At 36.0% G+C, this 72,089-nt stretch overlaps 1 protein-coding gene and 1 long non-coding RNA gene across 4 annotated transcripts; one reads left to right on the plus strand and one right to left on the minus strand.

Annotated features, from left to right (window-relative positions):
- The first annotated feature begins 24,937 nt into the window (after positions 1-24,937).
- LOC139845086 (uncharacterized) lies at positions 24,938-26,395 on the plus strand. The gene is made up of 3 exons (XR_011758196.1): positions 24,938-24,992; positions 25,563-25,668; positions 25,909-26,395. It is a non-coding gene; the product is annotated as an uncharacterized lncRNA (long non-coding RNA).
- A 2,947-nt stretch (positions 26,396-29,342) lies between these two features.
- Positions 29,343-48,797, minus strand: LOC139843231 (E3 ubiquitin-protein ligase PRT1-like). 3 transcript variants are annotated; one of them, XM_071833297.1, is made up of 8 exons: positions 48,577-48,797; positions 46,852-46,880; positions 46,588-46,767; positions 46,444-46,505; positions 36,615-36,804; positions 33,246-33,437; positions 32,977-33,089; positions 29,343-29,947 (listed from the first exon to the last, which is right to left on the minus strand). In XM_071833297.1, exons 1-8 carry the CDS (start codon positions 48,633-48,635, stop codon positions 29,612-29,614), a joined length of 1,161 nt encoding a protein of 386 aa, XP_071689398.1. In that variant the 5' UTR covers positions 48,636-48,797; the 3' UTR covers positions 29,343-29,611. The 3 variants fall into 3 exon arrangements, with proteins under 3 accessions (XP_071689398.1, XP_071689397.1, XP_071689396.1); XM_071833296.1 differs by lacking the exon at positions 48,577-48,797 and adding an exon at positions 47,001-47,096 and having other exon boundaries at positions 32,977-33,086; XM_071833295.1 differs by lacking the exon at positions 48,577-48,797 and adding an exon at positions 47,001-47,096.
- Positions 48,798-72,089: the final 23,292 nt, after the last annotated feature.

Raw genomic sequence — 72,089 nt, forward strand, 5'->3', positions numbered from 1 at the left:
ATTTCAACGAGTCTATTAACTATCAATCCAATCCCGTGTCCGGTAAAATGAACAATTATTGGTATTTATAGATATCCCGCCCACCGTACCCAGTCAAGCGTATGTGATTATATATAAATACGTCAAATTATAAGTATATATATTAAATCAACGAGGTATCATTTAGTTAATGTAAAATCCATTAATAGCCCATAGTCTAATTTCCACAAGTGTCGTTCTTTTATCCAAACCCCAATTATGGTCCAAAGCCCAATTACCCAATTTTAATATTTAGCCCAACATCATGATTACTTCGGCATTAAATAAGCATAATAATAATTTAGCTACGAGACATTAAATTAAAAGGTTGAACATAACTTACAATGATTAAAAATAGCGTAGCGTTACACGGACATAATTTCGACTTACACCCTTACAACATTCGCTAACATACCCTTATTATTAGAATTTAAAATTAAAAGTAAAATTAAAATTATAATATATATATATATATATATATATATATATATATATATATATATATATATATATATATATATATATATATATATATATATATACTATACGTGATAGATAGAGAGATAGATATATGGATGTGTAAAAGATCGCTCAAAACTGCGAAATTTATAGCATGTGGCCTGACTTTTTGGCTCATGCGATCGCATGAGATTATCTCATGCAGTCCATGCGTTCGCATGGCCTGGGATTCCAGCTCACATGTCTTTGTTTGCATTCTGCCGACGGATTTTAAATATAAATATAATATATAAATAATTTTAAGAATTATTTAAATATTATATTATATTTATGTGCATAGTTGACTTGTAATTTTTAGTCCGTTGTGTCGAGCGTTGAGAGTTGACTTTGGTCTCGGTTCCGAATTTTCGAACGTCCTTGCGTATGATTTAATATCTTGTACTTTGCATTTCGCGTCTTGTACTCTTGTAATTTTGAGACGTTTCTTATCAATAATTGGAACCACTTTGATTGTATTTTGTACTTTTGAGCTTTTTGGTCGTTTGCGTCTTCAATTCGTCGAATCTGTCTTTTGTCTTCACCTTTTATTATTTAAACGAATATTACTTGTAAATAGAACAATTGCAACTAAAAGCTTGTCTTTCTTGAGGGATAATGCTATGAAATATATGTTCGTTTTTAGCATTATCACATATTAATAATACTACCTAATGATATTACTAGTAAGGATAATAATATTAGTAATAACAATAATAATAATAATCCTAATTGTAATTATAATATTTATATTAATAATAAAAAAAAATGATAACTCTTAATGTGATTAATAATAATGATACTTCTAATATCTTAGGAGTAACACATATCATAATAATAATAACAACAACTAATAACAATAATAATAATACTAATAATAATAATAATAATAATAATAATAATAATAATAATAATAATAATAATAATAATTATAATAATAATAATTATAATCACAATAACAATAATAAAAAGAAAATTGATAAGAAAAACTACCTCACAAGCTTTTAAAAGAAATTGCTGCCCACGCCCGGGCTCGAACCCGAAACCTCCCGTATACTTCTTAACACCTCGACCAGTGGGCTGTTGCCCGATTTTCAGTTTTAAAACCCCTTTTAATTTATATAAACTGAACTTATTTATTTCCTTTCTTCTTCAATTGTCCAGTTCGACCAGAGATTGATTCACCCACAAACATAACCTATGGAATTTGTTTTTGGATTTAAAATGTAAACAGAAACTTTACATGATTGCTGAAATCTTTTAAAACAATAAAGAACGAAAATCAGAAGCTGGAAAACAGGTACTGTAGAGTTCGTATGAACTCTAAATCAAATTCGAAGTTTTTGAAAGTTTTAGCCTATGCTTTAAACATGAAAAAAGTCCTAAATCAATCATATAAACTTCCTGGACCCTCAATTTAATCCAAATCATTAAAACATGATCGAATTTCTCTATAAATAAATTCTTTGACTTTTTAATCCTAGACTTTGACCTCAAAATTAAGGTTCGATAAAAAGAATTGGAAGACAATATTTTACAGAAAGATTAAACGAAATATTCCTAACACAATAGCATTTACAGATTTTGAAATCTAAATTGAAATTGTTCAATTTGAAAAATGGGAGCAAAACAGAGAATATCGTGTAGGTTCTTTAAAATTAAATTTGATTTTTGTTCTTTTTGTTTGAAACTACATTAGTGGCGTGTTATATGGGAATTATCAGATATCATTACAACATAATTGATTCTTTTACCTTTGTTTTGTAGCTTGAATTGCTCGACATAGATTATTCCTCATGTACAAAAATAAATAAAATAAATAAAGATGATAATAATAGCTAACAGAATTTGTATGTTTCTGCAATTGTATTCGTTTTATAATCAAATCAGATATAGAAGCATCAATTTAATACAGTTTGATAAGGATGGAGAACTGAATTCAACTTTATATATCTGTTTTCTATATCCGTAATAATAAATAAATAAATAAATAGATTAATATTAATAATATTAATAATAATAATAATAATAATTATATAATTAATAATAATAATAATTTTTAACAACTTATGTCAATAATAATCCACAATGATATTATTCATGATATTTATAATAATTTGTAATTTCCTTTTGATAATATTAATAATGATTTTAATAATAATGGTAATTATAATTATAAAAGCAATAATATTAATAATAGTAATTATAGTGGTATTAATCATATTAGCTAATAATTTTTAACTTACAACTAAATAATAAATTTAATCATTCTAATAGTAATATTTATTATTTTAAGTATTTATTGTGAATTTGTGATAATCATAACTTTAAATTTATTAAAATTTTAATAGTTAATATTAGTAATATTAATTGATATTAATATTAATAATAGTGAAATCAATAATGATATCAATAACATTAGTAATTAAATGTATTCAATTATATATATATATATATATATATATATATATATATATATATATATATATATATATATATATATATATATATATATATATATATATATATAAAATATAATATTAATAATACAGATTTTAATATTGATAGTAAATAATAACAACTATCTATTCTATATATTATTTTACATTTTTAATTCTAATGATTAAGTTTGTATTTTTTTTTACATTATTATATATACTTATCTTCAATTTATATTTATATATACGTCTTTATTTACAACAATGGTTCATGAATCGTTGGGAATAGTCAAAGGTTAATTGAATGCATAACAACAGTTCAAAATTTTGAAACTCAACATTACAAACGTTGCTTATCGTGTCGAATTTATATGGAGATTAAGTTTAAATTTAGTCAGAAATTTCTAGGTCATTACAGTACCTACCCGTTAAAGAAATTTCGTCCCGAAATTTGAGTGAGGTGGTCATGGCTAACAATAAAAATGTTTTCATGACGAATATGAGTTGATAAATAGAGTTTTATTATCATTGAGTAATATGGATAAAATAATTTGATTATTCGAAGAGTACGAATGAAGCTGTAACAACCCAAACCAAACCACGACAATTCCCGTTAAATTTCACAACATAAAAAAAATTTTCTGGTGCAGTTCATTTGCGCGGCGCGCCAGGTGGGTGCGCGGCGCGCCAAACCACCTGGACAGCCCGCTGTCCCCGGAAGTCAATTTAACGAAAATGTTTGACTAGTTCCCGACATTTTTAGCCAAAACGCTTTTAACCATAAATTCATATATATAAAACTAGCACGTTTAATTAATAAAATTGAGTTTACGAAGCGGGTCCCACAACGACCCATTTTACCACCTTAAGTACCGAAATACAATATTTGACCAAAAGACTTTTAATACAACAAAGCCGAGCATGGCGATTGGGAATACGCTACCCAATCCTAAATGATCCAAAAGTAAGTCACTAAAGCAACTATGCACGTCTTCTAGTCCTCGCGCTTACCCGAGCCACCAATCCGCATGCAATCTATAAAAAGAGTCAACAACGAGAGGGTAAGCTAACGCTTAGTGAATGATAATATACTACATACATATATATGCATAAAATGGACACGCCACATAAATAAACAAATACCGCATACCGGAGCGTCCAAGCCTAAAGGCAAGCTAATCTAAGTATACCATACGATCACTAAGCAACAAGCTAATAATACCATCAATAAGGTAAGTTCACCAACGCCAATGTGAACAACGCCAATAACTACCCCCGGAGGGTTAACTACATCACGACAACACAACATTAATCACGAATTAGCAATTCGACAATCATGCAACATATCGTGCATATACCAATAACCGCAAGTCCACAATAGCTAGCAATACCAAAAGCATATAGTTCATAATTAAATATGCCAATACATAACTCATACAACCATGGTTAACCAAGTACACAAGGGAACGGTACATGAAAGTCCGTTGGAGTTCATAACATCCACTAGTGTTACTTACACACCGCGTAATCACTAGTCCCCCGGGTGATGTCTTAAACACCGCGACTAACTCACCCTTACAACAATGTGGCGTCTTAAACACCGCGACGAATCCACACTTCATTCAATACAATGAGTGGTGTCTTGAACACCGCGACACTTCCACTCCCATGACATTGTGGTGTCTTAAACACCGCGACAATACCACAAGTCAATTACACAATGAGTAGTGTCTTAAACACCGCGACAATACTACTCGTCAATTCCACAATGAGTAGTGTCTTAAACACCGCGACAATACTACTCGTTTCATAGAACGTGGTGTCTTAAACACCGCGACAATACCACATTCGTACAACACAATTAAATACATTACATACATACACGCATAATTATTCCACTCACAACCACGTGTGATAACGTACACCCAAAATGTGTACTTTGCCAAAGGTAGTCAACCAAAACGCACAACCGTGCCAATTGGACCTATGCACAAGTCCATCAAATCCACCTATATGTGAAGTGAGCTCTAAAGCCGAGAATCACTTCACCCGACCCGCACCCATCCTACACATACATATGCATATAGGATATTAACACTCACCTTGAAGTCTTGATGAAAGCTTCCAAATAATCTGCAACTCGCCAATGGAAAATACCTATTCCATTATCATAATTACAACAATACACTTAGAATGGATTCACAAATCAACCCAAATTGACACTTAGTGCAAATTTGACCCAAATGCACTTCCAAGTACAAAACGCGCCCAAAATTAACCAATAATCACTAACACAGGTGAGAATGGTCTTAATACGCCAATTAAACCCGATCATAGGTGTTAAACACCTATCTTGCCCAAAATGACACTTAAACCCTAATTTTGACCCATAAAGGTCAAAATCTCATCCTTTACAAGTTTTGACACCAAAACACATTTAACTCGGTTCTATACTTCAACTTAATCCATTTTAAGTTTATAAACTTTGTTAAATCGCCAATTGGGTCATAATCACCACCAAACCCTAATTTGACCCAAAGTCAAAGTTAGTCAACCAAATAACCCTAAATAGGTTTCAATACTTCCACAATCACTAAACCTAGTGATTAAACCCAATTTCAAGTTCTAAACATAACCAATTTGTTCACCAAACCGAAATCCACCAACAATAACAATAAACCCGATTTCATCACCTAAAAGGGTATTACGACAAATTAACTCAAAACCCTAACTTGAATATCAAATTAAATAAATGAAATTCGGAGTTTGAGCTTACCAATACTATCACCGCGTAGCCGAGAACGAAAGGAACAACTTTAAAACCCGAGCTTTTGCGAGAAATCCACTCCTTCTTCCCCAATCAAGCTCTCTCTCTCTAAACTCCCTTCTCTCTCTCTAGATGTAAGTGTGTGAGTGAAAGAGGTGAAAATGAAGATAAGATTGCCCATGGATCAGTTTTGTGGCTCAAAACCCGGCCACCAAGTGAAATACCCATTTTACCCTTTTTAAAACACTTAAAAGAAAAAGGGGTCTGCCAGCTCGATTCTGCGCGGCGCGCACCAGGACCGCGCGGCGCGCAACATGCCTGTTCCAGCTTCTTTTGCTTTTTAACTAATACAAATAGCCAATGCAACCAGAACTCGAATGTTATAAGTACATAAGTATGTAATATAAATATTTGGGTCTTACAACTCTCCCCCACTTAGACTCGATCACGTCCTCGTGATCCTCGTCACTTAACCAAACGGACCACACTCCACGGTCCTCAACATAATTCCCAATCCGACTTTCCTAAGCAATTCTTCCCGACGAATCGCCTTCCACAACTAAATCGTCATCCACGATTTTTCTCAAATCCACAATCCGAGCACTAAAACCATACTCATTCCCTCGCATCGGGAAACTCATCCCATCTCTAACCGAGATATCACTCCTCTAGCGTACCATTGCCAAGTACCGTGCTAAAGCAACCAAGTCTCAACCTAAGGTCAACAACCCGAAACGATGAAGACCGAACCAAACGAATCCTTACGGATAACACCAATCACTAAACATCCCTTGTAGCGCATAATACAACAAATACGCAACTACCGTAACATCATAAGCGAACGACTAGAACCGCTAGCGTCCAATCGACTATAACAACTTAAAACCCTAGGCGTACAAAATCGACCATTGTCATGCCCGTAACGACATGTGAGCGAAATACGGCTATCGCATCAGTAATCACACAATACGGTCCTCACGATCCCACCATAGGAGTATAAAACAACTGATAGATCACTCAACACCGGATGAAGTCAGCGGACCCGAAAGTCATGCTTCACCGATATAACAATACCTCATGATGAAGTCAGCGGACCCCGAAAGTCATGCTTCACCACTATAACAATACCTCATGATGAAGTCAGCGGACCCCGAAAGTCATGCTTCACCACTATATCAATACCTCACACAACGAGTAGTGCAACATCGCGCTCCGCTACACTATAGTGAACCCTAACGGATACCGCTAACTGTTTACACTATCGAGCAAAAACCACCTATATCAAACATAGGCACAAAACAATATTTCTCTAGAAGAGAATCCGACACACACACATCCCTTAACCGAGGGATTTCACCTTGCTCGCCAAACACATCCATTATCTCTCAATGAGATTTACCACATTACCACCTCGGTGGTAATTTAAATCCAAACCAATAGTACAACTTGAACCCAAAATTGTACTCCACCACAAATCGACCAAAAACTAGGTCCCAACACAAGTTTCGGATCTACCATAGGCACTATCCGAAATCTCACCCTAAAACTTCCTCGTGCGGGAGTGTAACTCCCCCACTTGGAATTACGTTCCATATCCATAACTCGTACTACCGTACAGTGCTACCAAATGTAGACTTTACCAACGATTGGGTACACACGACCCATCACCACATCTCGCTCTAACCTCGAGTTCACGAAGGATTTTAACCAATCCTTATACACTTTGAACGAAAGCGTACCGCAACACAATCGGAGTCGAACACCACGCTAGTAGGTATAAAAGAGGCACCTAATGTTGCATCATGTAGACTCCATTACCAACACACATCGAGATTAAAAACACTCGATCTCAAGGGTTCCAACCACCCGACGAACCTCATGGTTCATCACTTCAACATAAAAGCGAACACGCGCTTAACAATCGAACACCAAAACCATTTCCGTGGCTTGGTAGAAACATTTCTCAAATATCAAGGAATGCTTGGTTGCACCAAGTCTTACGCCCTTCGTCTGACAATCAAACGTCACCATAGGGTATTTCCATTAGGAACGTCACCCATAACAACAATATGCACAACACAAGGCATTAACAACTCAAACTCAAACGGCATCGAACATTCCCAAGACTTGTGACTCCTCATGCCACCATTGTAACATCTAGACGCGCTAGAATTCGATATACTCGTCCGCGTACCACCCGTGCTCACACTCGGACCCTTAGTCCTCTTACTCGGAGCACCATAAGAAACAACCCTTCTATCCCTTGAAGGCTCACCCTTCTTCGATCGTGTATGCGACTCGAAACCCCTAGCCAAGTCGAATAATTCCGAAAACGATTTCGCTTGACCACGTCTAATTTTTCTTTTCAAGTCGTCATTCAAAGTCCGATAGAAATCCCCCATTAATAAACGATCACTTCCCAAATACTCCGGATAAAAACGAGCCTTCGCCATAAAGGTCGTCTTGAGAGTATTTAAATCCATAGATCCTTGTCGCAAATTTCGCAACTCATTACGCAATTCCCACAAATCGGCCGAAGTCCGGAATTCCTCGAAGAATTCCTCCTTAAATTCGTCCCACGATAAGGCCATAAACGTTTCACCACCAACAAGATCAATCTTACCATCCAACCAATCCCTTGCCCTACCCCGCAACAAACTCGTAGCGAGTCTCGTCTTTCTCTCGGGAGGGCAATCAATAGTACGAAAACACCCTTCGACATCCGAAATCCAAGTTGTGCTTACCAAAGGATCCGGCTTTCCGTCATACATCGGGGGTTTAGTCCTCATGAAGCTCTTAAGATAACGCTCCATTTCACCACTACTTTGAAGTTCGGAATACCTCCTTTCCATTCTCTCTTCTAACGCACCCATTTGCTCCGCAACGGCGGCCGCAACCCTAGCGTTAAACTCCACGTCATTCGCCTCGGTCTCGTTTCGCGTCGTCATTCTAAAGAATGCAAAACGATTAGTCCACGAACGTGTAAAACCGTACGCACGACACAGCCCCATCTTGCTAAACACTCATCGTACATCACTTGTTAGACACGATTTGCACCCGTAATAAGGTTTGCAAGTTCTTATTACGCACACATGCCGCATCGACTCGTTAGTACAACGACCGTCTCGCTCGATGATATACACAAACACAACCAAAATTCTACGCGGTACAAACACACGCGAGAATTATTATCACAACACACAACATATTAATAATATCCGCATTACTAATATAAACGTTAGTCAACCTATAGCAAAGGCACTAACCAAACCCATTCCGACCCGTAATCCTACAAGTCCCGCAACAATTTAAGCACACACAAGTCTAAGTCTAGGCACCTATCTCAAGTCACCTAAATCCCTTAGACCATGCTCTGATACCACTTGTAACAACCCAAACCAAACCACGACAATTCCCGTTAAATTTCACAACATAAAAAATTTTTTCTGGTGCAGTTCATTTGCGCGGCGCGCCAGGTGGGTGCGCGGCGCGCCAAACCACCTGGACAGCCCGCTGTCCCCGGAAGTCAATTTAACGAAAATGTTTGACTAGTTCCCGACATTTTTAGCCAAAACGCTTTTAACCATAAATTCATATATATAAAACTAGCACGTTTAATTAATAAAATTGAGTTTACGAAGCGGGTCCCACAACGACCCATTTTACCACCTTAAGTACCGAAATACAATATTTGACCAAAAGACTTTTAATACAACAAAGCCGAGCATGGCGATTGGGAATACGCTACCCAATCCTAAATGATCCAAAAGTAAGTCACTAAAGCAACTATGCACGTCTTCTAGTCCTCGCGCTTACCCGAGCCACCAATCCGCATGCAATCTATAAAAAGAGTCAACAACGAGAGGGTAAGCTAACGCTTAGTGAATGATAATATACTACATACATATATATGCATAAAATGGACACGCCACATAAATAAACAAATACCGCATACCGGAGCGTCCAAGCCTAAAGGCAAGCTAATCTAAGTATACCATACGATCACTAAGCAACAAGCTAATAATACCATCAATAAGGTAAGTTCACCAACGCCAATGTGAACAACGCCAATAACTACCCCCGGAGGGTTAACTACATCACGACAACACAACATTAATCACGAATTAGCAATTCGACAATCATGCAACATATCGTGCATATACCAATAACCGCAAGTCCACAATAGCTAGCAATACCAAAAGCATATAGTTCATAATTAAATATGCCAATACATAACTCATACAACCATGGTTAACCAAGTACACAAGGGAACGGTACATGAAAGTCCGTTGGAGTTCATAACATCCACTAGTGTTACTTACACACCGCGTAATCACTAGTCCCCCGGGTGATGTCTTAAACACCGCGACTAACTCACCCTTACAACAATGTGGCGTCTTAAACACCGCGACGAATCCACACTTCATTCAATACAATGAGTGGTGTCTTGAACACCGCGACACTTCCACTCCCATGACATTGTGGTGTCTTAAACACCGCGACAATACCACAAGTCAATTACACAATGAGTAGTGTCTTAAACACCGCGACAATACTACTCGTCAATTCCACAATGAGTAGTGTCTTAAACACCGCGACAATACTACTCGTTTCATAGAACGTGGTGTCTTAAACACCGCGACAATACCACATTCGTACAACACAATTAAATACATTACATACATACACGCATAATTATTCCACTCACAACCACGTGTGATAACGTACACCCAAAATGTGTACTTTGCCAAAGGTAGTCAACCAAAATGCACAACCGTGCCAATTGGACCTATGCACAAGTCCATCAAATCCACCTATATGTGAAGTGAGCTCTAAAGCCGAGAATCACTTCACCCGACCCGCACCCATCCTACACATACATATGCATATAGGATATTAACACTCACCTTGAAGTCTTGATGAAAGCTTCCAAATAATCTGCAACTCGCCAATGGAAAATACCTATTCCATTATCATAATTACAACAATACACTTAGAATGGATTCACAAATCAACCCAAATTGACACTTAGTGCAAATTTGACCCAAATGCACTTCCAAGTACAAAACGCGCCCAAAATTAACCAATAATCACTAACACAAGTGAGAATGGTCTTAATACGCCAATTAAACCCGATCATAGGTGTTAAACACCTATCTTGCCCAAAATGACACTTAAACCCTAATTTTGACCCATAAAGGTCAAAATCTCATCCTTTACAAGTTTTGACACCAAAACACATTTAACTCGGTTCTATACTTCAACTTAATCCATTTTAAGTTTATAAACTTTGTTAAATCGCCAATTGGGTCATAATCACCACCAAACCCTAATTTGACCCAAAGTCAAAGTTAGTCAACCAAATAACCCTAAATAGGTTTCAATACTTCCACAATCACTAAACCTAGTGATTAAACCCAATTTCAAGTTCTAAACATAACCAATTTGTTCACCAAACCGAAATCCACCAACAATAACAATAAACCCGATTTCATCACCTAAAAGGGTATTACGACAAATTAACTCAAAACCCTAACTTGAATATCAAATTAAATAAATGAAATTCGGAGTTTGAGCTTACCAATACTATCACCGCGTAGCCGAGAACGAAAGGAACAACTTTAAAACCCGAGCTTTTGCGAGAAATCCACTCCTTCTTCCCCAATCAAGCTCTCTCTCTCTAAACTCCCTTCTCTCTCTCTAGATGTAAGTGTGTGAGTGAAAGAGGTGAAAATGAAGATAAGATTGCCCATGGATCAGTTTTGTGGCTCAAAACCCGGCCACCAAGTGAAATACCCATTTTACCCTTTTTAAAACACTTAAAAGAAAAAGGGGTCTGCCAGCTCGATTCTGCGCGGCGCGCACCAGGACCGCGCGGCGCGCAACATGCCTGTTCCAGCTTCTTTTGCTTTTTAACTAATACAAATAGCCAATGCAACCAGAACTCGAATGTTATAAGTACATAAGTATGTAATATAAATATTTGGGTCTTACAGAAGCTATCACAAAAGAGTGAAATAAATAAATGCAGATTCGTCTTAACCGGTAACGTAGTCACGGTTGATTTAGAGCGATTAAGGAGCAAGGTATTCGCTAAAGATTTCATTAGAAACAAAATTATCAGGATTTCTTTATGTACAAGTTTAGTCCTTGTAATTTGTTCAGAGTTTCCTTCATGGTTTTGCTCAATACATTTTTCAGTATCAAAACCTTTGAGCTTTTTCAGTATGTCGCTCCTTATTATCAAACTTTTAACTCTTTAAACAGTCTTCAGTTTTCGCTGCTTCATCAGCTTTTTCAGAACTCAGAGATATGATTCGTAAGCTAGAGTGCTTTTCAGGAATTTCAGAATGGAAGATCATAATTCTAAGAGATAAAGGTTATATGTATACATATAACTGTTGATGTAAAAACGTTATGAGATTCAAAATACTGATTGCTGATTCTCAGTAATTGGTACGGCAATTTTTGTTACAAGATGCGGATGAGTATATGATAGGGTTTTAATGAATGAATATAATGGTTTTTCGGAAAAACTTAAGCCAATGAGAAATGAAGTTGCTGGTAAGTTTATTACTAAAGTGATGGAATATAAACGGTTCTCCGGTAACGATGGTGAAAGGCAAACTTATATATATCAAGGTTATAATAAGGCTAATCCGAATGAAAGTCGAAGTTGATTTGCTGGAGCTGTGACAAAATTAGCTAATTTGGAAAGAGATTGCAAAGTTATTTTCGGTAATAATAACGTTAAAGGAATCTGCACAGCTACGTGTTAAACGTTTACTCAGTTTCCGAGAGTTTTTTTCAGGTGCAATACTATATGCATAAATCTTTCTTTCCGTAGATGAAGTGTGGTTGGTTCATCCTCTCGATTGAGATGTTTTCAAGAATCATGAAAGGTTTGAACGCAGATTGTAATCATCAAGATACAAATGAGAATTAAGATGAAATCAAGTGGCAAACTTGAAGAATTGTTTAGTTTCATATGTTATAACTAATATTTTAATTCATTTTAAATGTCCAATGTTGGTAGTCCACAGTTACTAATTCAATAATTCATATATAGTTTATAATATTCGAATTAATTAATACGTATCGTGACCCGTATGCATGTCTCAGACTCGATCACAACTCAAAGTATATATATTATTTAAGAATCAACCTCAACCCTGTATAGCGAACTCGAACATTACAGCATATAGAGTGTCTATGGTTATTCCAAATAATATATATAGATGCGTCGATATGATATGTCAAAACATTGTATACGTGTCCCGACATTTAAAGTGCGTAAAATAAATAACAGAAATTAAATGACGATAAATAAAATTGCGATAATTTAAATTGCGATAAATAAATTGCGATAAATAAATTGCGATAAATAAATTACGATAAATAAATTGCGATAAATAAAATGTAATACGGAATTAACAGTTACCTAGGAACAGTTAGCTAGGAATAGTTAGCGTGAATTCTTAACAAAATTTCTCATAATTAATATGTTTGTTTCTAATAAAATTTATTTTATCCAAGGTTTTCTTCATTATGCCACTTGTTGCATTCTGATAGGTCAAAATCCAAATATGAAATTGAATTAAAATGGTTATTCTGTGGTGAACGGATACGTATATCGATGGATGTAAGTAGAATAGTAAATGACTGTTGAATCAGATTCGAAGAATGTACAGTGTAACTAATTAATGTGAAATTTAAATATTCCTCGGGTATTACCTACCTGTTAAAATATTTTCACCATTAACAGTTTGTACAAAAGAATTTTTAATTACAATCTTTATGAAAACATATATACATATATATTTTCTTCAGATGTAATCATGGATTTAATGAGTTAATATGATATTAAACTCATTTGGTTTTTGGTCAGAACTAGAATACATAATCTCTAAAACATTAGAGATTACATAATCGTCATGAGGAATGAAGGTAATTGATGTAGAACAATACGTAGAATGATGATTATACTCGAGGTACAGAATGAGATGTTGAGGCATGGATTGTTGATGGTACGGGTGCTGTTACTGATGGTACTGTTGGTGCCGATGATGTTGCTGAAACTGGTAAATTTTCCAAATTGATTACTCGAGCGCGAAGCTTGTTAACTTCTTCGATTACTACGGGATGATTGTCGGTTCGGACGAGTGGATGAATAAGATCTAGAATTTTTGATAGTATATGATCATGACGAGCTACTCTGGAAATGAGGCTAAAAATGGTGTTTCGGATAGGTTCGCCGGTAAGTGCTTCAGGTTCATCGCCAAGAGGTGAATCCGATTGGTGGAAAGGATCGCCTTCTTCGCGTCTCCATTGGTTAAGTCGACTATGAACTCATCAGATGAATTGAGGATGGCTGATTGGTTGATCAATTCTGATTACACTGCTTTCGGAGCTTAGGTGAATATCCATATCGGAATAGTTGTCGAAATCCAAGGAATTTGAATTAGTGACGAATTCCATTTCGTACGATTGAATAAAGAATTTTTGATATGAAATGATTTTCTGGCTATCGGGTGGTATTTTAATTACATAGAATATCTATATATAGCAAAAGATTCCGTAGATTACGGAGGAATTTACGGGATATGTCAGGCAAAGTTTACAGTAACAGATACGCTAAGATATGAATTAGCAGATACACTAAGATGTGAATTTTATCTATACACTATTCATGCAGTCAATGCAGTAAAACGTGTCTAGACTAAGAATGATAATCAGGTAATTTTCGACAAGAAATGATAAGTAAAACTTTTTGACATGCAGATACGGTCGAAGTCCAGACTCACTAATGCATCTAAACAACTATCAGTTAGACACACTAATGCAAGACCTGGTTCGCTAAGACCACCGCTCTGATACCAACTGAAAGGACCCGTTCATAAACATTATAAACGATTCACAATAGTTGATTACATCACGAGGTACTTGACCTCTATATGATACATTTTACAAACATTGCATTCGTTTTTTAAAAGATAAAGTTTCTTTACATCGAAAATTGACAGGCATGCATACCATTTCATAATATCCACTATTCAACTATAATTGACTTAATAATAATCTTGATGAACTCAATGACTCGAATGCAACGTCTTTCGAAATATATGCCATGAATGACTCCAAGTAATATCTTTAAAATGAGCAAATGCACAGCAAAAGATTTCTTTAATACCTGAGAATAAACATGCTTTAAAGTGTCAACCAAAAGGTTGATGAGTTCATTAGTTTATCATAAATAATCATTTCCGATAGTATAATAGACCACAAGATATTCATATTTAGAAAACAATCTGTGCAGGTCTGCTTACTACTGTAAAAATCATTCATATGAAAAACACCGGAACCTTTCAAACAACTCACCAACGGTAGCTAACGCGTAGTGCAATGACGAAATCATCTCACCGTGGTAGTTAATACAATTTAATTCTTACAACGGGGGCTAATACGTACGCAATGCAAAATCATCCCTTCGAGGGTAGTTGAAACGGGGGCTAATGCGTACGCAATGCAAAATCATCCCTCCGTTACCAACTACAAAGTCGACTATAATACAATATAATACATCGGGGGCTAGTGCGTGCGTGCAATGCAAAATCATCCCGCCGATGGTAGTTAAAACGGGAGCTAATGCGTACGCAATGCAAAATCATCTCTCCGTTAACTACTAAATCGAACCTCTGAATCCAAATAATTCTATCATAGAATGTAGTTTTGAATATTTGTGTCTATTTCGTCAATCATTTATAAAAGCAGTTCATGTATTCTCAGTTCAAAATATATCTCAAAAAGCATTTAGGAAACAGTTATAAAAACAGCGCATGTATTCTCAGTCCCAAAAATGTAAAGAGTAAAAGGGAATCAAATGAACTCACAATACTGTATTTTGTAGTAAAAATACATATGACGATATTGAACAATGCAGGGTTGGCCTTGGATTCACGAACCTATATCATTTGTATATATATATATATTAAAACATATAATGGAAATCACATAATTTTATTTATTAATATACATATTTTTTATATATATATTTGTAGTTATAAAGGATTTATTTTAAATTCCATTTAAAAACATATACTTATATTATATCTTAAATTATATGTTTTATATATTTATTTTATATATATATATATATATATATATATATATATATATATATATATATATATATATATATATATATATATATATATATATATATATATTTTAAAATAATTAATATCTATTCATTTAGTTATATTAATATATATATCCATATATATATACATGTATGTATATATACATTATTATTATTATGTTTGAAATTCAATAGTTTGTTACCTGTTATTATTTATCTAGATAATGTTAATGTATATAGTTATATGAAATATTAATATAGTTATAATATATGTACTAAATACATTTTATATACAAAATTATTTATTTATTAAAAATGATAGTTTTTAACATTAGTGAGTTACTAATAATAATAACTTTATTAATAATGATAATACCAATAATAGTAATGATATTATTATTAATGATAATAATAATACTAATAATTATAAAATGATACCAATTAAAGAAAATAATAATAAATTTTATTGTTTTCATATTAATGATAATAATAGCAATCCTAAACATGTTAATAATAATAATACATATATTAGTAATGACATTCATAATAATAGTTATAATTCTTGTAATAATAACACTAATTAATAATGATAATCATAATAATAACCCTAATTTTCATTATGCATATTAATAATACTACCTAATGATATTACTAGTAAGGATAATAATATTAGTAATAACAATAATAATAATAATAATAATAATAATAATAATAATAATAATAATAATAATAATAATAATAATAATCCTAATTGTAATTATAATATTTATATTAATAATAACAAAAAATGATAACTCTTAATGTGATTAATAATAATGATACTTCTAATAACTTAGGAGTAACACAATTATCATAATAATAATAACAACAACTAATAACAATAATAATAATAATAATAATAATAATAATAATAATAATAATAATAATAATAATAATAATAATAATAATAATAATTATTATTATTATTATTATTATTATTATTATTATTATTATTATTATTATTATTATTATTATTATTATTATTATTATTATTATTATTATTATCACAATAACAATAATAAAAAGAAAATTGATAAGAAAAACTACCTCACAAGCTTTTAAAAGAAATTGATGTCCACGCCCGGGCTCGAACCCGAAACCTCCCGTATACTTCTTAACACCTCGACCAGAGGGCTGTTGCCCGATTTTCAGTTAATATTACTAATATTAATTGATAGTTAATATTAATAATAGTGAAATCAATAATGATATTAATAACATTAGTAATTAAATGTATTCAATTATATATATATATATATATATATATATATATATATATATATATATATATATATATATATATATAATACAGATTTTAATATTGATAGTAAATAATAACAACTATCTATTCTATATATTATTTTACATTTTTAATTCTAATGATTAAGTTTGTATATTTTTTTTTACATTATTATATATACTTATCTTCAATTTATATTTATATATATGTCTTTATTTACAACAATGGTTCATGAATCGTCGGGAATAGTCAAAGGTTAATTGAATGCATAACAACAGTTCAAAATTTTGAAACTCAACATTACAGACTTTGCTTATCGTGTCGAATTTATATGGAGATTAAGTTTAAATTTAGTCGGAAATTTCTGGGTCGTCACAAGATGGACGTCGCGGGTTTAAACCCGGACTTGGGCATTTTTTTAAGGGCTACTTCACTGAGGTAGTTTACTTATTACTCATTTTCATTATTATTTTTATCATTTCTATTAAAAATTATTATCCTTGGTATTAAAATTATTAATAAAATTATTGTTATTATTATTACTAACATTGATATTAGAATTAACATGATTATTATCATTTAGGTTATTATTATTAGTATCATTATTGAAATTATTATTAATACCATTAATATTAAAAATTATCATTTTCAAAAGTATCATTTTTATTATCACTACTATTGTTATTATTACAAATAAATATTATTTTACAAAAATACATTACAAATATATTAATATTATATATTACTAAAATTTTTATGACATTAAGTAAAGCTATATATAAAATATATTAATTAATATAAATATATATTCTTATCATATACAAACCTTGAAATAAATTTCTATTTGTAATATATAATGATAAATGATAAATATTATATTATTAAACTACTTTATTAAGTATTTACTATATTAATATTAATAAATATAATATAGAAATAAATATTAACTACCTAAAATACATAGGATAAATATAACTTAATTAGTAATATGATATGTAAATTATTAATATATCAACTCGTTAGTTGTTATTATATGTTTTAATATGTTATTATTAATATATCAACTCGTTAGGATAAATATAACTTATATAAGTTCGTGAATTCGAGGCCAACCCTGCATTGTTCAGTTGTTCAATGCCGTCATATGTATTTTTGCTACAAAATATAGAATAGTGAGTTTTATTTGCCTTTTTACCCTTTATATTTTTGGGCTGAGAATAAATGCGCAATTTTTATAAATGTTTAACGAAATAGACACAAGTAATCGAAACTACATCATATGGTTGAATGATCGAAGCCGAATATGCCCCTTTTTGCTTGGTAGCCTAAGAATTAGGGAACATCACTAATTTTGAGAATTAGTGCACGCCTAATTGACTCGAATCCTAAAGATAGATCTATTGGGCCTAACGAACCCCATCCAAAGTACCGGATGCTTTAGTACTTCGAATTCGTTTTTATCATGTCCGATGGATGTCCCGGAATGATAGGGGATATTCTTATATGCATCTTGTTAATGTCGGTTACCAGGTGTTCAATCCATATGAATGATTTTTGTCTCTATGCATGGGACGTATATTTATGAGAAATGGAAATGAAATTCTTGTGGTCTATTAAAATGATGAAAATGATCGATTATGATAAACTAATGAACTCACCAACCTTTTGGTTGACACTTTAAAGCATGTTTATTCTCAGGTGTTAAAGAAATCTTCCGCTGTGCGTTTGCTCATTTTAAATATATTACTTGGGGTCATTCATGGCATATTTCAAAAGACGTTGCATTCAAGTCGTTGAGTTCAATAGAGATTATTATTAAGTAAATGACAGACTAGGTCATTTATAGTTGGATATTATGAAATGGTATGCATGCTTGTCAATTTTCGATGTAAAGAAAGTTTGTCTTTAAAAAACGAATGCAATGTTTGTAAAATGTATCATATAGAGGTCAAGTACCTCGCGATGTAACCAAATGTAATGTATTCGTCCAGATGGATTAGGACGGGTCATTAGAATACAAACTGCTCACATTTATTTCCTTGTAAACTCAGTGAATTTCTATGACCCATTTTGTTAGATTGTGTCATAACCCAAGACCCATTATGTTAAACTGCGGAGGTACCATCATTTTCACAAACAGAACTTCTAGGACCCACTCATCTAGACACCCATATTAAGTTTATGATCAATAAAAATAAAGAAACGGATATTAGTCACATTCATGTATAACACAAAGTCCAAAAGTTAGAAACCAAAATATTACCTTTTAATTTTGAATATTTTTTGTGACTTTGTGCTGCCAATTACGATAATGCATGTTGAACCCAGATGGTAAGCTATACTACATTTCTTGACTTTATTATCTCTGCCAATTAAGTAGAATTATTAATCAACAACATCACAAACCGACTCAATAAAAAATAATTAGGTTAAAATTTCAACCTTCAACTAAATGTTAGACCAAAAGGACATTGATATCGCATATTTCATACGCGTTTTTCTTAGTGATAACGGGCACATTTTGGTCCTTTTGGATACGATTTGGTGTTATTTCGGTGAATGTTGTGAAAGTTCAAGTTCTAAGACCAAGAAGGTTAAATTTGAAGTTAATTGATAGTTTTTGGTGATTTTCTATGTAAACGACTGAAGGAGATTGGTTCGATTCGAGTTTTGGTGGTTTTATTGAGTTTTCAGTTCGGATTCAGCAAAAAGAGACTGGAGCGCCGCTCTAAAACATGGAGCGCCGCTCCAGTAGGCATGAATTACAGTTCGAGGGATTTTGAAAATCAAGAGATGAGTTTTCAGTTATATTGAGCGCCGCTCCACTTTCAGCCGGGGTCAGATTTTTACCTATTTAAAGGCCGAATTTTTACCCTAATAATCACTTTTGCATCCAGACGAATTCCAGCAGCTTTTTGACGAAAAAGGGTGATTTTTGGGGAACCCCAAGATCATTCTAACACATCAATCATTCCGGAAACGCATCTCGATCCGTTCATCATTCAAGAACACAATCTTCATTAGGTTTAATTCTTATCTTCATAATGAATACTCTTAATTATTTATTTGTGATTTTGGTTTTGGCCATGGTTGGCTAAGCACTTTAATGTTTGTCCAGATTGAATATTCGTATGTGTTTGGATGATACTTTAATGTTTTATTGATTAATGCATGATAATTATGAGTTTTGATTAAGAACCATTCTTGTAGGTGTTGATTATTGTTACTAGGTTGATTAGTGATCTTGTTTGAACAAAGGGAACCCTGTTTCAATTTAGTACACTAGTTTTCAATTGATTTGTCTTAACCAATTGGGTGCTTACTGGACCAAGGGGGTAAACCGGGTAACAAAGATTAAACAAAACAGGGGTGAATTGTGTGATGCGACCGCGTAACCAATTGAATCTTAATCTTGTAATTAGTTAATTACTAAGTCACAAACGAAAGAGGTCTTTGGTGAAAGGGAACCCTAAGCCAATAAATCCAAGTTTGATATGTTTGCTAAAAGAGAACTCTGGTTAAACCGACTCTGTAGTTGCATGTATTGATAAATTGAACTAGTGCTTAATAACAAATCATCCGACACTGCGAATAGGAGATCTAGGCGAACATTCTTTTATCCATTGAATTCAAATATCTTTACTTTTCGTTGAGTCAACATTTATTTTTATAAATTTAAAAACACAAAAATATTGTCTTTTACTTTTAACCAATTTTTGATTTGGCTAATCGTTAAATAGTCACAAAACAAACTATCTCGTACTTTCGATTTTCATAGATTAACTTAGTTTATTTTTTTTATTTACAATCTTAATTCTCACGTTTAAACTGTCCTTGGAACGATTTCAGAATTACCAACTTTATACTATTACACGATCGGGTACACTGCCCGTTAGTGTGTAGTAATCTTTTAACCGGCATTTTCCATTGATAAATAATATACACGATTTCACACATCAGACATGTATTCATCACATACCCTAACCACCATGAATTTACCATTGTTGTTGCAAACTTTACAACAAAGCTCACTATTGCGAAACTAACTAATCAGAGTGTTCACAATGGCAAATGGATCAATATTGCCACATCTAAGTAAATATATACTAAACAAAATATAATATTAATATAAGATAAGATGTTACTATCACTAAATACACATGCTATTTGTTATGATTTTATTTGTTAATCATAGCCCGTCTACCCACTAACGTATTAGCTTTCTGACGGTGCGCGTGACCAATGGATACCATGAACCACGGGAAAACCTGGGGGTTGTATAAAAACATAATAACTAACACATTCACATGGATACCTACGACCCGCGGGTAAACCCGCGATTAATTACGGATAATTATATGTAATTGGGTTAACCTGTATACCCGTAGATTTCTCAAGCGGGTATCACAAATTAACGGGTCAGAAATTAAACGTCACGGGTATTATATATTTATATATACTTAACCCGCCCACGACTCGTCAACAATAAAAAATTTGAACTCAACCCACCCGTTGCCTTCCTTAGTATTAATTTATAGTATAAGGAATGGTTTCGTGTACATGTTCGGGCAAGTTATCTGATTTTCAGTTCAGGTTTCCCATGTTTTAACTTGACATATTACATACATATTGATTCTTTAAATTAAATTCTAAAAAAATAACAAAAAATTATGTGACATATTACATACAAAACCAATCTATACACACACAGAGCAAATTATAAAGATCAACTTAAACTAATTACCAAAAAAAAAAAAAAAAAAATTGATTACAAAAAAATAAATAAATAAAAAAACCTCCTGAATCATATTATTATCAAATGTAGCTTAAAAGAAAATGGGTAAACGGGTCAAAACTTACCAAATGTATATTTCTAATTAAATAAACCTCCCGAATCATATTATTATCAAATTGTATTACTGAAGATATGATTCTGGTAAACATATCTATCATATCTAAATAATATTTTTGACAAGAGGTTATCTGAATCAAACTGACCCAGCCCATTTTGACCAGTAATATAAATATTTTTTGATCTGAACCACAAGTCACCCGGGCCGCCTAACACACCCATTATGCCACCTATTGGTTAAAAAGAAATAAGGTGAAACTACAGAGCATAAACAGCATAATTTTACTTGAAGTAAAAATGCAGTAGGCATTCCGAGTAAGGGACAAAAATCAAGACTGATTATGCATTTATGCCCATCGCCATGGCCTAACACCTTATACTTGGTCTCTGCAACATAGTAATATAATAATAGCAGCAATAATTACTTTTTCAATTAACAATTAATGAATAATAGCAGTAAATTGGCTCAAAATCTATAACAAAGAACAATGAGGAACCAAAAGTCAAATCAATTTACCTCATCTGTTCATCGGCTATGTAAGGACAGAATGGCATTTAGTACTTTATGTCTCCATCTTTAACAACTAAACCACATAAACAACAACAACAAAAAACAGTAAACATATTAAACAAAAATTCCACTTATATGTCATCATACCTTAGCGTCAAAAGTACTGCACTAAAAGCAAAAGGGTGTCGAGTCAAACCTCCTCATCCATTGGGATAAGTTCAATGATCTTCAAATCTTTGTCATAGTCATAACCATTTTAACCCAGATTCGACTCAGTTTCACCTTAAGTACAAACTCAAATACATATTTATCTGTATTACAATACTTGGTTCACCAAAACAACAAATTAGCCTAATGTAATGAATTTAATAACCTTAATAATAGATGAACTGAACATAGACTATACAAATCATAAAATTAATTTACATAACTTCTATATAATATATGAATCGATTGCGTAATATAGAATCAATAGATTAGAATATATAACATAATCATAGATGAGTTGATTACCTTAATCCATATACAGCTTTCCATTGATGCCGATATAGGGTTTGATACTATCGAATCAATCAACTATCATAAAATAGCAATGTAGAACAATTAATAAAATGGCAACAAAAGTTAATTCAAAAAACACCACCCTAATTCATAGAAAATCAAACCTTGATTGTTTTCTAATTAAAGGTTTTGTCTGTGAATACTCATCTTCTGAACAATTAGAGTATTAAACATTGAATCTTTGAATATCGAAATTAGGGATGAACATATAATCAACACAGTTTCGAGTAAATCGGACAGAAAAAAACTGCAATCATAAACGTTTGAATATATTAAGATATACAGTGTGTTATTAAAATCAAACCTGTCATCAATTAATTTGATAACGCCACAAAGGTAAACCTCATTCAATTTTGTTGAATCATGTACGATTTGAGCGAGTATCTGTGTACATCAGTCGGCATTTTCGTTAAAAATATTGAAGCAGTATAGTTTTTTTTTTTTTTTTTTGAACCCTAATAATTTGAATTTACCCCTTTGTTAGAAGAAACCACGGTGTTTTTTAGTGGACACGTGACAATCACTAGAAAATTAGAGATAATTAATCATGCTTAATTAGAAAATTAGGAGAAAAAAAGATAAATGTTGAGGCTTAATGGATGAATGACACGTGGACATAGCTTATTGTTTTAGTAAGATAGATGATGATTATTAGATTTATTAGATATATATGGGTGTATTACGGAGTATTTATATAGAAAAACGAATTTGTGGTTGCTAGGTAACAAACTTGTGTATATGACAACTTGTATATTTAACTTTAAATAATACATCTATCTATATAGTATCTATCTATATCTATATCTATCTATATCTATTCTATACATCTATATAAATCATGAAGGTTAATCCAACTTGGCAGTCCTTAATTACTTCTTAATCCTGAAATCCTACGTGTAAATTCAGTAATTAATCACAATTAACCTAATTAATCAACAAATAATCCACGTGTCCATCTCAATCATCAAGGCAAAATCACTCAAAAGTATTCTAGGGTTCCAAATCGTTTCTTCTTTTATAAAAAAAAAAAAAAAAAAAAAAAAAAAAATTTCCCCCACTCACCCTCAAATATTGTCTATAGATAATCCGTATTCTATATTAATATGAAGCTTTAAATCGGTCTAATCACCATAATCATAAAATCAATCGACAATGAAGAAAGAAAGAGTATGATCGATCTTCCATTTATGTTTTAGAGTTTACGATTACGGCTTAGCGTGTTATACCTAATTAATCGTTCTATAAAATTACATATCAAAACTGGAGTTGTTGATTTACGATTTCACATACCATTGGTTCGGTTGATCATGACCAATCAAAGTAGGTGTTTCTTTTTTCTTTTCTTTTTTCTTTTTTGCTTTGTTTGATTGTAAGGCTCGTAAAAGGTATGTGGTTGAACATATTGGAACAATTTTTATTAACATAATTATCAATTTTTATTATTTATTCAATCTTTATTGTTTATTATTGAATGTTGATCATTATTAATATATTAGACAAGCTAAAAAATTCCACAGCAGGGTCACTCAAGACTGACCCATTTTGATAATTCTCTAGATCTGAGTCTCTTCATGATTATATTATCATGTTCTTATATTATTGACACTTTGGAAGGTTATAATTTGTATATATTCTTATCATGTTCTCTTTTTTCTGTATGCCAATTTTGCATTGCAAAAATGGTGGCGTAGTTCTCCGGTATGAATCTAATTCCTTTGTACTTTCACTTAATTTCATGCATTAATATTTGAAATAGTGTATTGGTAATTATTATTGGCACTCACTATTTACTTTGTGTCACTTCTCCATATACGAATGTTGCTTGCGAAGGAAACTGTATGCTATATGTTCATCCAACCATTGAATCGGGAGTTAACACTCCATATATGGGTGTTTCGAATCTCTTGGCTTTGAAAATGCAGCCTGATATGAGGTATAGGAGCATCATGTCAATCATTCATCATCCTAAGATTTTTAATATAAGGGCCACGCCACGTCTAACAATAGTTAAGCTTTTATTTGTACCTGCCATTGATTCTCTAAGTTATTGATTTGTTTCTACAAACCCTAAACATTTATTTCCCACTTTTCTTTTCTCTTTTAATTGATTATATTTTTTTCGTTTGATTAGAGATTGAAGCCACTGAATAATGGTGGAAATTTCAGGCGTTTCTTCGAAACCCCATTCTTTTTTGGTTGAATTATAATGTATTTATGTTGAATTAGGGCTCCTACTGCTTTGTGGCTGACTTCTGTATTTGATTATTGCTTAGTTTGTTCGAAATAAATAACATTGTGTGACTCCTTTTTGTTATTGCAGTCCTTGATGATTGCAACTATCCCTAATGTACTATCCCTAATGTTCTGATTTCTATATTTTAGTCAATCAATATTCAGTTTATTGTTGATGTTTGTAATCGTTGATATTTTCTAAATTTTATACAAAAATTCATCTATTAGGTGTATTGAGCAACCTATTCGCTCGCATTTCTTTGATTTGCAGTTGATGATGATGCTTTCAGCTGGCTATTTTCATATTTGAAGTGCTTTATTGGGCCTGTATGGATGTACCCTCTTCCTACACTGCTTTCCATACGTTCTTGATTATGGTATGTTAATTATAGATTTTATTTCAAGAGAGTTTTAAAGGCTTTTAAATTCCAGTATAAGTTTTCTAGGAATCTTGAACATACCTGGGCGTTTTAATATGATAAAACCTTTATCAGAAGAGCCTTTAAATGTCTTGAAAGTCATTGGTTTATACCCAATAGTCAAAATGTATCACCTTTTCAAATAAAAGGGAATATGTATAATGTTAAGAGTGTTTTCATATTGTGATTCTGCTACAGGGTATTTGGAGATTGAGTACGCGGGGTTTCATTTGATATGGGCCAGGTGAGGACCATATCGTGTTATCAAGCACATGTTGGTTCTCCAAATGAGTGCTCAAAGTGGTAAAAATTATTGATTCATTCACATATATCTATTAGCTATCGAGTTTGTGTGTTCTTATTGCTACGGGTTTGTGTCAATAAGAACTTTTATCTAATCGATTTATTTGTTGCACATGTAAGAACACATGTAGAAGATGAATGAACATATACTTTCATGTAGACTTTCAGCTTTTGTTAAATAGGCCATTGTGTAGTAACTTTGGTTGTTAATCAGGTAGAGTGTACAATGGTTGGAATACTTGAAGATGGCCGATCGGAAAATTTGAGAATTCGAACACTTATGTGTAGTATATTAACTTTAGTCCCGTAAAAGTTTTATATATTTCACAAACTATTTTGTTATAGTCTTCCAAATTGTTTTAAGAGTAGTATATTAGCTTTATTCCGGTATATTTTTGTCACATTTTATTTTGTTAAAGTAGTGCATCATGTTTGCTTTGAGATAATTGTAACAGTATATTAGCTTTATTCCGGTATATTTTTGTCACATTTTATTTTGTTAAAGTAGTGCATCATGTTTGCTTTGAGATAATTGTAACATAATTAGTCACTTTGAACATATAGTCCACACTTTTTTCATTATTAGTCACTTATACGATTTCATTATTTAGTATCACTCTCTTTGATATCCCCGTGAATCTGTGATATGCTTTGAATGAATCGACCCATGCACCTCATTTTGCTGGTGGCAAATTTGATTATACTCGTAATAGCTGTTAGGCTGATTTGTTTATAATTTCATATTGTATACCTGTTCACAAAAGTGTTGATATCATTCCGTTATTTATTTACATTTGTGAAAACGTAGATTTACAACTTCCGTCCAATGGATAGACTCATATAACTACAACTACTCAGTCTCACAACTAACGTCTTTGAATGCTACTTTTTAGAGCTGACGTGCAACGCACGGGCTCTTAAATCTAGTAGTCATGTAAAGCTCTAAAAAGATGATGTCATCATTAAGCTAATTACACTTTAATTTTTATAACGATGATGCCATAATTATACATTAATTTAATTAAAAAAATAATACAAAATCTTTTATAAAAGGAAATACTAATCCCTCCTAAATTGTAATTTTAATTTTATAAAAAAATTTAAAAGACATTTATTATTATTAATAATAATAATTATTATTAAAAATATAAATATTCAACTTTAAGCGAACTTTATTATTATTAATTACTTTTAATACGAAATTAATTACGTTACATATGTATGCGAAAATACATGTCTCTATATATTTGTAAACAAAACTACAAGTTTCTTAGTCAAACGGGTCATTAAAATAAATGACTTTAGCATTTACATTCACTTAATACCTAAAACATGTCATTAAAATATTTCGTTTAAACAAACCTGTGATTTCACGGGTCATTTCACTAGTTATCTTAGAAACATGCATTGTTTTGTGTTACTCAACTTTAGAAACATCCGTTTCGTCTTATTTACTTAATTATACTATTGTTAGTTTATAACCCTCATTTTTGCGAGACTTAACACGTAACTTTTAAAAGAAATGTATATGAATAATGTCATAAGTCTGGTCAAGTACTCGTTTACGACGATTTTGATGGTCATAATTTATAGTACGTGCGTAAATTATTATAACAAATTATAAATTGATATTAAGTGTGTATATGGCACCGACGTTACACGAATATCATATATCAACGCCCGTCTACAAATATATTTATTTACCGTCAGGGCATATATACCCGTTAACAGGTTAATTTTTACGCCCATACCTGTAACTCGTGGATTCCAACAATCCACAAATTATAAATTCCTTAAACTTGTTGCATAAAAACGTTTTTAAACTTATTCACGCGTTTGACATCCTTTTTGTTCTTCATGTTCTCGGTTGTTGTGGTCAAGAAACCGATATCCGAAATAGCTGATTGGAGGGCAACATACTCTTTGAATTCACATGAGGTTTCCTCTTTCGTCAACATTAAAGATGAACTCCGTTTGTTGTAGTTATCCACAAACTCATTTAATTTGGATTTTGTTGACCGACGTGAAGACGTTCTGGTGTCAGAAGACGCAGAACTCCTAGCTGCTTCCCTTGATTGATCACACCCGGGTAGTCGGGGAAACATGTCTTCCCCAAACGAATCGTCATGTTGGGTTTGTGAAAGATCTCGGCTTCAGAAGTACCGAATTCTTTGAGGTTGTCCGGTTCTACAGGGGTCGACGATCGAGGTGCATACCAAGTTAGAGGGTTCTTTTAAAACCATAAAACATTCTTTTCACTTGTACTCTCGCGCATGAACATTTTGCTACGATTCAAGGGCTTTGTCGTAAATATCTTCATCGTTTGCGTCACTACGCCAGTTGCGTTCAATTTCTGAATAAATACCGTAGAATTCTTTGAAATATCTGTTGGCATCTGTCCATTTGGATAACCGATCTTGATTACGTTCCCATCCACATCGGTTGTGTTGGCATCTGTCCATTTGGATAACCGATCTTGATTACGTTCCCATCCACATCGGTTGTGTTGAATTTCTCGGCTAAAGTGGCTATGAACGTTCCCATCTTTTGAGAATTCCCAACCTTGGGATCTTCCGACGTATCGACCAACACTTGGCCAACCAAACAATCTCTTTGTTTCACCACGGTGTTTTGAAACAAGTTTTCGAGGTTGCCTTTTGTTTCCCTACTGGGCCGGCCCAATAGGGGTGCAAGTAGAGCAATTGCTCAGGGCCCAGCTTTGTTAGGGGCCCAATAACTATTGATTAGTCCAGTAGAGCTAAGAACTTTTATAAGAGAAAACAGAAATCGAGCCAAACGTTTTATAATTTCTTTTGATATACAAGGGCCTTTCACTTTGTAGACTATCTTTCTTTCTTAATATACCGATGTGGGATGAAAAGCAATTAACAAACAGATATAGCTGGTTGTATATTGTCTTTTTGTAACGTTAGAGAAATAAAATAGATGATGTGGATTTGATACAAGCATAGGTTGACCACCAAGAATGCTTCCAGTATGGTCCACAAATCCACAATGTTAGTGTGGTATGAAGATCGGGTAATTTACATTTTTTTTAAAGATCAAATTTACTAAAACAAAGACAAATTACAATATGAGGGACTTCAAAGAGTCCAAGATACAGACACGACATGCACTACATATGTACAAAGAATACAGAGGGAAAGTCACGGAAAATTGGCTAATTTGCATGCTTATATATATTATTCGTTAGGGCATAATAGTTTTTTCCACCTCGTTCTACGTACTCAACTTCTCGAGTTCGGCTCATGAAAGGGGCACAATATTATTTTTCGCTCGGGGCATCAAAATACGTAGGACCGGCCCTGTTTCCCTATAACATAAATACATATATAAATACAGATATACTATAATACATATACATATAGACACTGTTAATATATATACATATACGTACGAATATAAATACATATAATACATATACATACGGATACAAATATTTTACACAATAACTAGATATTTTACACATTACTCAAACGCATCAGACCAGCACATTATGCAACCTCTAGTAAAACACCTTTCACATGGCAAGTCGGTTGCGGCTTTATTGTTATCCTGAATCGATGGAAAACTCAGTTCAAACCACACCAGCACCATCATCATCATCACCATCACCATCATTATCATTATGAGCATCAAAAGAAGAAGATGCAAATTCGGAGCTTCCATTAGCAGAGTTAGACTCATGTCGAGAAGCAACGGAAAAATTAGCCAGCTGTCCACTTAATAATCGGTATATTACGTCCAGGTTTATGGATGCTTTGATCAACTTAAACTGGTGTTGTGGAGTATGCTTGTGATTAAACCGGCCTGGAATCTTTATGTTTGAGTTATGGCAGTCTCCGCAAAGATCGTAACCGCATTTTTCTATGCAATCTTTGCACTTATATCTTTCCCCGATTATCGGACACATCTGTGAATAATAATGTTCAGTATTTAAGTATAATTCTGGTAAAATTCCACAACACAAGAGTGTGAACTTTTTTCAAATTGTAACTGAATAACAAATGTTTATGTAGATAAAGATAATTATTTTATGACAGACTGCACACAACTTATATTTCACTAGTTAACTCAATGGTTAAATTCATGCCTTAAAAGACCATACTGGTTATTAGTTTATTTGTTAGGAATTAGGGACCCAAACAAGACCGGTGATTTAAACCAATCACCAAATCCACGAAAGATAAACGATAAAATAAAGCATAACGATAAATGTAAACGACACGAGATTTAACGTGGTTATATCTCAACTTCAAAACACGGAGAAGTGTTTACTCCACGGGCGCAAACCAGAGATTCTTCACTATAATTTTCGTGCACACCTGTTAGGGTTACAATAAGATGCTTAAATAGGCAAAACTCAACAAGGAAATAGCTTTGAGAACAAGAAAACACGTTTTTTGAAACTTCCTCGTCAGGCACTAGCCGCGCCGCGTCTCCACGGCAAAAACCAAAACAGTTTTTTTTTTCTTCAACTTGACCCATGTTCACATCTTTGTTTAACTCGCTTTGCACTCCAACAATCTCCCACTCGAAGAGACGTTAAACAACACCCAATCTTCATCAACCCAACAACTATGTTAATCAAACCCACAATAACTTCAGATTAGCCGATTACCAACTCCTTTGGATACCGCCGGATGAGACACCCGAATCATGCCGCACTTAACTCGTTATCCTACGAGCAAGTGAAGTCTTTCGACACCAAAAACACCGCTGAGCGATAATCCAATCTCTTAGTTACTAGCTTGGGCCATCTCGGTTTCTATCACCACCATCTTCTACGAAGATCATCTTCTAGACCAATTGAAGTATGCGATTCTTCAATTATAGGAATTTTCATGAGACTACACCGCCTCATCGATCACTCTAGACATGTCCAATCCCGAACACACATGTCAATGATTACCATCGTACAGAATTTCACCGTCTATCTATGATTTCCCTTCCCAGCAATCAGAAAATTCAACAGACGCCATCGTAGACTCTTCATCAAGGCTTCAGTGAGAACGCAGTCACAACCTCGAAATCTAATACCTTTTCAACTTTCGACTTTCTCGCTAGTACACTGACTTCCTCATAGTTATGAATTTCACAAACCCATCTTCTCATCCCAAGCACGCTCCCACTGTACGAGTAAGAAATAAAACCGCGGCTACTCTAGAAGAAACTTGGTTCGTACCACCAATCAGTCGCAAATTTCTTTGCCATCGGAGAGTAAAACAAGTACTCGAATCCCTAGTGTTACCCGGAATCATCACACTAATCTTGAGAACTTTGGAGAACAACGTCGCATAATTATCTCCACCACTCTACTAGTTGACTAACTCCCACTAGCTCGATAACTTCCGTCGATTACAAAACTCAACCGAGTTCCCGACACCCTCAACGATCCTAAAAAGCTCAAGTTTCATAATATCCCAATCATCTTGGAATATCCGACCATAAACTTGGTCACCCAGTTTCATACCCATGCAAGCAACAAACTTCCCCGATAACTCCCACTATCGACTTTCAACTCAATGCACCTCGTTCAATACAACGCCGCCTAGAGTAAACCACCCTACTGAGCTTCCGTAACAAACCAACATTTTTAAAAACACAGGTCGTATCGCTTGAAGTTTCACGAGACAAAAAGCGGTCTCGCACTCGCGTCATCAAACTCGAAAAGTTCAACCCTGAAACTGCTCAAATTCGAAAAATCATAACTGAAAATCCAACGGTCCGATCAGCCTCGAATTTTTACCACAACTAGATATATGTGTGTAGAATCACCAGCCCAAAAATCAAGTCGATTCAACGGTAGACGAACCCGCAATTAATTTTCTCGCACAGCTGCGCAAACAAACCCCAAAAGGGTTTTTCCTGGATTCTGCAAAATTCGAAAAAATATAACTTCAAATTGAACGGTCTGATTGCTACGAATTTTGGATATGTTTTAGTCCTACATATCTACCACCTACAGAAAAAGTTTCAAGACCATCCGACAGTTAACGAACCCTCTATGAAATTTCGACCACAGCTCTGCAATTAAACCCTAAACCGAGTTACTGCAACTTCGGAAAATTGTATCTCTCAATCCAACAGTCTGATCACTTTCAAATTTGGTACACGACCACATCTATGAGTCTTCAACCTACGGTTAATATATCATGGAGATTCAACGGTTAACGAAACCGCTACAAATTTTCTACCACAGCTGCGCCAGAATTCCGAATTTTTGAAAAAATCTCTTTCACAACAAAAAACTATCGATCCGACCACCGACTCCGTTATCACCGCGAATCACCACAATAATCTATCATAATCATAGACCAATTTTAATAGATTATCTCATGAGTACATAGACATACCTGTGAGTTCTTCGCGATCTCTTCAACTAAGCCCTTTGATCTCGATACATGTTGTACAAAAACTCGTCGTTCGTTCACCATGCTTTCAAATCGCCATCGCTCCCACTCGAAAGCATGAGCTCAGATACCACTTGTTAGGAATTATGGACCCAAACAAGACCGGTGATTTAAACCAATCACCAAATCCACGAACGATAAACGATAAAATAAAGCATAACAATAAATGTAAACGACACGTTAACGTGGTTATATCCCAACTCCAAAACACGGAGAATGGTTTACTCCACGGGCGCAAACCAGAGATTCTTCACTACAATTTTCGTGAATAAGATGCTTAAATAGGCAAAACTCAACAAAGAAATAGCTTTGGGAACAAGAAAACACGTTTTTGGAAACTTCCTCGTCAGGCACTAGCCGCGCCGCGCCTCCACGGCAAAAACCAAAACAGTTTTTTTTCCTTCAACTTGACCCATGTTCACATCTTTGTTTAACTCGCTTCGCACTCCAACATTATTAACTGAAGCTTTAATTGTAGTATATTTTACAATGCTCATTTTACATAAAAAGAAATAGAATTAGGACTTACCCTACACATATCGCAAGCAACACCTGCATGAAATTTTGGGCCATTAACAGCACACCACTGAAGAAAGTTCTCGTCAGTTGGAAACGAGAACTTGGTACCTTGATCCTTGCCTTCTGATCAACACAAAAAACAATATTAGCATCACTACTTCAAAGCTTTTTTTAAGGGGAAAAAAAAAAAGGCATATGGGAATCTATAAGAACCAAAATATCTAGATGAAAAAACATGTATCTAAATTTTAATGTTGCTATATAAATCATCAACCTCACCTTTGAAAGAATTAACAATTTGGATCTGCTCTTGGCTGCTTTTTCTAAGTGCATACTCTGAAGGAAATTGTTGTTCGAGGACGTAATCAATTTCCTTGCAGACTTTTGGAAATTCACTTCGATGCCGACATTCACAAACTTGACATTTAATCACCCCATCTTCTGGAACGGTAATGCAGGCCTCACAATATACTATGTAGTAATACAGGATCATTTATTTTTTTCAAAAAAGTGACATCTCATTTGTGAAAACATAAAATATCGAAATACCAAGATTGAAAAAGTAACGATACGGAGACGAGTTAGTCAGGACTTTGAAACTAGTCGGTCGAGTCGGGGCCGATTCGGGGACCAGTAGGACGTTGACTAATGTTGATTTTTCGTAATATATTTGTGATTTAATCAAGAGGGAAGTAGACTTTAGGAGGGAAGGAGGGAAGTAAATTTTTTTTTATTTTTTTCTTAAAATATTTTTTCACAAACATTAAGATCATGTGAAAATATGAACATTTAAAAAACACACTTTGTGATGAATGTTATTATTTTGAACAAAAAACGCTTGAAGAATAACATTTTACAAGATGAATGTTATTCCTGATGACGTCAGGTGTAACATTCATCCGATGAATGTAATTCTTTAGGCATTTTCTGGTCAAAATAATAATATTCATCACAAAATGTTTTTTAAATGTTCATATTTTCACACGATATTGACATGATATACATATATATATATATATAGTGGTAGGATCAAGGGGGAAGTAACCAATCGGTGGAGGCGCGGGGAAGCAAATTTTCTTTTTTTTCATTTTTTGAAAAAACTTTGTTCACGAACATTATAGATTGGATGAAAATATGAACATTTGATAAAGACACCTTTGTGATAAATGTTCTTATTTTGGCGGGAAAACGCTCGAAGAATTAATATATAACAATTATCGTGTTTTTCGAGCGTATGTTGAGGTTTTAGATATTAGGGTTTAGATATCAGGGTTTATAGGGTTTAGATATTAGTGTTTAGAAATTTAGGGTTTAGGGTTTAGATTTATGATTTAGATTGAGTTCTTAACACGAACGGTTTAGAGTTTAGGGTTTTGGGTTTAGGGAGTAAACCCAAATCACTAAACCGTAAACCCTAAACTCTAAATCGGGCTAAATTTTACTTCACAAAACATGAAGAAAAAAAAACGTTAACATTCTTCACGATCAATATTATCTTGAATGTTATTTTTGTCGATCGTTTTCCCGCTTAAATAATAACATTCGAAGTGTCTTTTTTAAATGTTCATATTTTCGTGTGATCTTGATGCCTAAAAAAAAAATTCCAAAAAAACGAAAAAAATAAAGTATTTTTACTTCCCCCGATTGGTTACTTCCCCATTGATCCTGCCCCTATATATATATATGGTAAAGATCCAGCGCTAAGTGGGTGTTGGTGGGATAAGGGGATAAGTGATTTTGTGTTTTTTATATCCTTAGTTCTACAACTCCGATTTAAAAAATAAAAAATTGCTGGTATCTATTTTCATTGTGTAGATTCAGAAAAAATATAATTTTTTTTTCAAACTGGATCGTTAAGATGCATCTGATGCATGTTAGCTGCTGTTTGATGCATGTTAACTGCTTTTATCAAATGTATGTTAACAAAAAAAAGCAGAAAAAAATGAATTTTGATTAATGAAAAACAGTGTTTAGGGTTTAGTAATTAGAGTTTAGAATTTAGGGTTTAGAAATTAGGGTTTAGAACGAGTTTTTAATACGAATGGTTTAGAGTTTAGGGTTTTGGGTTTACGGAGTAAACTCAAAACACTAAACCCTAACCCCTAAATCGAGCTAAATTCCAAAAAAAAAAAAAAAAAAAAAAAAACCTCAAAACACGTTAACATACATCACATGCATTTTAAGCTCCTATTGAAAAAAAAAAAAAAAAATATTAATCTACACAATGTCAGTTAATCACGGAATTTTTTATTTTTTTTTAAATCAGAGCTCTAATGTAAAATATATAAAAATCAAATTTTACCTATCCCCTTATTCCAAAAAAGTTTATCCCTTGATCTCTCCCCTATATATATATATATATATATATATATATAATCAAGAGGGAAGCACTTTTTTAGGGGGAAATGGAAGTAAAATTTAATTTTTTTATTTTTTCTTTTTTTCGATTTTTTTTTCCAACAATAAGAGCACACAAAAATATGAACATTTAAAAAAGACACTTTGTGTTGAATGTTATTATTTTGGCGGGAAAACGCTCGAAGAAAAAACTGATAACATGCATCATGCGTAATGTTATTCCTGAATGTTATTCTTCGAGCCCTTTTTTTCCATCATATGTGAAGTTTTTTTCAAGATTTAGCCCGATTTAGAGTTTAGGGTTTAGGTTTTAGGGCTTACGGTTTAGGGACTAAACCCAAAACCCTAAACCCTAAACCGTTCTTGTTAAAAATTCAATCTAAACCCTAATTTCTAAACCCTAAACCCTAATCTCTAAACCCAAAACCCTAATTTCTAAACCCTAATAGCTAACCCTAATTTTCACCCCTAATTTCTAAACCCTAATTTTTAAAACCTAAAAAACAAACTCAGAAACAAAACATTCATTGCAATGAATGTTATCATTTATTTCTTCGAGCGTATTCCTGTTAAAATAATAACATTCATCACGAAATGTATTTTTTAAATCTTCATATTTTCATGTAATCTTTATGCCTGGAAAAAAAGAACGAAAAAAAATTACTTCCCCCCAAAAAAGTGCTTCCCTCTTGATTAAAACACTATATATATATATATATATATATATATATATATATATATATATACATCCAGGTATAAAAATATCAAACATTTGACCGAACTTTGACCAAATTTGACTCTGGCCGACTTAGACTCAGACAGACTTTTACCTATTACCAACGAGCTTATAGCTCAGTGGTACCCGATGCCTTTGATCCCTGGGCCCACAGTGGGGGAAGCTTTGACCCAAGAAAGGCGCAAGTTCGATTCTCAGTCTGGGCGCCCCGCATGGAATTATTTCTCCCTCCGGGGGGAAATTTGTGAAGTGCTTTCGGGGGTCTAGCTAGCTGGGGTAAAGATCGCCTTGCCGCCACTGTGGGTACTGGGAGGAGGTACTTTTCCGGCACAGGTCTCTTTCGGGGTGGGATTGGTGGGTGCTACGGCACACAGGGTTAGCGTATCCCTGCCAACTTACACGTTTTGACTCAAGACTTTTACCTATTAGCGTCAGCCGACTAATTAAACGTTTTTGGGCGAAACGGGACGTGTTAATCTTGGGCAGTTGGCCGAAAAGGCCATCATTTACAACACTGCGAAATACAAAAGCCAATGAAGTAACAGTAAACATACCATGACCACAATTAAGAGCAACAGGATGAAACAGCAGTTGCTTGCAAGCTGCACATAACACATCAGCAACAGTTACCAGCTTACAATTTCCGGAAGAACTTGCACTATCAGACTTATTTTCTTCAGTCAAAGAGGGATTTACTGATAAATTATCTTCAAAAGTGTTATGAGAAGGCTGGTCCGCAACGCTTGAATTGTAGCGACCCGACCAAATCGTCATTGACGGCGCCGTCTACTTAGGTCCCGTTACGTGGTCATAAGTCTTTAAAACAATGTTTGACCAAAAGATATGTCGCATTTATTTCAAATGTAAAGGTTGTTCAAGTTTACTAGAATAGTTCCACCACAAGTTACGATACAAAGTTTTAAATACAAATGAAACTTATGCGACACAATTTAAAAGTATCCAAAAGACGCTCCATGTATGCATATATACTCGACATCCAAAGCAAGTATCAAAATAATGAGCGGAAGCATGTATCATGTATTGTTCAAGGACCTGAGAAAAACATAGAAATCTGTCAACGAAAACGTTGGTGAAATCATAGGTTTAATTAAGTAAGTACACGTGAACCACAAGATTTGCATCAATGAAATAATAGTAATACATTCCAAAAGTTTGTTTAACGAGCACCCAATTATCAATGCTTAACGTTTCCTTCCATTGAACCCCATCACTTAGTGCTAGAACATACACTGTTTCTCGAAAATATATTTCATTCGTAAACGGTAGCGAACCGTTTGAATGAGGGTTTGTCAAACCCATATGGATCCATACAACATAAGTTCTCGCTTACACCCGGCAAGTGTAACTAATGATAATCGAATTGAGGATTTTTGTTCTAAACTCGTATGTAGAATGTTTGTTTTCCTGTACTTGTGTTCACTTAGTAAAGAAATGTTTATGTTTTCTCATCCCAAATGTAAGTTCAAAAAGAGTAAAAGTGGGACTATGATCTCACCTTGAGTGCACGAGTAGTAAAGTACTTCGACAAGTAAACGTGTGCAAAGAACAATGCTAGTCTTGACCTAAACAATAGGTTGTATCAATAACGGTAAACACGATAGGTCAAAGATGTTCAATTAGTCCTATGGCTCGTTACGACTCAATAATGTAGCATGTGAATCAAGTTGTCATGTTTCATGCAAGATACAAGTATAAAAGCATGTTAGAACGATTGCACAACCATTTGGTTAAGTTTGATTAAAAGTCAAACTTGGTCAAAGTCAAAGTCAACGGGGTCGGGTTGGGTATCCGACAATTTTTCTAAGTTATATAATCATATATGAGCATGTTGGCCAAATTTCATGTTAATCGGAGGTCCGTAGCATAGTAAACATTTTTATGTCAAATGACCAAAGTAACAGCCAGTTTTAGGCAAACGGGACGGCGTCCTGAGAAGCTAGACGGCGTCCCGGTTTTAAGGTTGGGACGGCGTCCCGAGAAGCTAGACGGCGTCCCGGTTTTAAGGTTGGGACGGCGTCCCGAGAAGCTAGACGGCGTCCTGGTTGGTTTCCAGGCCCTGTTTGCTGCAACTCTAAGTGCACGAACCAACAATCAAACCAACCCAAATTACAAACCGCAAACAATTAGAACATGTATTTTATATCACCGGAAAGGTAATTTGACGAGGAAAACACCTAGACACATTTCATCAAGCAATTCAACACTTACACACCCCAAAACCGCATTTAAACGTCCATAATCAAGGTTCAAGTTCCAAATATGCATTTCATGATTCGGGCAACCAATTTACATGTATGATATGCCGTTTCGAAGGTAATCATACACACATTGCAACAAAATTCTTATCTACAATATTTCATAGCATTTGGTGCATCAAAAGTTCATCTAAAGCTTATCAAACCCTAATCCAAGTTCACAAAATCACTAATCATGTTCTTGGAGTTTCCTTAATCAACCTATACATCAAAACGAAGCTAATGATACTAGGAACACAATTAGAACATGAACTTTTAACATCTAACAACATATGATCATCCAAAATTCAAGAACAACACACCAAAATTCAAGTTCATGCTAGTTACACTAAAACAACGAGATCGAGCATACAAATTACATACACGACATCACAATGAGCCATAGACACTAACTAACACCATTTCAAGTCAAAAACACGAATTTAGAGAAATCTAGAGTTTTAGAAATGTTACCCAAACGAGATGAAGTTGGTACCAAAATGAAGAGGATGAAGAGAGGATCACAAATATGTAGTTTATTTTGTTGTAAGCCTCCTAGATCGAATTTAGATGATGATTGAATGAATTTGGTTTTGAGTGTGTGTTCTTGCTAGAGAGAAAGAGAGAGATGGAGATGAAAGTGAATGGGTGAAAGGGGTTTGACCCTTTGACCTAGTCAAGGGTTTGATCCCTTGTCAAGTTTAGTCCCTCAACTTTCGTTCGGGTGCGGGAATTACCTAAACGAGATAATTTAAAACGCGTATCAACGGGAGATGTTATAAACATATAACGAACTTTATATTAGTATAACGGAAAAGTAAATGGAAAAAGGCGGGATGTTACATTACCTACTCCTTAAAAGAAATTTCGTCCCGAAATTTAAGTAGGCGTAGTAGTCGTTGTTTCTTCCTCGAGATCTTGCGTTTCCGAATTCACGAATAGATGAGGATACTTCCTTTGCATTTGATCTTGTCTTTCCCAAGTAAACTCGGGTCCCCTTTTGGCGTTCCAACGGACTTTAACAATCGGGATTCGGCTTTGTTTCAATGTCTTGACGGAGGTGTCCACAATTTCAACCGGTTCCTCCACAAAATGAAGTTTGTCATCAATAGTAAGTTCCTCGAGAGGAATGACGATATCGGGTTCGGCAAGACACTTTTTCAAGTTAGATACATGGAAGGTAGGATGAACGGAGTTCAATTGAGGCGGAAGATCTAAACGATAAGCAACGGTTCCAATACGCTCCAAGATTTCGAAAGGACCAATATACCGCGGATTTAGCTTCCCGCGTTTCCCAAAACGGATTACACCTTTCCAAGGCGCGACTTTTAACATTACTCGGTCACCGACTTGAAATTCAAGGTCGTTGCGTCTTTTGTCGGTATAGCTCTTTTGACGACTTCGGGCCGTCCTAAGCCTATCTCGGATTTGAACGATTTTCTCGGTGGTTTCGTGAATGAGTTCGGGTCCAGTGATTTGTACGTCGCCCACTTCGGCCCAACAAAGAGGTGAACGACATTTTCGGCCATATAGTGCTTCAAAAGGTGCGACTTTAATACTCGCGTGATAACTATTGTTGTAAGAGAACTCGGCGAGAGGTAAGTGCTTGTCCCAAGCTTTTCCGAAATCAACCACGCAAGCTCGTAACATGTCCTCTAAGGTTTGAATTGTACGTTCGCTTTGTCCATCGGTTTGAGGATGATATGCGGTGCTCATGTCTAAACGCGTTCCCAACGCTTCTTGCAATGTACGCCAAAATCTAGAAACGAAACGGCCATCTCGGTCGGAGATAATCGATAAAGGTACACCGTGTCGGGCTACGATCTCCTTAATGTAAAGTTGTGCAAGTTTCTCCATTTTGTCCGTTTCTTTCATGGCAAGGAAGTGTGCGGATTTGGTGAGACGGTCAACAATAACCCAAATGGTATCATAACCGCCCGTCGTTTTTGGTAGTTTGGTGATAAAATCCATCGTTATTCTTTCCCACTTCCATTGCGGGATCTCGGGTTGTCGAAGTAGTCCGGACGGTCTTTGGTGTTCGGCTTTGACTTTGGAACATGTCAAACACTTGGAAACATAAGTAGCTACGTCCCTTTTGATGTTCGGCCACCAATATAGTTGTTTAAGGTCGTGGTACATCTTATTGGCACCGGGGTGGATCGAGTATCGTGACTTATGGGCTTCGTCTAAGATAAGGCTTCGTAGATCCCCATAACTAGGCACCCAAATTCTTCCGGCGAAATATCGGAGTCCGGTTTCTTTAACTTCGAATCGAGAGGTGAGGACGTTCAAGTGTTCGAGAGAGATGTTTTCATCCTTGAGAGCCTCATCTTGGGCTACCCGAATTTGGCTATTAAGGTTGGTGTGAATGGTGATGTTTAAAGCTCGGACACGGAGAGGCACCGCTCTTTCTTTTCGACTTAAGGCATCGGCTACTACATTTGCCTTCCCGGGATGGTAACGAAGCTCGCAATCGTAATCGTTTAAGGTTTCAATCCACCTTCGTTGTCTCATGTTTAGTTGCTTTTGATCGAAAATGTGTTGAAGGCTTTTGTGATCGGTGAAGATAGTACTCTTGGTTCCATAAAGATAGTGTCTCCACATTTTAAGTGCAAAGACAACGGCTCCGAGTTCGAGATCATGTGTCGTATAGTTTCGTTCATGAATTTTGAGTTGTCGAGAAGCATAAGCAATGACTTTCGTTCGTTGCATCAATACACACCCAAAACCATGTTTTGAGGCATCGCAATATACAACAAAGTCATCATTGCCTTCGGGAAGTGACAAGATAGGAGCGGTGGTTAGCTTCGTTTTCAAGATTTGGAATGCGGATTCATGTTCGGTCGCCCAAATGAATTTCTTTCCCTTGTGAGTCAATGCGGTTAGAGGACGTGCAACCAAAGAGAAATTTTCGATGAATCTACGATAGTACCCGGCGAGACCCAAAAATTGACGAATGTGAGTAGGAGTAGTAGGAGTCTCCCATTTGCTAATGGCTTCGATTTTCGTTGGATCGACTTTAATACCTTGGTCACTTACAACATGACCAAGAAATTGAACTTCCTTTAACCAAAATTCACACTTGGAGAATTTGGCATAGAGTTGTTCTTGTCTTAAAAGTTCAAGCACAAGTCGGAGATGTTGTTCGTGCTCTTCTTCATTTTTAGAATAGATCAATATGTCATCGATGAACACAATAACAAATTTATCGAGATACGGTTTGCACACGCGGTTCATAAGATCCATGAACACCGCCGGTGCGTTAGTGAGACCAAATGGCATGACAAGGAATTCATAACTACCGTAACGAGTCCGGAAAGCGGTTTTGGAGACATCTTCCCCCTTAACCCTTAATTGATGATAACCCGAGCGGAGATCGATTTTCGAATATACACAAGACCCTTGTAGTTGATCAAAGAGGTCATCGATGCGAGGAAGAGGATATCGGTTCTTAACCGTCAATTTATTTAGTTCACAATAATCAATGCACATTCGTAGGGATCCGTCTTTCTTTTTAACAAACAAAATCGGAGCGCCCCAAGGTGAATGGCTAGGTTGGATAAAACCTCGATCAAGTAGTTCTTGGATTTGACTTTGCAATTCTTGCATTTCAGATGGAGCGAGTCTATATGGTGCACGTGCTACGGGTGCGGCTCCCGGAATAAGATCGATTTGGAATTCAACCGGTCGATGAGGCGGAAGACCCGGCAATTCGTCGGGAAATACATCGGAATAGTCACTAACAATTGGCACATCATCGATGTGCTTCTCATCGGACTCGACTTTCTTAACGTGAGCAAGGATCGCAAAACAACCCTTACGGAGTAGTTTTCTAACTTTAATACACGAAACGAGGTTGAGTCCGGTGCAACTCTTATCGCCATAGACGATCAAAGGTTCACCATTCTCGATAGGAATTCGGATTGCGTTAAGATCACAAAGAATGTGAGATTTCGTTTTGACTAACCAATTCATACCGATTATTACATCAAAGCTTCCTAGTTCCATGGGTATCAAATCAATTTCAAATTCCTTACCCAAAATGTTTATCGTACACCCCCGGTAATATGTGTCGGCACTTAATAGTTTCCCGTTAGCCACTTCAATGGTATAAGTGGTATCTAATGGAAGAGGTGGAGTGCTAAAAGAATGAGTCAAAGTCTTGGATACAAAGCATTTATCGGCACCTGAATCGAATAAGCAAGAGACATAAGAATTGTTGAGAAGAAACGTACCCGTGACTAGTTCAGTGTCATCCCGGGCTTCCTCGGTGTTGATGTTAAAAGCTCGGCCGCGCGTATTGGGGTTATCTTTCTTCTTTGGGCATGCATTTCTATAATGACCCGTTTGGCCACATTCGTAACAAGTGCCCGTCTTTGGTGCATTGGGCCACTTTCGAGCGACGGGAGTGGCACTTTTACAATCGTTGGCCTTATGACCAACTCCTTGGCACCGGTGGCAAATTATCTTACTACATTCGCCAAAGTGATGTTTGTTGCATTTGTTGCAAAGAGGTAGGTTCCCGGCATAACCCTTCTTGCCGTCGGAAGTGAAAGATTTCTTGGCAAAGTTGTTGTTGCTTGATTGGGAGGGTTCCCACTTTCTTTTGTTGCCGCCCGATTTATCCTCGGCCTTAGGTGCCGGAACTACGATTTCGTCAACCGTTTCAATTAGTTGGCGAGCCATGTTCATAGCGGCTTGATGAGTAGTGGGTTTGGATGACATCACCCCTTGTTTGATGCTTTTTGGAAGACCGAGCATGTAGAGCTCAATCCTTTGAGATTCGGGGTTAACAAGATTAGGACACATCAAGGATAGTTCGGCGAAACGTTGATTATAAGCTTTAAGATCGTTTCCGACCGCTTTCAAAGCTCTTAGTTCTTCCTCAAGCTTTCGGGTTTCTTCGATCGGAAAATATTCAACAATCATCTTTTCCTTTAGATCGGCCCAAGAGAGGGCATGAGCTTCATCGGTACCCACCGATTGAACATAGGTGTTCCACCATGTTAGAGCAATTCCGGAGAAAGTGTGAGTGGAGTATTTGACCTTGTCTTGGTCCCGACAACCGCTTATGCTAAAGACGGCTTCCGTTTGCTCAAACCATCGGGTGAGCACGACCGGTCCCCCGGTTCCATCAAAAGTGTGAGGTTTGCACCCCATGAAAGCTTTATAGGAGCATCCCTCGTTTGAGTTTCCGGCTCCATTGTTGTTGTTGTTGTTGTTGTTGTTGTTGTGGTTGTTATTATTATTGTTGTTGGATGAGTGACCGGCCATGGCCGCATCTACGGCGGTAGCTATCATCCGTTCGAGAGCTTGTTCGGGAGTTTCATTGCGGCGTACACGACGAGGAGCCATTGTTCCTTCAAGACACAAGAATATCATTGATTAGTATTCTCAATAATACTAACCGTGATATAGAATAAAGATAAAGAGAAGTTTTTCCTCGACTCGCCTTAAATTCTTTATGCCATAATGTCGGAACGTTCATATGAGTCACCGTAATATAATCCCGGAAATTATATTACCCTGATTCATATGTGCATTCGACATTATTCTATAAAGTCAAGGTGGCGTGTCAATCAAATTAAACAACGTGAGATTAAGATGAACTAAGAGTAGATATGAGTAGAAGCGTTCGAGTATAAATGCACATTTTGTCAAGTAATTCCTATGTCAAGTCTATATGCCGGTTGTAGTCTAGACTCACCAATGTACCCTATGACTCGAGGTTGACACCAATGAACTCTAAATCCCTACAACCAACGCTCTGATACCATCTGTAGCGACCCGACCAAATCGTCATTGACGGCGCCGTCTACTTAGGTCCCGTTACGTGGTCATAAGTCTTTAAAACAACGTTTGACCAAAAGATATGTCGCATTTATTTCAAATGTAAAGGTTGTTCAAGTTTACTAGAATAGTTCCACCACAAGTTACGATACAAAGTTTTAAATACAAATGAAACTTATGCGACACAATTTAAAAGTATCCAAAAGACGCTCCATGTATGCATATATACTCGACATCCAAAGCAAGTATCAAAATAATGAGCGGAAGCATGTATCATGTATTGTTCAAGGACCTGAGAAAAACATAGAAATCTGTCAACGAAAACGTTGGTGAAATCATAGGTTTAATTAAGTAAGTACACGTGAACCACAAGATTTGCATCAATGAAATAATAGTAATACATTCCAAAAGTTTGTTTAACGAGCACCCAATTATCAATGCTTAACGTTTCCTTCCATTGAACCCCATCACTTAGTGCTAGAACATACACTGTTTCTCGAAAATATATTTCATTCGTAAACGGTAGCGAACCGTTTGAATGAGGGTTTGTCAAACCCATATGGATCCATACAACATAAGTTCTCGCTTACACCCGGCAAGTGTAACTAATGATAATCGAATTGAGGATTTTTGTTCTAAACTCGTATGTAGAATGTTTGTTTTCCTGTACTTGTGTTCACTTAGTAAAGAAATGTTTATGTTTTCTCATCCCAAATGTAAGTTCAAAAAGAGTAAAAGTGGGACTATGATCTCACCTTGAGTGCACGAGTAGTAAAGTACTTCGACAAGTAAACGTGTGCAAAGAACAATGCTAGTCTTGACCTAAACAATAGGTTGTATCAATAACGGTAAACACGATAGGTCAAAGATGTTCAATTAGTCCTATGGCTCGTTACGACTCAATAATGTAGCATGTGAATCAAGTTGTCATGTTTCATGCAAGATACAAGTATAAAAGCATGTTAGAACGATTGCACAACCATTTGGTTAAGTTTGATTAAAAGTCAAACTTGGTCAAAGTCAAAGTCAACGGGGTCGGGTTGGGTATCCGACAATTTTTCTAAGTTATATAATCATATATGAGCATGTTGGCCAAATTTCATGTTAATCGGAGGTCCGTAGCATAGTAAACATTTTTATGTCAAATGACCAAAGTAACAGCCAGTTTTAGGCAAACGGGACGGCGTCCTGAGAAGCTAGACGGCGTCCCGGTTTTAAGGTTGGGACGGCGTCCCGAGAAGCTAGACGGCGTCCCGGTTTTAAGGTTGGGACGGCGTCCCGAGAAGCTAGACGGCGTCCTGGTTGGTTTCCAGGCCCTGTTTGCTGCAACTCTAAGTGCACGAACCAACAATCAAACCAACCCAAATTACAAACCGCAAACAATTAGAACATGTATTTTATATCACCGGAAAGGTAATTTGACGAGGAAAACACCTAGACACATTTCATCAAGCAATTCAACACTTACACACCCCAAAACCGCATTTAAACGTCCATAATCAAGGTTCAAGTTCCAAATATGCATTTCATGATTCGGGCAACCAATTTACATGTATGATATGCCGTTTCGAAGGTAATCATACACACATTGCAACAAAATTCTTATCTACAATATTTCATAGCATTTGGTGCATCAAAAGTTCATCTAAAGCTTATCAAACCCTAATCCAAGTTCACAAAATCACTAATCATGTTCTTGGAGTTTCCTTAATCAACCTATACATCAAAACGAAGCTAATGATACTAGGAACACAATTAGAACATGAACTTTTAACATCTAACAACATATGATCATCCAAAATTCAAGAACAACACACCAAAATTCAAGTTCATGCTAGTTACACTAAAACAACGAGATCGAGCATACAAATTACATACACGACATCACAATGAGCCATAGACACTAACTAACACCATTTCAAGTCAAAAACACGAATTTAGAGAAATCTAGAGTTTTAGAAATGTTACCCAAACGAGATGAAGTTGGTACCAAAATGAAGAGGATGAAGAGAGGATCACAAATATGTAGTTTATTTTGTTGTAAGCCTCCTAGATCGAATTTAGATGATGATTGAATGAATTTGGTTTTGAGTGTGTGTTCTTGCTAGAGAGAAAGAGAGAGATGGAGATGAAAGTGAATGGGTGAAAGGGGTTTGACCCTTTGACCTAGTCAAGGGTTTGATCCCTTGTCAAGTTTAGTCCCTCAACTTTCGTTCGGGTGCGGGAATTACCTAAACGAGATAATTTAAAACGCGTATCAACGGGAGATGTTATAAACATATAACGAACTTTATATTAGTATAACGGAAAAGTAAATGGAAAAAGGCGGGATGTTACATGAATGTTCTAACTTTTGATCTAAATCCGGTGAATTGCCAAACGACACTTGTTCTTGATCCTCTATACAACGTAACCACGTAAATTTAGATACCAATTGTACAAACACTCTAACAATAAATGCATGTCGGTTACAAGAGTTTACCAAGTGCTTGTGTCTTCCTTTTAGCATATGAAATCGGATACATCTTTTTGAGTAAGACGTCTAACATACGACACATGGCTGGAAAATGATGATACGGGTGTTGACATAAAGGACAATGAGATTGACCTCTCGTATCCATGGATTGAAAGCAACACCAGAAACAGGTGACATGGCCACAAACTGTAAGAGAAATATCAGTAGAAATAAATATAGTACTAAAATAAGACAACTACAATATCCATTTATTTTTAAACCATGTCTTACCTAAAACAACTGGCTGGTATAACAGGTGTCTGCAACAGAAAAGAAACAACTTTAGTTCATAATGATCATCACCAACTTAAGAACAAACAAAAAAAACGTAAAACTTATCAATCATTTCAAATTCGGGTGCATATGTATCTATATTCTACATGTGCATTTGCAAATGATCTGTTCCTTGAGAGACAAGATAAATTAAGAACCATTCCGCATTCAACATTGTTCTTGACCTCTGAATAACATATGGTTCAGCATACCATTAAGCACCTAAATTATATAAAATACAATCCTCAAATAATATGCAGAACAATTAACAAACAAGTATATTGAATTTTTTACCCATGTAACACTTTAATAAAGTAATTTTACCGCATTTATATCGTTCATTAAAAATAATTATCAAATAACTTAATTTCATTCAGAATCAAGTTTATTCAGAGACTTTGAATCATTTAAATTATGAAAGATTTAGCGCTAAACCATTCAGTATTATCAAACGCAACTTAAGAAAAATGCGATATTAATATTTAAATCATAATTATAATATTTACAAAATTATAAAGTCGACCAATGCATATTTTATATATCAATTTAAACATTGATACAACTTTAAGGCATCAATATCAACAAATTTACAAGTTGTACGGTTATTCATCTAGAGTTGTAATCACTTGAATCCAATAATTTGCTTGAAATCTAACGGACCAATCAGAGTGTGACATGTGACGCGACAATCACATGTGATTAAAAAAAAAAATTAAAATTTTTTAAAAAAAATTTTGAAAAAATTTGAAAAAATTATTTTTTTTAAAATTTTTTTTTAAATTTTTTTTTTTAAAATTTAGCATGTCAAATCCAATCACATGTGATTATCAAACCCAATCACATGTGATTGTAAAACACAATCACATGTGATTGAAAAAAAAAAATTCAAATTTTAAAAAAAAAAAAAAAAATTTCAACAGGAAATAGACTTTAATTCGGTAATTTAATTAAGTTTGTTAGCGTTTCGTGATCATATCTTCAAAATTTCAGACTTTAATTCGGTGATTTGATCAAGTTTTGATCAAAAACTTGGTGTTTAAATGTTTTTAGCACAAATTTACTGAAATTCAAAATTTTACTAAATAATTTTTTTTTCAATCATATGTGATTAGATTTGACATGCAGAATCACATGTGATTGGGTTTTACAATCACATGTGATTGACATGGAGAATCACATGTGATTTACTGCATGTCAAAATTCAATCACATGTGATCGGAAAAAAATTCGAAAAAAAAAAAAAAAATTCGAAAAAAAAATTTTATATTTCAAAAAAAAAAATTTAATTTTTTATTTTTCAATCACATGTGATTATCGCGCCACGTGTCGTACTCTAGTTGGTCCCTTGGATCTCAACTTAAAAGTTGATTTCATTTGAATATTTCTCTATTCATCTAATTGCATAAATGCATCTTATCTGCAAATCTGTGAACTTTTTTTTTTAACATCACATATTTGAAAACACAATTGAACACACTAGATAAATTTTTTCCCATGGTGAGATTTTACAGTTCATACCGATATTTGAGTCCATATTAAAACTCTTCCATATGCATATATATGATTATTTTTAACTTTACACATTAACAGTAACACATTCGATTCAAAACCCTAACTTAATCAAGAAAATAAATGTTTAACTGTGCATAAATTGAATCAAAATAGAGGTATAGAAGACGTTACAAGCAAACGGCGCATGTAAAATGATCAGAAACTTGCTCCGATTGATCGATTTCTTCCATGGCTGATTTATTGATTTGCGATTTCAATTCTTATTTCTGAGTTTTATTCAAAGGAAACAAAAATTCAGAGCAGGTGATAAGTGATTGCTAATGTTAATCATACGATCCATCATTATCATTCCTAGTAGGAAGTCACTAAATATAACTTTTATTTCTTTATTTATCTATTTTCATGACTCACGTACTAATAACAGAGAAAATCTAGATCCATGTGATACATGTGATACCACCCTTGAATTTTATCCTTGTATTTTTCACACATCTCGTTGCGAGGTAGTGGTGGAGGGGCGATTTTACCGCCCATGCCATCGAATTGACCTAATTTTTGAGCGGAAACTCGCTTCCCGACACTTTGAAGCGAAAACCTTTTCACAACATGTTATTATAAGTTACACTAAAGGATTTCCATCACCGAAACAAGTTTTACAACGCCGGGCCCACATCGGCCCAAATTACACGTTTTGTTCAAAATATACAAGTTTCGACCGTGCTAGTTTAATTTCCAAACTACACTGAGCATGGTGTTTGGGGTTAAACTACCCAAATCTTGGCCGAACTTCCAAAAAGAAACTAACACATCCAAAAGCGTCCCCTATCAAACAAGCGGGATCTCTAATCCAACCGAACGCCCTTACCATTGTCAACGCCGGAGCCTATAAAAAGGTAAACAACGAGAGGGTAAGCAAGGCTTAGTGAATGCAATAATTATACACATACATATATAATATACCTACTTGCAATCACTTACACACATACCGCATACTTGCTAGCAATACAATTAGCATACCATCTCAAGTACGAAGCTAATAATCTCCAAAACCGCAACTAGCATAATCAATAACATATAATCGACATAATACAATATGCTACAATACAATACTCAACCATGGTTAACCATACTCGCGTCATGGTGCTACCGGCTCTTCGGTTCACACCATACACATTGGTTATGACGCTACCGGCTCTTTGGTTCACATCACAACCCGAGTCATACTCGCGCTAAAGTGCTACCGGCTCTTTGGTTCACATTCTAACAACTCGTGCCGTAGTGCTACCAGCTCTTTGGTTCACACTACAACACACGTACTATGACGCTACCGGCTCTTTGGTTCACATCATAGCACAAACGCACATACTATGGCACTACCGGCTCTTTGGTTCATACCATAGCATACAAATAAATACATTATATACATACGCATATAATTATTCCACTCACCTTGTATCCAAAACGAAGGTAAGTCCACAAGATCTTCAACCGTCAACGAAAACCACCTATGATATTAACATACAATCAACACTTATCTAAATGAGGCTCCTAACCCGCCCAATAGACCACTTAGGGTAAATGTTCACCCCTTTGTTCTCATAATACCAATCATAGGCCCAAATCTACCAAAAATCACTAGAACTAGTGACCATGGCACTAAATCGCCCAACTATACACCACTAAGTCATTCAAAACTCTTTTTACCCATTTCGAGGTCAACACACCCACTTGGGTCACCCACAACCCAAATACACCCATTTACAAAACAACAAAGTGAGCTAGTGATTTACTAACATTTTAAGACCAATATACACAATTTAACATTTCAAAATCCTAGGTTAGTCATCTTTGAGTCCTCATGACCCAAACTTACCAAAACCTCCAAAACACTAGCAAATTGGGTTTTATGTTCATCACTAACCCAAACCCTAACCCTTGAACAATTTAAAACAAGGAAATTTGGTTTAGGACTTACCACAACTATCACAACATAGCTAGGGGGTAGATGAACAACTTTAAAACTCGAGCTCTAACCCGAAACAAACTTCTTCCTTCTTGGATTGAGCTTTCTCACTCTAAAAGTCTCCTCTCTCTCTAGGATGTAAGTGGAAGGGAAAAGGTAGGTGGAAATGGAGTAAAGTTCTCCACCAAACTGACCTTGGGGCCTTTATGTCGTCCCCCATGTGAAATTACCAATATAGCCCTTTAAAATATCTAAAAACAAGACTGCTGGCTCGCCAGATCATCTGGACGGCGTCCAGCTCTTCACACTGGGACGGCGTCCCACAATGTTGGACGGCGTCCCGAACAACAGGAAAGACAGGATCTTACAACTCTCCCCCACTTGAACCGGATTGCGTCCTCGCAATCCAAGCCGCATGACAAGCAGGAAGATATACCAAAACAAACTCTTCGGGTTCCCAAGTAAACTCGGAACCTTTACTACGACGCCATTGAACCTTATAAGTTCTCACCTCTTTATTCCTCAACCGTTTGACCTTCTCATCGAGTATAGCAATCGGCTCCTCAACATACTCTAACTTGTTGTTTAGCTCAATTTCATCTAAGGGCATCCATGAAGAATCATCCGCAAGACACTTTCGGAGATGGGAAACATGAAATGTATTATGGATCCCCGCAAGCTCTTCGGGTAATTCCAAATGATAAGCAACTTCACCAACATGAGCTAAAATCTTGAATGGCCCAATAAACCGAGGAGCTAACTTTCCCCGTTTTCAAAACCGAATAATACCCTTCCATGGCGAAACCTTAAGCATCACCATGTCACCTTCTTGGAACTCAATCAATAGCCTTCATTTGTCGACATACGACTTTTGTTTATCTTGAGCCGCTTTCAAATGAGCCCGTATCATATCAATTTTGCTATTCGTCTCTAAAACCAAATCGGTACTCTCGATTTCTCTTTGGCCCACTTCACCCCAACAAATCAGGGTTCGACATCTACGCCCATAGAGCATCTCATAAGGTGGCATCCCAATACTAGTATGATAACTATTATTGTACGAGAATTTCACCAATGGTAAGTGCTCATCCCAACTACCACCGAAATCAATAATGCACGCCCGTAACATGTCCTCCAATGTTTGGTTCGTACGTTCGGTTTGACCGTCCGTTTGAGGATGGTACGCCGTACTCATTCTCAATTGCGTACCCATATCTTCATGAAACTTATTCCAAAATCGAGATGTGAAACGAGTATCTCGATCCGAAATAATAGATATAGGAACCCCATGCCTCGATATCACCTCCTTGATAAATAATTTAGCCAAAGTCTCCGACGATATCGTTTTCCGAATGGGAAGAAACAAAGCACTCTTCGACACCCGATCAACTATCACCCAAATCGAATCAAATTGGGTTCTCGCCGTCTTTGGTAACTTTGTAATGAAGTCCATGGTGATGTGCTCCCATTTCCATTTCGGGACTTCCAACGGTTGTAATTTACCATACGGTTTTGGTGTTCGGCCTTAACTTGCAAACACGTAACACATTGCTCCACATACTTTACAACATCACGTTTCATGCCCGGCCACCAATACTCTTTCTTCAAATCATGATACATTTTCGCCGCGCCCGGGTGAATGGAATACTTTGACTTATGTGCTTCATCAAATAGCACTCATCGAAAATCTCCCATTCTAAGCACCCAAACTCGTCCTTGAAAGGACAACAAACCATGCGGGCCTAAGGTAATAGACTCCGTTTGGCCCACGATTCGTTCCTCATGTTTGTTGTTAACAAAAGCTTCAATTTGAGTCTCTCCAAGCTTTACAAGAAAATCGTTAGTAATAATCATGCATAACGATCCTACTCGTATCGCCAGATGTTGACTCTTTCGACTCAACGCATCCGCGACCATATTCGCCTTGCCCTGATGGTAAAGTATTTCACAATCATAGTCTTTCACCACATCCATCCATCTACGTTGTCGATAATTCAAATCTCGTTGATCAAAAAGATGTTTCAAACTCTTGTGATCCGAATAAATCGTACACTTGACACCATACAAGTAATGGCGCCAAATTTTCAACACATGAACAACCGCCGCCAACTCAAGATCATGAGTCGGATATCTCGTTTCATGTTCCTTTAATTGTCGAGAGGCATACGCGATGACTTTACCTCGTTGCATTAGAACACAACCGATCCCATTTAAAGAAGCATCACAATAAGCCGTCATGTCTTCCACCTCTTCCGGCAACACTAACACCGGAGCTTGACATAACTTCTCTTTTAACAATTGAAAAGCAATTTCTTGCTCGTTCTCCCAATTAAATCTCGCCTTCTTTCTCGTCAACCACGACAAAGGAGAAGCAATTTTAGCAAAGTCTTGGATAAACCGACGGTAATAACCGACCAATCCGAGAAAACTTCGGATTTTCGTAGGCGTAGTCGGTCGTCCCCAACTTTTCACCGTCTCAATCTTCCCCGGATCTACTTGAATACCATCCTTGTTCACAATATGGCCAAGGAATTGAACTTCCCTTAGCCAAAATTCACATTTGGAGAATTTTGCATATAACTTCTCCTTCCGCAACGTCTTCAACACACCACGCAAATGATGTTCATGTTCCTTCATACTCTTCGAATAGACACGTATGTTGTCAATGAACACAATCACCGACTTGTCCAACATAGGTTGGCAAACTCGGTTCATAAGATCCATGAATGCCGCCGGTGCATTCGTAAGACCAAAAGACATAACTATAAACTCAAAATGCCCATAACGCGTTCGAAATGCCGTTTTCTCAATATCTTCCTCACGGACCCGCATTTGGTGATAGCCGAACCGTAAGTCAAATTTAGAGAAATACGTCGCACCTTGGAGTTGGTCAAAGAAATCGTCTATCTGAGGCAATGGATAACGATTCTTTATCGTCACTTTATTTAACTCCCGATAATCGATGCACATCCGCATACTACCATCCTTCTTCTTCACGAATAAAACCGGAGCACCCCATAGTGAAGCACTCGGTCGAATAAAACCCTTTTCAAGCAACTCTTGGGTTTGATTTAACAACTCTTGCATCTCCGTTGGTGCTAAACGATAAGGAGTTTTAGCAATGGGAGTATGTAAAGACCCTAATCTTACGAATACCAATACATATAAATAAAGGTAACTTAAAAGATAAATGAGCGTTATTCTTATTCGAATTCAAACCATAGTTCAAACCAAAGTTGACAAACTTATTCAAAAGTACTACTAAACCAAAATAAGCTACTAAATCTTGAAGGAAATCTCTAAGGCAAGGTGCTAAGTTCACTCCACTCTACACTCTTCCCTCGTTCCCGACGCCCCCTTGATTACCTGTCGTATAAGAAGGAAAACAAAGAATACGACTGAGCCAAAGCCCAGTGAACGGATATAACGAATAACGGAGTATAGTATGACATGCAAAAATTTAATTTCAAAACGAACTTATTTTCAAAATAACCTGATTGCAAAACAAAGTGCTAATATGTATAGATCCACAATACCATATGTCATGATGCAAATTTCATAAAATAATGCACTAAGAGTCAAAACAACTATGTAACAAAGTATCAAAATGAAATCATAGGGTAGCTACTCCACTAATCATCCATATCGGTGACGTTTCGTATGACACTACGATGAACGTACACCATCAAAACAAAATCCTAGGATCGATCCATACGCCTCCTATCAAAATATAATAACAATGAGCTCGTACCAACTACCGGGTAATCAAAAGGAGACGCCGCAGATATAAACAAATACATCACTACGGTCGATGCCACATTATCGGTGTCACAATAATGCGCCCACGGGACCTCCATGGATAGGTTACTCTTATGCATATTTTAAGAAACCGTTTTAACTGACTTATTAATTATAAATGTCCAAATACTTTTAAAGTGACTAATGGACTTTAAACTATGTTTTAAAAAGAAATAACGAGTTGACTTAAATATTTTACGCTTGACCAAACACTTAAAATGTATATAACATTGTATGTCGTATTATTTTAAAATCACGTGTCAACCCAACCATTCGATCTAACTTTTGTCACGAGTCATGTTACATAATACTTTAGCCCTTTACATATTAACAACTTAAACGGGACAAAACGGGACATGTAAAGCCACGTGGAATGAGGGACACTCGATACGAATCACCGTACCACTCGTCACACACACACACACGTTCTTTACCGGGATGTTTCCAACCTTTTCGGGGCTGTTTTCGGGTTGTCCGGGACTGTTTTAGGGGCTGAAATTACAGCAGTTTCGGGACTGACTTTTAGCGACACTTTCTGGACTTTTTAGTGACAGTTTCAGCATGTTTTGCGACAGTTTCAGGCTAATTCGCGACAGTTACTGAGCTGAATTTTGGGCTGAATTCTAGACTGTTTTGGTTGAGGTTTTAAGACACGGTTTTGACACAATTTCCAAATACCAAAATATTATGATTTCCTCAATTAACAAAAATAGGCAACCTCGTTAGTACATCCAAAATGAGGAAAACATAACACAATATATAGACTAACAAATATAACGAATTTCCAAATAAGCATGTCATACCAATAATTTTATACACAAATCGAAACAAAGTTTTAAGAGGAAGATTTACCGAAGCGATCCTAAAACCACCTAGAATATCCGTACCTTATGTTGAATGACGAAATTCCAAGGACAACCAAACACCACCAAATGATGCAATCACCGAGCCGAATCTAATGAACACGCACGTATAAGCACAAAATACATTCAAGTAGGGAGTATGTAATATCCTTTATTCAAAAAGTGTTATCATATGATTTTTAAGTGTTTATTGTCATCTAAATAGTTTCATAAATTTTACATTAACGATATACTTATGTTACCATATATTATTATGACTATCATTTTCCAAATTGCTAGTAACTTACATATTTTAAGGCTCAAAATTCCCGCTATCGTAAACCAAAACATGGACTCCGAACATTCGTTTCTATTTCTTTTCCATATTACCCAAATATATATATCCACCTAAGTTCGTATTATCGTTTCATATTTAAATTCTTTTCGTTTAGCAAATTACATCTTATAAGATTTTAGTGTGTTAATATTAATAGTGGTCATATATCTCTTTATAGCCGATAGATTTACACATCTATGGCTAAACCTCAATGCCCATTAATTATTATTTATAACTTTATAAGTACTCGTATCAATTTATTAAAAGAACATCCACCTAAAAAATTTGTATACTTCTCAACCATCTTTTTTTTTTAAATCATTTATTGATGCCCATAGTTTAATATGTGGTTTACTTTCCTTTGCAACAGATATGAGTAATAAGAAGTATATGTGTACATATGGGGATTACACATATGGAGAAAATAAAATAATAGTCTCATTATTAAAAGGTAATTATATGTGTGAAATTATCACTTGATATACTAGTCACTTATATTTACGTTTACATATAAGTTCAAAATACTCTTTTAATAAACATATATGTCTACAAGTTGTTTATGATCAACATTCACAAAAGATACCCATTTGTACCCAAAATCTTAACATCTCATCTCTATACTAATTCATGTGATATGTAGTACATTTAAATTAAATAAAAACAAGTTATACATCAACAACAAAGATGTGAGTTAGTAGTCACCTTTAAACGTGCTCGTGTATGAATCAAGAGTAAACCCGCAAGTATTTCCTTTCTTCTTTAATATCTCTATTGTCTCTATTTCCTTCCTTTTAATATTATGATAGGTGATGGATGGATTGTAGTGAGTATTATGACTTTGATGAATATTTCATTCCATTTAGTTTAGTAAAGAGATTACTAAGTGGATAGTACTTGTGAATATATAACTTAACAATGACTATCCATATCCCATCTAATAAGTGTTGGCTAAACAAATTCCATGTAATAAATGATACAAAGTCAAGTTGTTTGATGTCTATACTTCACGTTCCTATCATACTAATGAGTATGTTATGTAAATTTCCAATTAACTTATTTATCACCTAATACTAAGTATCTATCTTGTATAATTTATTTAATTTAGTTGTGATATTATAGTGTGTAAGTAATAAACAACCGTTAAAGAGTTTCTTTTATTTATTATTTTTTTAGAGGATATTACAACTCCACCTACTTAAAAAAATTTCGTCCTCGAAATTGAAAGAAGTTATAGAATTGAAAACGCACCAAGTAGCAAACAAATGAGGGTGCTCGGCCCGCATGGTTTCCTCGAGTTCCCAAGTGGCCTCGCTAGCAGAATGATTTTTCCATTGAACTTTAACGAAAGGAGTGGAGCTTTTGCGAGTTACTCTCTCCTCACGTTCTATAATAGCCTCGGGCTCTTCAACATAAGAAAGATCAGCTCGAATTTCAGAAAAAGGATATTGAACCACGTGCAATGGATGATAGTTGTAACCCCGCAACTGAGATACGTGAAATACGTTATGAACATGAGATAACTGTGGCGGTAATGCTAAACGATAAGATACTTCACCAACTCGATCTAATATCTCAAACGGTCCAATATATCGAGGACTGAGCTTTTCTTTCAAACCAAAACGTCGTACACCCTTCCAAGGTGACACCTTTAAAAACACCTTATCACCCACAACAAACTCTAATGAACGTCGGTGTTTATCGGCATACACTTTCTGTCTCGATTGGGCTTCCTTCAGCCGATTCGTAGCTATAGCGACCTTTTCATTAGTCACTCTAACCAACTCAGGTCCTTCAATCAATTTTTCACCCGCTTCATTCCAGCAAACTGGCGCTCTACACTTTCGACCATAGAGCATCTCAAATGGCGCCATACGGATACTAGCCTGCCAACTATTATTATAGGCAAACTCCACCAAACATAAGTACTCATCCCAATTTCCCTTCCAATCTAGGGCACACGCTCGAAGCATATCTTCCAAAATCTGTATCGTACGCTCAGACTGTCCATCAGTTTGTGGATGAAAAGCAGTACTAAGCTTCAATCGCGTACCCCAAGCTTTCTGTAGCCCCTTCCAAAATCTAGATGTAAATCGAGGGTCACGATCGGATACGATGGACGAAGGGACCCCATGTAATCTCACAATTTCTTGCTGAAAAAGCTCGGATAGCTTACTTACCGAATAATCCATACGAATAGGCAAGAAATGTGCCGATTTGGTTAATCTATCAATCACCACCCAAATAGCATCGTGCCTTTTCACAGTCTTCGGTAAACTACATACGAAATCCATTGAGATATCATCCCACTTCCACACGGGAATGTCCAACGACTGCAACAAACCACTAGCACGTTGGTGCTCGATCTTTACTTGTTGACAAGTAAGGCACTTCCCAACATATCTAGCAACGTCTTTCTTCATACCACTCCACCAAAAGTGCTGCTTTAAATCCTGATACATTTTGGTCGAACCAGGATGTATAGAGAAAGGTGAGTTGTGAGCCTCAGACAACAGAGCCTCACGAATAGCATCATCATTAGGAACACATAATCGATTCCCACACCAAATAACCCCATCATCATCTTCTCTGAACTCTTTCACTTTACCCTCTTCCAAATTTTGAAACACTATCCACAAATCACCATCATCCAATTGAGCCTCTTTTATTCTAGTAATTAAATCAGACTCGAATTTTAGATTTGCCAACATCCCCGATGCTCCTCTTCTACTCAATCCCATATCAAGTCTTTCGAATTCTCGAATGTGAGTAACCAAACATGAGATACTACCAAATGACTTTCTACTCAATGCGTCGGCTACCACATTCGCTTTTCCAGGATGGTATTGAATGTTTGCATCATAATCCTTCAATAACTCGAGCCACCTTCGTTGTCTCATATTTATCTCTTTTTGCGTGAATATGTATTTGAGACTCTTGTGATCGGTGAAAATATCACAAGTTTCTCCGTAAAGATAATGCCTCCATATTTTCAACGCAAAGATCACAGCAGCTAACTCCAAATCATGAGTAGGGTAATTAACCTCATAGGGTTTCAACTGCCTCGAGGCATAAGCAATTACCTTACCATGCTGCATCAAAACGCAACCCAAACCATGCTTAGAAGCATCACTATAGATTTGAAAACCCCCACTCCCTGATGGCAATGCAAGAATAGGAGCTGATACAAGTCTTTTCTTTAACTCATCGAAACTCTTTTGTCGTTCCTCGGTCCACACAAATTTTTCCCCTTTCCTCAATAACTTGGTAAGCGGCAAAGCAATTGTCGAAAAACCTTCAACAAATCGTCGATAATAACCAGCTAAACCAAGAAAACTTCGAACCTCAACAACAGAAGTAGGTCTTGACCAATTTATAATAGCCTCAATTTTCGCTGGATCCATCATTATACCCTCAGCCGATACAACATGACCCAGAAAGGCAACTCTTTGCAACCAGAATTCACATTTAGAGAACTTCGCAAACAATTTCTTACTTCGGAGGGTTTCAAGTACAACACGAAGATGATTCTCATGTTCTTCTTTACTCTTTGAGAATACCAAGATATCATCAATGAATACGATCACAAACTTATCCAAATACTCATGGAACACACGGTTCATTAGATCCATGAAAACCGCAGGAGCATTAGTTAATCCAAACGGCATCACTAAAAACTCATAGTGCCCATAACGAGTGCGGAAAGCAGTCTTAGGGATATCTTCTTCTTTAACACGGAGCTGATGATACCCAGACCTAAGATCGATTTTAGAAAAATACTTTGAACCTTGAAGTTGATCAAACAAATCATCAATACGTGGAAGCGGATAACGGTTTCGAATTGTAATACGATTTAACTCGCGATAATCAATGCAAAGTCTCATGCTACCATCCTTCTTCTTAACAAATAAAACCGGCGCACCCCAAGGTGACACACTTGGCCGAATAAAACCACAATCTATCAACTCTTGCAATTGCTCCTTGAGTTCTTGCAACTCGAGTGGTGCCATACGATAAGGAGATTTTGATATCGGTTGGGAACCCGAAATCAAATCAATCGAAAATTCCACTTCACGAACTGGAGGTAAACCCTGTAATTCGTCAGGAAATACATCGGGAAACTCTCGAACAACATCGATATTTTCAAGGGAAGGACTCTCGATAGACAAATTCTGAATCGAAGCTAAATAACCAACACAACCATGTGAAATGAGCTTTTGCGCCTTAAGCGCTGAGATAACCTTGATAGACTTTACAGGAAGATCGCCATTAAAGACACAATCGGGTATAGAATGATTTCCAAACAAAATCCTCTTAGAATAACAATCGATATTCGCATGATGGCGAGATAACCAATCCATGCCAAGAATAATGTCAAAGTCATGCATGGTTATAGGAAAGAGATTTGCAGGAAACATGCAATCGTTGAATTCCAAACGGCAGTTTTGATACACGCGATCTATAGTTTCAACACTACCCATTGGGGTAGAGATCGTAAATGGAGTAGACAACCAAGTTGGAGGCACTTTCAAATATTTCGAGCTCTTAACAGACACAATCGAGTGCGTAGAGCCAGAATCAAATAGAACGAAGAGGGCACGATGGTGTACAAATACATGACCAGTAATAGTACCTAATAACATCAAGAATGAATGAACAAATAACTCGAAGGAAATATTTTTAAAATGAATAGGGATCGAAATATACCTGTAGCGTCAGCAGCCTGAGCAGCAGTCATGGCAAAGACGCGTCCACCAGGAGCTGGCGGAGGAACCTTCGGAACAAACCCAGGTCTAGGATTCTTGCAATCCTTAGCTAAGTGACCAACCTCTCCACAAGCAAAACATGAACCCGCACTACGATAACAAACTCTTCCCGGATGATTCTTTCCACAAGTCCCACACGGTGCGTTGGCATTAACACCACCACTTCCATTACCCCTTTGCTGCCCTTGGGGACGGTACACTTGTAATTGACCACGGTTATTATTATTTGGCCCGTTGTCAATCCTTTGCTGATTTCCTCTATTATTCCAATTATTACTACGATACCCTTGGTTCCCATATTGTTGACCCTGTTTGGTAGTCGGTGCAGGCACAGATCGTAGTGGTTGTGCAATCTTAACCCTCTTGTTTTTACCATCCTCATTTTTAGTAGCCAAATACTCAGCTCGCTCCATCTCCAAATTCCGAGCATAATCGGCTGCCTCAGCGACATCAAAACATTTCAGATTAATCATTTTAGAGCGGTAACGCCCATGAACAGCCCATTTGTACTTACGGGCTTGGTCCTCAGAAGACCCAGCAGCAGCACCAATCAAACCCACAAGCCTCAAAAACCTCTTGGTGAAATCATTAATAGACTCATCATTCCCTTGCTTAATATTCGCATACTCCCGAATCACAGCTTCTTTCTCCGCCTCAGAAAAGTACTGACGGAAAAACAACTCTTTGAAATCAACCCAATCTAATGAATCCTCAAAATCGATACCCCCTTTCGCTTGTCTCAAAGCGATCCACCAGCGCTGAGCATCCCCCTCTAGTTTATAAACAGCTAATGGCACCCAAAACCTCTCTTCACAACCAAGCACTCGGTATATCTTCTTAATGTGAGTGATCCAATTCTCAGCTTCCACGGGGGTACTAGCAGTGCTGAATGACAAAGGACGTTGTTTTTGAAAGCGTCCTAACCAAACATGAATAGCATCCCCCGTTACAGCTTTCTTCTCCACATACTCATCCTCGTCTTCATGCTTAAAAGTCTCGCCACCTTGATTACGCATAGCATCAATAGCTTGAGCTATAATGTTGGGTAACAAATTCGTGATAGTTTGGTTAATCTTGTTATCTACCTCCTCCTCGGACATTCCCTTTTTTTTCGGTGCCATCTATGAACGAGATGAGGATATAACGGTTACGATTAGTACGAAGAATAAAAGAGAATATTCAAAATGGAATTAGAATAATATAGCGGAAGGAAAATCCTAACCCAAAAGTCTACCCAAATCTCACAGGCCATAACTTAGGACTAAAGTTTCTACAGGAGGGAACCTAAGCTCTGATACCATCTGTAAAGACCCTAATCTTACGAATACCAATACATATAAATAAAGGTAACTTAAAAGATAAATGAGCGTTATTCTTATTCGAATTCAAACCATAGTTCAAACCAAAGTTGACAAACTTATTCAAAAGTACTACTAAACCAAAATAAGCTACTAAATCTTGAAGGAAATCTCTAAGGCAAGGTGCTAAGTTCACTCCACTCTACACTCTTCCCTCGTTCCCGACGCCCCCTTGATTACCTGTCGTATAAGAAGGAAAACAAAGAATACGACTGAGCCAAAGCCCAGTGAACGGATATAACGAATAACGGAGTATAGTATGACATGCAAAAATTTAATTTCAAAACGAACTTATTTTCAAAATAACCTGATTGCAAAACAAAGTGCTAATATGTATAGATCCACAATACCATATGTCATGATGCAAATTTCATAAAATAATGCACTAAGAGTCAAAACAACTATGTAACAAAGTATCAAAATGAAATCATAGGGTAGCTACTCCACTAATCATCCATATCGGTGACGTTTCGTATGACACTACGATGAACGTACACCATAAAAACAAAATCCTAGGATCGATCCATACGCCTCCTATCAAAATATAATAACAATGAGCTCGTACCAACTACCGGGTAATCAAAAGGAGACGCCGCAGATATAAACAAATACATCGCTACGGTCGATGCCACATTATCGGTGTCACAATAATGCGCCCACGGGACCTCCATGGATAGGTTACTCTTATGCATATTTTAAGAAACCGTTTTAACTGACTTATTAATTATAAATGTCCAAATACTTTTAAAGTGACTAATGGACTTTAAACTATGTTTTAAAAAGAAATAACGAGTTGACTTAAATATTTTACGCTTGACCAAACACTTAAAATGTATATAACATTGTATGTCATATTATTTTAAAATCACGTGTCAACCCAACCATTCGATCTAACTTTTGTCACGAGTCATGTTACATAATACTTTAGCCCTTTACATATTAACAACTTAAACGGGACAAAACGGGACATGTAAAGCCACGTGGAATGAGGGACACTCGATACGAATCACCGTACCACTCGTCACACACACACACACGTTCTTTACCGGGATGTTTCCAACCTTTTCGGGGCTGTTTTCGGGTTGTCCGGGACTGTTTTAGGGGCTGAAATTACAGCAGTTTCGGGACTGACTTTTAGCGACACTTTCTGGACTTTTTAGTGACAGTTTCAGCATGTTTTGCGACAGTTTCAGGCTAATTCGCGACAGTTACTGAGCTGAATTTTGGGCTGAATTCTAGACTGTTTTGGTTGAGGTTTTAAGACACGGTTTTGACACAATTTCCAAATACCAAAATATTATGATTTCCTCAATTAACAAAAATAGGCAACCTCGTTAGTACATCCAAAATGAGGAAAACATAACACAATATATAGACTAACAAATATAACGAATTTCCAAATAAGCATGTCATACCAATAATTTTATACACAAATCGAAACAAAGTTTTAAGAGGAAGATTTACCGAAGCGATCCTAAAACCACCTAGAATATCCGTACCTTATGTTGAATGACGAAATTCCAAGGATAACCAAACACCACCAAATGATGCAATCACCGAGCCGAATCTAATGAACACGCACGTATAAGCACAAAATACATTCAAGTAGGGAGTATGTAATATCCTTTATTCAAAAAGTGTTATCATATGATTTTTAAGTGTTTATTGTCATCTAAATAGTTTCATAAATTTTACATTAACGATATACTTATGTTACCATATATTATTATGACTATCATTTTCCAAATTGCTAGTAACTTACATATTTTAAGGCTCAAAATTCCCGCTATCGTAAACCAAAACATGGACTCCGAACATTCGTTTCTATTTCTTTTCCATATTACCCAAATATATATATCCACCTAAGTTCGTATTATCGTTTCATATTTAAATTCTTTTCGTTTAGCAAATTACATCTTATAAGATTTTAGTGTGTTAATATTAATAGTGGTCATATATCTCTTTATAGCCGATAGATTTACACATCTATGGCTAAACCTCAATGCCCATTAATTATTATTTATAACTTTATAAGTACTCGTATCAATTTATTAAAAGAACATCCACCTAAAAAATTTGTATACTTCTCAACCATCTTTTTTTTTAAATCATTTATTGATGCCCATAGTTTAATATGTGGTTTACTTTCCTTTGCAACAGATATGAGTAATAAGAAGTATATGTGTACATATGGGGATTACACATATGGAGAAAATAAAATAATAGTCTCATTATTAAAAGGTAATTATATGTGTGAAATTATCACTTGATATACTAGTCACTTATATTTACGTTTACATATAAGTTCAAAATACTCTTTTAATAAACATATATGTCTACAAGTTGTTTATGATCAACATTCACAAAAGATACCCATTTGTACCCAAAATCTTAACATCTCATCTCTATACTAATTCATGTGATATGTAGTACATTTAAATTAAATAAAAACAAGTTATACATCAACAACAAAGATGTGAGTTAGTAGTTACCTTTAAACGTGCTCGTGTATGAATCAAGACTAAACCCGCAAGTATTTCCTTTCTTCTTTAATATCTCTATTGTCTCTATTTCCTTCCTTTTAATATTATGATAGGTGATGGATGGATTGTAGTGAGTATTATGACTTTGATGAATATTTCATTCCATTTAGTTTAGTAAAGAGATTACTAAGTGGATAGTACTTGTGAATATATAACTTAACAATGACTATTCATATCCCATCTAATAAGTGTTGGCTAAACAAATTCCATGTAATAAATGATACAAAGTCAAGTTGTTTGATGTCTATACTTCACGTTCCTATCATACTAATGAGTATGTTATGTAAATTTCCAATTAACTTATTTATCACCTAATACTAAGTATCTATCTTGTATAATTTATTTAATTTAGTTGTGATATTATAGTGTGTAAGTAATAAACAACCGTTAAAGAGTTTCTTTTATTTATTATTTTTTTAGAGGATATTACAGAGTAGCCCCCGGAACCAACTCAATGCGAAATTCAACTTGTCTTTCCGCCGGAACACCCGGTAATTCATCCGTAAAAACGTCTTCGAATTCACTAACCACCAGAATTTCACGAATGGATGGTGGCTCTTCACGAGTATCAACTACATGAGCAAGAAAAGCCATGCCACCACTAACAAGGAAACACCGTGCCCGTGCATAAGTGCATAATGGCACAAGTCTTCTCCGTCTCTCGCCATGAATAATTAACTCTCCCCCACTTGGGGTCTTCACACGAACATATTTTTCATGGCATGCAATATCGGCTCTATGACGATCGAGCCAATCCATACCAATGACAATATAGAATTCACCCAAGGTCATCGGGATAAGATCAATTTTAAACGTTTCGGAACCAAACACAATATCACAATCATTACAAACATCAACCCCTAGCACTGTCTTACCATCCGCTATTTCAACTTCTACCGGATGACTTAACTTAGCTAGCAGTTTATCAAGCTTAGACACGAATCTTAGAGAAAAAAACGACAAATTAGCACCGCTATAAAATAGTATCCTTGCCAGATTAGAGTTAACCATGAAAGTACCTGAAACAACTTCGTTAGATTGCTTGGCCTCATCATGGGTCATTAAATAATTTCGTCCCCTCGCCGTCCCCGCCGCCTTTTCTAGCTTCTTAACTTGATCACTCCTCAAATCAGGACATTCCGTCCTTCGGTGACCCTCTTTATTACAATTAAAACAAACGATTTTGTTGGAAGATGAGTTCGTAAAATCACGGGCCAAGTGCCCTTGTCGACCACAATTGTAGCATGTGGGTCCAAAACTCTTAGAATCCCCCTTTTTCACACTACCGACGCTCTCGGTCACACTCTTGCTCTTCTTGTTCGAGTGGCTAGTAGCTTCAAATTTTTGTTTGCCAAAGGTGAAGTCACTCTTTCTCGGGGCAAGCGACTCAAAACCCTTAGCGATATCAAACAATTCATTAAAAGTCTTCTCCAAATTCCTACTAATCCTTTCTTAGCGATATCAAACAATTCATTCAAGGTTTGGTAGAAATATTCTTTCAACATATGATCATTCCCGACATACTCCGGGCAAAATTGGGTCTTTGATAAGAAAGTGTATTTGAGAGTGTTCAAATCCATTGACCCTTGCCTTAAAGTACGTAACTCGTCCTTAACCCTTGAAAGATCGGCCGAAGTTCGGTACTCCTTGAAAAATTCTTCTTTAAACTCATCTCACGTCAAACTCATACTTTGTTCTTTGCCATAAAGTCGGATTTTCGCATCCCACCACAACTTGGCATCACTCCTCATCATGCTACTACCATATCTCGTCTTTTTATCGAGAGGACACTCACTAGTACGGAAGGGCCCCTCCATGTTGAAGATCCATCGAGCACTCTTGAGCGGGTCTCGTTCACCTTCAAAGGTGGGAGGTAGAGCATCTTTGAAGTTTTTATAGTGGAAGTCTCTCCTTCCAGCGTTATCCTCTTTAAGAGCAATCTTAACTTGTTCCTTGACTAGATTGACTACTTGTTCGTCAATTGAATCTAAGAACATCTTCTTAACATCCTCTAGGAAGGCCGCATGACGCCTTTGCATAATGGCCTCAACCTTGGCCGTAAACTCGACATCCTCACTCGTACCCCCTTCATTGTTCTCGGGTCCGTTTCTCGTCTTCATACTATAAAACGAAAATAGGTTAAACAATGAAACGAAAAGACATAACTTAAAGCATATATGTACATCTCACACCGCCCCATCTTGCTCAACAATCGTCGTACATCGCTTGTTTGACACGATTTGAACCCGTAACAATGGTAGCTAATCATTGTTATGCGAGCACGTCGCATTAACTTACTAGTAAAACGTCTATCTCGCTTGATGTTTGCAAATACAACACAAAACAATTAGCGCATAGTTAGTTTACCTAAACCTAGGCACTAACAAATCCCCGGTCCGACCCATCTCCTACAAGTCCCGCATAAAGCGCATTAACAATAAAGTTTAAGTCTAGGCACCTATCTCAAGTCGCCTGAATCCCTTAGACCATGCTCTGATACCACTTGTAATGACCCAACCCTCGTTAAACCCAAAAACACGCCTAAAAAATAAATTTTGGGTCAGTACATCTGGACGACGTCCAGCATTCTGGATGGCGTCCAGCCTGGAAGGGCAGGACGGCGTCCAGCCTTTTGGGACGGTGATATGGCCGAAACGGACGGTTTTTATTTGCGAGGTTTCGTTAGGCCGCGGCTCGCCAGGATCAGTCACTCGTGGGAGAGGGTACAGTTTTAAATTTATATTTATCGGGGCCTAAATCTTACTACTCCTTATGAATAAGGGAAGTATGACCTAGAGTCGTATTTTTGAGATATCAGTAACATCGAACCTATATTTTAGCCTAAGATAGTTAGGGAGTAGTAAATATTTATTTTGGGATTTTCTAGTTTATAAGATAGATAAAGTAAATGCGATAAAATTTGTAATTCAGATAAGGTTAAAGTAAGCGCATACTATGACTTCATCAGTTATTCTGCCGAGATTATGGAATGCTGGCTCATGAATAGGTAGAGGCCTTGTATTCATTACACTGGTCCTAAACGCCCCTGTCATAAGACATGTCACTGGGTACTGCGTTAGGCTTGAAGATTCTGAATAGACAGCAACGTCCCTTACCCCCGACGCCCGTGCAGTCTGACTACAGGCATACACGTTCAGACAGCATAATAGACGTGATGTGCTTCAATAGAATACATGGTTTAAACTTACTTAAGCATAATAGAATACATGGTTTACCATATTCGAGAGACGTGATGTGCTTCAATGCTTTCGTTAATGATTGGTAAAAGATAGTTAGGCCCTTAAAAAGAGTTCAACCATAAAGAACACCATGGCCAAGTCAAGATGACTTCCATGAACACGTTCGGTTATCCTAACGATCCAATCCTTTATGTGTCTAAACAAACAGTTCCTGAATTAACTAAGAATCCCTCAAGCGGGGTGCAATGCTTGAGACCGCGTTATGGTGCAGTGTACTGGTCAACACTAACCTTGTTCCATGGCCTTACTTAGCAGAGGTACAACTTACAACAACCGCTGTGCTTCAGCTTGCACGTACGAAGTTTATATGCTTGGTGACTACACTAGCATGGTCTGGGACCGACAATGTACTAAGGGTCTAGTAAGATATTTCACTACGAAAGAGTCCTCAGTCGGAATCCAAAGCTTGATAGACTTACTACAACCGGTGTGCCTCAGTCGATCTTACGTTGTATCCGATAGACTTCTCTTACCAAGGGGTGACACAGATAGTGTACTCTGAATCGGGGTTCGCGACTTCCCAATAACAGAGCCTATAACTACGTTCTATTAGTTGGAAAAGCGATTGAGTTTAAAGCATAATCGGAAAGCATTTCAACAGCATACACAAACCATAATATTATTCCGGCATTATAACTGCTTACATCATAGCATACACTAAAGATAACTACTCGCTAATCATGGCAACAATATAATAAAACATTTATATAAGATAAAGGATAGAGGTACCAGTAGATTAAACAAGTTCTGAATACAAAAGTGACAACTTTAAGACTCCAGACCGCTCCTAATACAATCTTCAGCGTTCGCCTCTGGGTACTTAATTTCCCGCTCGGAGGTGAGAAGGCCTTGAAAGTATGACTAATATTGTACAAGAGAGAGAAAGAAGTGAATTGAAGTGTGTGTTGGAATGAATGACAAAGACCCATTAAATAGACTAGGAAAATGCCAAAATACGCCTGGCAGGCCGTATGGTGGGCCGTATTTGGCAGGCTGTATGGCTGGCAGGCCGTATGGTGAAGGCACCTGGTGGCACGTATCTGGCAAGCCGTATCCATAGTGGCAGGCCGTATGGCAAGCCGTATGGTGTGCTGGTCAGCCTTGATTCCCTGGATCGTAACTTGATTTCTTGTCTTTCACCGTTTTCGCTCTAGAATCTTCGTTTTAGCTCCGATTCTCTTGATTCTTTTTGTACCGCCTTCTTAATTACTTGTTCTTCAATTCTAATCGACGAAGTGGGTATTTTGCCAATAAAGTTTGAATCTTTCTTGTTTTTGGGCCTTAATACAGGGGTGAAAACGTGATTTTTAGCCGATATCAAATATCCCACACTTAGACTTTGCTTGTCCTCAAGCAAACTCTCATTTTTAAGAATCTTTTTGGTGTTTCTTTTCTAATAGCCTAAGCGGTTTGCTTTTATTATAAGAGCAAAAAGATAAGGTGAGTCATCTATGTTAGGATTGAAATTATCTCTGCAAGCATGCGAGGAGGTTACATGACATAGGCTAGCTTTCACAGGTCACTCAAATCACTCAGGTGTTTAGGGTCTCCTATAGATCTAAGAAATGAAGTACGCTCATAGCCAGTCATGCTGCACCCATCGTCATAGGCTTGATAAAGACTCAAATCCTTGCTGCTAATGCGAGAACGGTAGTAATCTCATCTTTATAGGTAATTTGTCAATGATGGAAACGGAATTTTGGAGTGGTAGTGAAGTTGTTTTTGAAGGGTGAGATAACGGGTAATGTAGTCTTTATACAAACTTGTAACACCCCGTTTTCCCGTACGTATCGAAAGGTACATACTTAATCATTTATATGTTGTAACTCGCTAGATTATGCATAATTGTATAGATATATGAGTAGATATGTATATATATATATATATATATATATATATATATATATATATATATATATATATATATATATATATACTTGATAATGTGTGCGCCTACAAGTGTATACATGGTCTTTGATAGCGTTAAGTCTTATGAGACTATTGTTGAAGTTTAGGCGAATGTAGGAAGTGGGTTTTAAGTGTGCGAATCAAATAAAATCAAAATTCGTTTAAGGTTGTCGAGGTGTCCAGGTGACGGCTAATGCCGCGTCGCGACAAACAGGGTCGCGCCGTGACACATAAAGCAATTCTGGATCAGAAGTTGGGTTAAGAAGGGTTCATTTTCCTTCGATATGTCGCACCGCGACATTTGGGCCGCGCCACCGCAAATCTGCTGGACAGATTCCAGTTTTTGCTCAATATAAGGGATTTTAAGGGGCAAATTGGTAAATTTACATGTGGATCTGATGGGAGCATTAACTCTCCACCACATATCCATTGAATTCATTTCTTTTTCCATTTTCTCTCCATTTTCTCTCCAAAAACTCAACACCCATTTAGATTAAAAGTGAGATTTGAGAGGGAGGAATTGAGGGTTGATCTTTGGAGCGAGAATTAAAGTTGTTCCTTGTATCTCTAGCTACGCGTTGATAGTCTCAGTAAGTTCTAACTTTATGTTTTAAGTTTTAATTGGTCAATGGCTAGGGTTTGGGTTACTAGAGATTTGTATGACCCATTTGAGGGTAAAATGGGTGAGTTTGGGTGAGGTTGTTGTAATGAAACCCTAATAGTCACAATCTAGGATTCTGACCTTGTGATTTGAGGTTGTAAGTGTCAATTGGTGTTGTTAGTCACTAATGCACTTTAAGGATTATGAAAGAAGTGTTAATGGGTAAGTTTGACTTGATTGTGAGTCTAAGTAATATAAAATGGGTCAAAATGTACTAGTTGACCTAATTAGATGAAATGGGTATGGATTACCCTAAGTTTTGTGTTAATTGAAGTTAATAGACTTTAATTCACTAGTCTTAGTGATTAAAGTCGAGTCTTGGCCGTGTATGGGCGGTTGTGCGTAGTTGAGTCATTTAATACAATTTGGGTCATTAAATGCTCAAGTGGGAGTATTGTGGTTAATCCCACTAGTTGTGAAATTGAATGTGCACTTAATGATTTAGGTACATTGCGTTGAAGCTCGTAAGTGCTAAATCATCATCCTTGTGATAAGGTGAGTGGAGTAATTATATGTATGTGTATATGACGTATTTATTTGTGGGTGTTATGGTATGAACCATCGAGCCGGTAGTGCCATAACATGTGTGTGATAAGATGTGAACCACGCGCCGGTAGCATCGAGTGTGAACCACGAGCCGGTAGCACTATAAAATAAGATGTGAACCACGAGCCGGTAGCATCGAGTGTGAACCACGAGCCGGTAGCACTATAAAAGAGTATGACTCGAGCGTATGGTGTGAACCACGAGCCGGTAGCACCATAGCGTTATTGGTTAACCATATTGAGATTGTTGATTTGTTTAGCATATTATATGTATATGATAAGTTGAGTATATGCTAATGAAGTGGCATGATAATGTACGACTTGTTGGTGTTACGTTTATGTTGACATGTTATCTGAGTTACAAGTTCGTATGAGGTATTAGGTATTGTGATTGAAAATGGATAGGTTATATATATGTATGTATAATTGTTGCACTCACTAAGCATTGCTTACCCTCTCGTTGTTTACCATTTTATAGGTTCCGGCTTGGACAAGGGTAAGGGCATACGGTTGGATTAGTTGTCTCCCGTTTGTGTTGACAGGGGGATGCTTTTGGGATAGCTTTTGAAGTGGCCGAACGTTTTGGGTAGTTTAGCCCCAAACCATGCTCGAGTGTCGATTGGATTATAAACTATCATTTGTTGTTGGTCAAACTTGTATCACATTCGTTAATGGCCTTTGTGCCTCTTTGTAAACATTAAACTCGTAATATGTTTTGACGAATCGTGTGGAATGGGTTACATATTTAATTGGCGAGTAAATGTGTATTATATTTTAAATAAAAAAAAAATTTATCGTACGGAGTACGGGTTGGGTTGTTTCAAGTGGTATCAGAGCATGGTCTAAGGGATTTAGGTGACTTGAGATAGGTGCCTAGACTTGGACTTTATTGTGTGAGCGCTTTATGCGGGACTTGTATGACTTTGGGTCTAATCGGGAATTGTTAGTGCTTTGGTTTATGTGAGCTAACCTTGTGCTAATTGTTTTGTGTTGTGTTTAGCAATCATCAAGCAAGACGGACGTTGTACTAGCAAGTTAATACGACGTGCTCGCGTAACAACGATTAGCTACCGTTGTTACGGATGCAAATCGTGTCAAACAAGTAATGTATGACGATTGTCGAGCAAGATGGAGTAGTGTGGTGTACATGTATATACTTACATGTTATGTCTTTTTGTTCTTCGTTTAATCCTTTCCGTTTTATAGAATGAAGACGAGAAACGGACACGATAATGATAACGGTGGTACGAGTGAGGATGTTGAACTCACGGCCAAGGTTGAGGCCATCTTTAAAAAGTTAGAGAAGGATTTTCTTGACGATGTCCGAAAGGTCTTCCAAGAGTCGGTCGATGGACAAGTGACCGAAATGATCAATGATCGAATGAAAGCCGCAATAGAGGAGGCTTTAGAGGCTAGAAACATTTACCCTCGAGGCGAAGGGGGTGAAGGTAATGGTGGGGGTGGAAGGCGGGACTTCCACTACAAAAATTTCAAAAATACTCAACCTCCGATGTTTAATGGGATGAGGGATCCATTGAAAAGCACTTGTTGGATTTTCGATATTGAGGGAGCTTTTCGTACCGTGAAATGTCCTCTCGAGAAAAAGACGAGGTATGGTTCTAGCATGTTACGTGAAGAAGGCAAGTTATGGTGGGACGATAAAATCAATTTGTATGGTGAAGAGCAATGCATGAGCTTGACATGGG

Source organism: Rutidosis leptorrhynchoides, chromosome 4 (genome assembly GCF_046630445.1).
Source record: "Rutidosis leptorrhynchoides isolate AG116_Rl617_1_P2 chromosome 4, CSIRO_AGI_Rlap_v1, whole genome shotgun sequence".
Classification (NCBI taxonomy): domain Eukaryota; kingdom Viridiplantae; phylum Streptophyta; class Magnoliopsida; order Asterales; family Asteraceae; genus Rutidosis; species Rutidosis leptorrhynchoides.

Coding starts and splice junctions, on each gene's coding strand:
- LOC139843231 (XM_071833295.1), bottom strand. CDS start 47,068: ATGTTGAATGCGGAATGGTTCTTAATTTATCTTGTCTCTCAAGGAACA. Junction 36,805..46,443: donor ATCAAAAGTTAGAACATTCA/TGTAACATCCCG, acceptor CGCTACAATTCA/AGCGTTGCGGACCAGCCTTC. Junction 29,948..32,976: donor TTGCTTGCGATATGTGTAGG/GTAAGTCCTAAT, acceptor TATTATTCACAG/ATGTGTCCGATAATCGGGGA.